The sequence below is a fragment of the Ranitomeya imitator genome, chromosome 1 (assembly GCF_032444005.1).
Source record: "Ranitomeya imitator isolate aRanImi1 chromosome 1, aRanImi1.pri, whole genome shotgun sequence".
NCBI lineage: Eukaryota > Metazoa > Chordata > Amphibia > Anura > Dendrobatidae > Ranitomeya > Ranitomeya imitator.
This window is the reverse complement of record NC_091282.1, coordinates 354,367,148-354,439,236: the sequence shown is the minus strand read 5'-3', so window position 1 is coordinate 354,439,236 and position 72,089 is coordinate 354,367,148. Positions and strand designations below refer to the sequence as shown.

The 72,089-nt window shown below is 43.9% G+C and overlaps 2 protein-coding genes across 2 annotated transcripts; both read left to right on the top strand.

Moving 5' to 3' along the window:
* The first annotated feature begins 2,974 nt into the window (after nt 1-2,974).
* Nucleotides 2,975-3,946, top strand: LOC138664969 (olfactory receptor 6F1-like). The gene has a single exon (XM_069752103.1). It carries the CDS (start codon nt 2,975-2,977, stop codon nt 3,944-3,946), a length of 972 nt encoding a protein of 323 aa, XP_069608204.1.
* A 16,007-nt stretch (nt 3,947-19,953) lies between these two features.
* Nucleotides 19,954-45,562, top strand: LOC138664903 (olfactory receptor 5V1-like). Its single transcript, XM_069751975.1, has 5 exons — nt 19,954-20,058; nt 20,173-20,637; nt 33,627-33,729; nt 33,898-33,973; nt 44,599-45,562. The coding sequence occupies exons 1-5, from the start codon at nt 19,954-19,956 to the stop codon at nt 45,560-45,562; spliced, it is 1,713 nt and encodes a 570-aa protein (XP_069608076.1).
* The last annotated feature ends 26,527 nt before the right edge of the window (nt 45,563-72,089 follow it).

Sequence of the window (72,089 nt, the reverse complement as noted above, 5' to 3'; positions counted from 1 at the left end):
GTGTGGTAATGTGTGAGGACGGAACCTCGTGTGGTAATGTGTGGGGACGGAGCCTTGTGTGGTAATGTGCAGGGACGGAGCCTCATGTGGTATTGTGTGGGGACAGAGCCTCGTGTGGTAATGTGTGGGGACAGAGCCTCATGTGGTAATGTGTGAGGACGGAGCCTCGTGTGGTAATGTATGGGGACGGAGCCTCGTGTGGTAATGTGTGGGGACGGAGCCTCGTGTGGTAATGTGTGTGGACGGAGCCTCGTGTGGTAATGTGTGGGGACGGAGCCTCGTGTGGTAATGTGTGGGGATGGAGCCTCGTGTGGTAATGAGTGGGGACGGAGCCTCATGTGGTAATGTGTGGGGACAGAGCCTCGTGTGGTAATGTGTGGGGACAGAGCCTCATGTGGTAATGTGTGAGGACGGAGCCTCGTGTGGTAATGTGTGGGGACGGAGCCTCGTGTGGTAATGTGTGGGGACAGAGCCTCGCGTGGTAATGTGTGAGGACGGAACCTCGTGTGGTAATGTGCGGGGACGGAGCCTCATGTGGTAATGTGCGGGGACGGAGCCTCATGTGGTAATGTGTGAGGACGGAGCCTCGTGTGGTAATGTGTGTGGTGATGTGGTGGGGGGGCAGGATTGTGTGTGGTGATGTAGTGGGGGAGGGATTGTATGTGGTGATGTGGTGGGGGCGGGATTGTGTGTGGTAATGGGGTGGGGGCGGGATTGTGTGTGGTAATGGGGTGGAGGCGGGATTGTGTGTGGTGATGTGGTGGGGGGAGGAGCTACTGTGCAGGGGGCGGGATTAGCGAGTAATCACGATGCCTCTTATATATATAGATGTGCCCTATTTATATTTTTTCATCACTATATGACATTACTATCACGTATACTTACCTTTTACCTTCATCCACAATGTGGATGGACTTTGTTCCACTTGGTCCTCTGTTTATATCGATATTCTAAACTTCAGTGCACAATTTTTTTGATTACCTGGTTCCTGGGCTAAAGGGATATATGTGTCCTATACTCCATTCATGATTTTCATTTATTTTATTATATATGTGTTTTTGCACAATTAATAGAGGTTGTTATTTTATCTTTACCTGGGCTTTTCTGCTTCTATTTTCATTTGGATGCTCTGCTTTCAGTGCATGAAGAAAAAATATGTAAAGTGTAATTCAAATGCAGGAGGACAAATGCCAGGTACAAGATATCACTGATCACTGCCTGGTGCTGCTGCTACAGGCAACTCCTCGCTTTCCTACTATCAATGGAATATCTGTTTTATTCACAAAATGCTACACTTACATTATATTTGTTACTGTTGCAGTTGTTCAACACATTGCGAATGCCATATGTGCACCCCCAGGCCAGACACCCCACATTACCCAGCCACGCCAGTTTGGTGGGTTAGCAAGTGGTTGTTTTATTAGTATTTTGCACCTGTGCAGCCCCCGCCTTTATCATGGGGACCTGCTGCTGCATTGGTGTGGTTCCTTCTTCTTTCTTTCAGTCATGTTTTGTTTTAGTTCACTTAAAGGGACACTGTCACCTGAATTTGGAGGGAACAATCTTCAGCCATGGAGGCGGGGTTTTTGGGTGTTTGATTCACCCTTTCCTTACCCGCTGGCTGCATTCTGGCTGCAATATTGGATTGAAGTTCATTCTCTGTCCTCCGTAGTACACGCCTGCGCAAGGCAATCTTGACAGTGTCCCTTTAAACCCTCACATGCACCTTTGATTCACAGCTTTTAGGCTATGTGCACACGTCAGGAGTTCTTGCAGAAATTTTCCTGACAAAAACCGGACACTTCTGCCAGAAATCCGCATGCGTTTTTTTTACGTGTTTTTGACGTGTTTTTTGTGGGTTTTTTGTGCGTTTTTTCCCAAATGCATAGAATTGCGGGAAAAATGCAGAAAATCCGCAAAAATAAAGGACATGCTCATTTTTTTACCGCGATGCGTTTTTTTTGCGGAAAAAAACGCATCCATGTGCACAAAACATGCAGAATGCATTCTAAATATATAGTAACATAGTAAGGCCGAAAAAAGACATTTGTCCATCCAGTTCAGCCTATATTCCATCATAATAAATCCCCAGATCTACGTCCTTCTACAGAACCTAATAATTGTATGATACAATATTGTTCTGCTCCAGGAAGACATCCAGGCCTCTCCTGAACCCCTCGACTGAGTTCGCCATCACCACCTCCTCAGGCAAGCAATTCCAGATTCTCACTGCCCTAACAGTAAAGAATCCTCTTCTATGTTGGTGGAAAAACCTTCTCTCCTCCAGACGCAAAGAATGCCCCCTTGTGCCCGTCACCTTCCTTGGTATAAACAGATCCTCAGCGAGATATTTGTATTGTCCCCTTATATACTTATACATGGTTATTAGATCGCCCCTCAGTCGTCTTTTTTCTAGACTAAATAATCCTAATTTCGCTAATCTATCTGGGTATTGTAGTTTTCCCATCCCCTTTATTAATTTTGTTGCCCTCCTTTGTACTCTCTCTAGTTCCATTATATCCTTCCTGAGCACCGGTGCCCAGGAAAAATGATAGAATGCATAATGTATGCGTTTTTAATGAGTTTTTATAGCATTTTTAGCGTTTATAGCTTTTTAGCGCGAAAAAACGCAAAAGAAACTTAACGTGTTCACATAGCCTTAGCCTACACAGTGGATAGCCAGAAAGATCAGTGTTAGGGGGTGGGTAAATCTAGAGCTCATGACTATCGAACAATGCATATGAGAAGCTTATTATCGAGATGTATTCCAGAGCTACAACAATATCCCAGCGTCATAGCTCTAGAATCGATGTCTCTGGCCTTACTATACGTTACTCTCAGATGGGTAGCAAAAACATGGTGGTTGATCTTCTTTATACGAATGACTGCAACGGGAATTATGTGGCCAAGTTTCCACAAGAAAAGTGTTCTTAATAGAGATGGTATCTAAACTATCACACTGTTCTTTTTACAGATGGATGAAAATGCTGTCTTTCACTGGAATAATACAGAAGTCGCATTCTTCATTCTTGTGGGATTTCCTGGCACTTATGATATGCAGCTGTTTTATTTTTCAGTGTTTTTGGTCCTTTACATCCTAACAGTGCTTGCTAATGTTCTCATAATCACAGTGGTCAGCCTAAATACTCATCTTCATACCCCTATGTATTTCTTCCTTAGTAACTTTGCAGTACTGGATACCTGGTGCTCCACCGCTGTCATTCCTAAAACACTTAGCTATCTGATCACACAAAACAAGGTCATTTCACATTCTGGTTGTCTCACCCAACTTTGTTTTGTTTTCTCTGTAGGCCCTACAGAATTCTTTTTACTAACTGTTATGGCTTATGACCGCTATCTTGCAATCTGTTTCCCTTTACAATATGCAACAATGATGAACAGTCAGATTTGCCTTTACTTAGCCATTGGCTCCTGGATGAGTGGCTTCTTTACTGGTTGGACCTTGACAATCCCTACTGCCTTGCTGAATTTCTGTGGACCCAATCTCATTGATCATTTCTTCTGTGATTTTATTCCTTTGGTAAAACTTTCCTGTTCTGACACATCAATCAGTGAAACAGTTTTCTTTTCATTCGCTTGGGTAGTTGTGCTTTCCTCATTGATATTCATAACTATCTCCTATTCTTACATAATTAAAACTATACTCCAAATTACATCCAGTCATGGCCGCCAGAAAGCCTTCTCCACATGTGCAGCCCACCTTACAGTGGTCATAATATTCTATGGAACTGTTATCTTCATGTATATACGCCCGGCAGCCTCATACTTCTCAGACAAAGACAAAATCATATCTTTGTTTTACTCTGTTATTACTCCACTTCTAAATCCCCTTATATACAGTCTTAGAAACAAAGAATTCAAGAAGGCCATGAAGAGGACACGGCAAAAGTTATGTAAATCTATTAACAATGTATGCCTTGATTAAAAAATACATTGATCACATTTTTTTATGAAAACAGTGCTGGGAATGGCCTAAATCACAATGGGAGAGGACATCTATAATGTAGTCTCTTGCCAGAATTCTGTCTATTCTTCTGCTTAGAGACTTTCAAGCACTGGATAATGCTCACCTACAATTCTTGATGTTTGCCAAGACAGCTGTGATACTTTTTGGGAAGGAAATGCTTATAAAATGCATAAATAAATGCCTTGATGTCTTCTAGGCATTTTTTAGCCTATCTGAATTCTATTGTAAAGAACAGAGGGTCTTCCAAGTGGAAAATGCTTGAAAAATATTCTGCTCACTTCTTTAAACTATCGACATACCTTAAAAAACCATTATAGCAAACCTGTTGTTTTACAAAAAAAATTTTTTTTACAAACAAAATACATGTTAAAACCTTGTTAAAAAGTTATAGCCTCTTCCTTTTGTTTCTATTCTTCAGAGTTAATTTTCTAAGAAGCCATGACTTCTTCCATCTAGACTGCCTTTCTGTAAAAAACAGCTCAGCAGTCATCTGTCATTGCCTTTTATTAAGCAATTTGTTAGTCATTTATTTTGATCACATTTTATAACACCATTAATTCCAAAACACTTTGCATCACTGTCAAAACTGGGGCTCACAATCTACAGTCCCTATCAGTATGTCTTTGAAGTATGGGAGGAAAACCAGAGAACCTGGAGGAAACCCACGAGGAAACACGAGGAGAACATACAAACTCATTGCTGATGTTGTCCTTGGTGGCATTTGAACCCGAACCGCAAAAGAACACTGCTAACTAGGGTTGAGCGAAACGGACCGGTCATTTTCATAAGTCGCCGACTTTTGGCAAAGTCAGGTTTCATGAAACCCGACACGATCCCTGTGTGGGGTCGGCCATGCGGTACGTGACCTTCGCGCCAAAGTCACGTTTCATATGACACGTTCAGTGCCATTTCTCAGCCAATGAAGGAGGACGCAGAGTGTGGGCAGCGTGATTACATTGTTCTCGGTCCCCACCATCTTAGAGAAGGGCATGGCAGTGATTGGCTTGCTTTCTGCGGCGTCACAGGGGCTATAAAGAGGCGTTCCCGCCGACCGCCATCTTACTGCTGCTGATCTGAGTATAGGGAGAGGTTGCTGCCGCTTCGTCAGAAGCAGGGATAGCGTTAGGCAGGGTACATTAACCCCCAAACCGCTTGTGCAGTAGCGATTTCCACTGTCCAACACCACCTTTTCTTTGCAGGGACAGTGGAGTTTTTTATTGGTGCATCAGCTCTGTAGCTTAGGCTGCATTATAAGGTTCCCTGATAGCTGCATTGCTGTGTGTACACCGCCGTGCAAACCAACTGCTTTTTTCAAAGCACAAATCCTGTTGTTCCTTCCTTTCTGCACAGCTATCTTGTTTGTTTGTCCACACTTTTGTGTGCAGCAGAGCAGTCCTTTTTATTGCTGCCTGCCATACTTTTCTGAGATTACTGTAGGGAGATAGTAATTGTAGTACAGTCCCTATATATATATATATATATATATATATATATATATATATATATATATATATATCTTCAAGCCACTTTCTGCCCCTGAAACTGTGTAGTGTGAAACAGTGGGCCTGTATTTTTCTGCATTGTCCCACACCTAAAAAGGGAGATTTATATTGCCAATCAGTGCATCTGTGCCAGTCCAGTCTGTTGTATCTGTCAGTCATTTTCTGCCACAGAAACAATACTGTAAAACAGTGGGCGAGATTTATTCACTAGTCTTCCATATAAAAACAAAAAGGGGAGATTAATATTGGCAAATCTGTGCCAGTCCAGTCTGTGGTATCGGTCTGTCATTCTGTCTGCCACTGAAACACTACTGTAAAACTGTGGGCCAGATTGATTCACTAGTCTCCCATCCCCCCCAAAAAAGAAGGGGAGATTAATATTGGCAAATCTGTGCATCTGCGTCAGTCCTGTTAGTGGCATATCTTTCAGCCACTGTCTGCCACTGAAACTGTGTACTGTAATACTATGGGCCAGATTCATTCACTAGTCTCCCATCCCCCCAAAAAAGAAGGGGAGATTAATATTGGCAAATCTGTGCATCTGCGTCAGTCCTGTTAGTGGCATATCTGTCAGCCACTGTCTGCCACTGAAACACTACTGTAAAACTGTGGGCCAGATTGATTCACTAGTCTACCATCCCCCCAAAAAAGAAGGGGAGATTATTATTGGCAAATCTGTGCATCTGCGTCAGTCCTGTTAGTGGCATATCTGTCAGCCACTGTCTGCCACTGAAACACTACTGTAAAACTGTGGGCCAGATTGATTCACTAGTCTCCCATCCCCCCCATAAAAGAAGGGGAGATTAATATTGGCAAATCTGTGCATCTGGGTCAGTCCTGTTAGTGGCATATCTGTCAGCCACTGTCTGCCACTGAAACACTACTGTAAAACTGTGGGCCAGATTGATTCACTAGTCTCCCATCCCCCCCAAAAAAGAAGGGGAGATTAATATTGGCAAATCTGTGCATCTGGGTCAGTCCAGTTAGTGGCATATCTGTCAGCCACTGTCTGCCACTGAAACACTACTGTAAAACTGTGGGCCAGATTGATTCACTAGTCTCCCATCCCCCCAAAAAGAAGGGGAGATTAATATTGGCAAATCTGTGCATCTGCGTCAGTCCTGTTAGTGGCATATCTGTCAGCCACTGTCTGCCACTGAAACTGCGTACTGTAAGACAGTGGGCCTGATTTTCCCTGCACTCTCACACACCTATAAAGGGAGATTTAAATTCACAACAATTTTGCGTCCACCTTGTAACAGGTTTTACAATACCAAATAACGTTTGTAAGTTTGGTTACATATTTCCAAGAATGAGGAAGTCTGGTGGAAGAGGTCATGGCCGTGGGCGGTCATTGCCAGCTAGTAATGATGGTAGTGGTGGTGGAGCATCAGGAGGTCATGGGAAAAGCAATATAGCACCTAAGTCTCGAATTGTTCAGCCACCGTCATCGTCTGGCTACACAAGGCCTCGAACGCTCCCTTTTCTGGGAGTAGGAAAAACCGCTTTTAAAGCCGGAGCAGCAGGAACAAGTTTTGGCTTTCCTTGCTGCCTCTGCCTCTAGCTCTTTTGCCTCCTCTTCGGAAACTGCAAAATGTAAAAGCAGTGTGTCGTCAGTGGATGTTCCCGGTCAGGGATAAGTCTCTTCCTAACATTCTTCACCCAGAACAACAGAGAAGGATGCGTCAGGCAACACAACGGGTTACTCCATGGAGCTCTTTACACATACCGTTCCTGGGTTAGAAAGGGAAATTGTTAACAGGTCATGCCCATTACAAGATAAATCGGACATGGAGTGCACAGCCAGATTCTTATGCTGTTCCTTTGACTCAGATCACAACATTGCCCTCGCAGTGTACTGATCCAGAATCTGACCCAGATGAGACTATGGAGCCCCGTCACGAACGCTATAGCACCGGCTTACACGGTGACACAGAGGAAGGTGCACAGGACATAGAAGAGGAGGTCATAGATGACCCAGTTCTTGACCCCGATTGGCAGCCATTGGGGGAACAGTGTGAAGCCAGCAGTAGCTCTGAAGCGGAGGAGGAGGAGCCACAGCTGGCATCAACATCGCAACAGGTTCCATCTGGCAGGCCCGTATCTGGCCAAAAACGTGTGGCAAAACCAAAACCAGTTGTAGGACAGCGTGGCCATCCGGTTAAAGTAGCTCAGTGTGCAATGCCTGAAAAGGTATCCAATAGTAGGAAGAGTGCAGTCTGGCATTTTTTTAACCAACATCCAAATGATCAGTGCAAAGTCATCTGTAAGAAATGCTCAAGGACCTTCAGCAGAGGTCAGAATGTTAAAAGTCTAAATACAAGTTGCATGCGTAGACATTTAAACACCATGCACATGCAAGCCTGGACTAACTACCAAACGTCCCTTAACGTTGTTGCACCCTCTCACAATGAAGCTAGTCAGCAACGCTACATCCCTTCCCTCACTGTAAGCCCAACATTTACCACACCACCTGCAGCAAATGTGCAGGTTTTGTCGCAAGGCCAAAGCAGTCAGGGAGGGAATCACCAGGTTCTTGGTAGGAAACACTGTATGTAGGCCAACAGCAAGAATACCATCACCAACCCTCTCTCAGTCTGCCATGTCCACCGGCACCCCCGCTAGTACCACCATATGCTGCTCTCCAGTCCAGCTCACCCTACAAGAGACTCTCGTTAGGAAAAGGAAGTACTCATCCTCTCATCCGCGTACACAGGGTTTGAACGCCCACATTGCTAGACTAACCTCGTTAGAGATGATGCCCTACCGGTTAGTTGAAAGCGAAGCTTTCAAAGCCCTGATGGACTATGCTGTACCACGCTACGAGCTACCCAGTCGACACTTCTTTTCGAGAAAAGCCATCCCAGCCCTCCACCAGCACGTAAAAGACCGCATTGTCCATGCACTCAGGCAATCTGTGAGTAGAAAGGTGCACCTGACATCAGATGCATGGACCAGTAGGCATGGCCAGGGGCATTACGTGTCCATCACTGCACACTGGGTTAATGTGGTGGATGCCAGATCCACAGGGGACATGTTACCCCTAAAGACAGAAACAGGAAACCTATCTTGCCTCAGAGAAAATCCCCAAAGGATAGATAGCCCCCCACAAATATTGACTGTGAGAGGAGAGGGAAAAAACATACGCAGATATGAAATCAGATATTAGCATAGGAGGCCATACTAGCTAAAAAGAAAGAATAGAACAGAGTACTATGCGGTCAGTATAAAAACACTAGCAAATATCCACCACAGAAAATACGGATCACCACATCTGACTAAAGACATGGGGGGTATATCTGCATCTCCAGAGAAACAGCTAGGCTGCAAAAAATCTTTCACAGACCAAGCTGGACAAGACAAAAACATGAAAATGCACAGAACTATAAGGTCCACTGCAGGTGGACAGCAAAAACAAAGCCAGGACTTATCTTTGTAGAAAAACACAGCAAACTGGAGAGACCAGCAGGGAAGTGAATCCTTCCAGAACAATGGACAACTGGCACTGACTAAAGGATCCTGCAAAGCTATATACCTCAGTCAGTCCTGCAATTAGTAGATACACATGTCCACTCCTGCAAACCAGGCACAACTGCATTACCCTCTACAACCACCGGAGGGAGCCCAAAAGCTGAATTCACAACAGTACCCCCCCTTGAGGAAGGGTCACCGAACCCTCACCAGAGTCCCCAGGCCGATCAGGATGAGCCCGATGAAAGGCACGAACCAAATCAACGGCATGGACATCAGAGGCAGACGCCCAAGAATTATCCTCCAAGAATTATCCCTTCCACTTGACAAGGTACTGAACATTCCGCCTCGAAAAACGAGAATCCAAAATCTTCTCAACAACATATTCCAACTCCCCATCGACCAATACAGGGGCCGGAGGACCAACAGAGGGAAAAACGGGCTCCACATATTTCCGCAACAAAGATTTATGGAAGACATTATGAATAGCAAACGAGGCCGGAAGCGCCAGGCGAAAGGACACCGGATTAATAATCTCAGAAATCCTATAAGGACCAATAAATCGAGGCTCAAACTTAGGGGAAGAAACCTTCATAGGAACATGACGGGAAGATAACCAAACCAGATCACCAACCCGAAGCCGGGAACCAACACACCGACGACGGTTAGCAAAACGCTGAGCCTCCTCCTGAGACAGCACCAAATTGTCCACCACATAAGCCCAAATCTGCTGCAACCTGTCGACCACAGAATCCACACCAGGAAGGTCAGAAGGCTCAACCTGCCCAGAAGAAAAACGAGGATGAAAACCAAAATTACAAAAAAAAGGCGAAACCAAAGTAGCCGAACTAGCCCGATTATTAAGGGCAAACTCGGCCAATGGCAAAAAAGCCACCCAATCATCCTGATCAGCAGACACAAAGCATCTCAAATAGGTCTCCAAGGTCTGATTAGTTCGCTCAGTCTGGCCATTTGTCTGAGGATGAAATGCAGAGGAAAAAGACAAATCAATGCCCAGCTTGGCACAAAAGGCCCGCCAAAACCTAGAAACAAACTGGGAACCTCTGTCGGACACAATATTCTCCAGAATACCATGCGAACGTACCACATGCTGAAAAAACAACAGAACCAAATCAGAAGAAGAAGGCAATTTAGGCAAAGGCACCAAATGAACCATCTTAGAAAATCGGTCACAGACAACCCAGATAACCGACATTCTTTGGGAAACAGGAAGATCGGAAATAAAATCCATAGAAATATGCGTCCAAGGTCTCTCAGGGACCGGCAATGGCAAAAGCAACCCACTAGCGCGGGAACAGCAAGGCTTAGCCCGCGTACAAATCCCACAGGACTGCACAAAAGAACGCACATCCCGTGACAAAGAAGGCCACCAAAAGGACCTACCAACCAAATCTCTGGGACCAAAAATCCCAGGATGGCCAGCCAACACAGAACAATGAACCTCAGAAATCACTTTACTAGTCCATCTATCAGGAACAAACAGTTTCCCCACAGGACAGCGGTCAGGCTTATCAGCCTGAAATTCCTGAAGAACCCGTCGCAAATCAGGAGAGATGGCAGAAAGAATAACCGCTTCCTTCAAAATGCCGACCGGCTCAAGAACCCCAGGGGAATCAGGAAAAAAACTCCTAGAGAGGGCATCCGCCCTAACATTCTTAGTACCAGGAATGTACGAGACTACAAAATCAAAACGGGAGAAAAACAGGGACCATCGAGCCTGTCTAGGATTCAGCCGTTTGGCAGACTCGAGATAAATCAGATTCTTATGATCGGTCAGGACCACAATACGGTGCTTGGCCCCCTCAAGCCAATGTCGCCACTCCTCAAATGCCCACTTCATAGCCAACAACTCCCGATTGCCGACATCATAATTGCGTTCCGCAGGCGAAAACTTCAGAGAAAAGAAGGCACACGATTTCATCAAGGAACCATCAGAATTCCTCTGAGACAAAACGGCCCCTGCCCCAATCTCAGACGCGTCAACCTCAACCTGAAATGGAAGAGAAACATCTGGCTGACGCAACACAGGGGCAGAAGTAAATCGGCGTTTAAGCTCCTGAAAGGCAGAAACAGCCATGGAGGACCAATTCGTCACATCAGCGCCTTTCTTGGTCAAATCGGTCAGAGGTTTAACCACACTGGAGTAGTTGGCAATGAAACAACAATAAAAATTAGCAAAGCCCAAGAATTTCTGAAGGCTCTTCACAGATGTGGGCTGAATCCAATCATGAATGGCCTGAACCTTAACCGGATCCATTTCTATTGATGAGGGAGAAAAAATGAAACCCAAAAAAGAAACCTTCTGCACTCCAAAGAGGCACTTTGACCCATTCACAAATAAAGCATTATTACGGAGGATCTGAAATACCATCCTGACCTGTTTCACATGAGACTCCCAATCATTAGAAAAAATCAAAATATCATCCAAATATACAACCATGAATTTATCGAGATAACTCCGAAAGATATCATGCATGAAGGATTGGAACACAAATGGGGCATTAGAGAGTCCGAATGGCATCACAAGGTATTCAAAATGGCCTTCACGCGTATTAAATGCAGCTTTCCATTCATCACCCTGCTTGATATGAATAAGATTATATGCCCCTCGAAGGTCAATCTTAGTAAACCAGCTAGCCCCCTTAATCCTAGCAAACAAATCAGTAAGCAAAGGCAAGGGGTATTGAAATTTGACCATGATCTTATTCAAGAGGCGATAATCAATATAGGGTCTCAAGGAGCCATCCTTCTTGGCAACAAAAAAGAACCCCGCTCCCAATGGTGAAGAAGATGGCCGAATATGCCCTTTCTCCAAAGACTCCTTAATATAGCTCCGCATGGCGGTATGTTTAGGCACAGACAGGTTGAAAAGTCGGCCCTTAGGGAACTTACAACCTGGAATCAAATCAATAGCACAATCACAGTCCCTATGCGGTGGAAGGGAACTGGATTTGGGCTCATCGAATACATCCTGGAAGTCAGACAAAAACTCAGGAACTTCAGAAGAGGGGGAAGAGGAGATTGACATCAAAGGAACCTGATCATGAACCCCCTGACAACCCCAACTAGTCACAGACATAGATTTCCAATCTAACACCGGATTATGTAGCTGCAACCATGGAAAACCCAGCACAATATCATCATGCAAATTATGCAACACCAAAAAACGACAATCTTCCTGATGGGCTGGCACCATGCGCATGGTTAGCTGTGTCCAAAACTGAGGTTTATTTTTAGCCAATGGTGTAGCATCAATGCCCCTCAAAGGAATAGGGTTCTGCAAAGGCTGCAAGGGAAAACCACAACGTCTGGCAAATTCTAAGTCCATTAAGTTCAGAGCGGCGCCTGAATCCACAAATGCCATAACAGAAAATGATGATAATGAGCAGATCAAGGTCACAGATAACAGAAATTTAGGTTGTATAGTACTGATGGCAACAGAACTAGCGATTCTCTTAGTACGCTTAGGGCAATCAGAAATAACATGAGCAGAATCGCCGCAGTAAAAACACAACCTATTCTGATGCCTGAATGTTTGACGTTCAGCTCTAGACAAAATCCTATCACACTGCATAGGCTCAGGGCTCCGCTCAGAGGACAACGCCACAGTGTGCACAATTCTGCGCTCGTGCAAGCGCCGATCAATCTGAATGGCCAGAGACATAGAATCACTCAGACCAGCAGGCGTGGGGAACCCCACCATAACATCTTTAACGGATTCAGAAAGACCCTTTCTGAAAATTGCCGCCAAGGCATCCTCATTCCATTTTGTCAGTACAGACCATTTTCTAAATTTCTGGCAATACAATTCTGCCGCTTCTTGACCTTGACACAGGGCTAACAAGATTTTCTCAGCCTGATCCACAGAATTAGGCTCATCATACAACAACCCCAATGCCTGAAAGAACGAATCAACATTAAGCAAAGCAGGATTGCCAGATTCCAGGGAAATGCCCAATCCTGTTGGTCACCACGCAGCGGAGATATGATGATTTTAACCTGCTGAATAGGATCACCAGAAGATCGGGGTCTTAATGCAAAAAACAGTTTACAGTTATTTTTGAAACTCAAAAATTTGGATCTGTCACCAAAGAATAAATCAGGAGTGGGAATCTTAGGTTCTGAGGCAGGAGTTTGAACAATGAAATCTGAAATACCCTGTACCCTAGCAGCAAGCTGATCCACCCGAGAAACTAACTCCTGAACATTCATGTTAATACTAGACTCCGTAGCCACCCAGAGGTAAAGAGGGAGGAACAGACCAAACAGGCTAAGGAAAAAAAAATGGTTCAAAATCTTTCCACCCTTCTTCTGAGATGCAATTAACTCATTGTTGGCCAGTTGTACTGTTATGATCTGGTGGCCTTGGAGCACCATGAGACGTACTCTGGAGAAGGTGGTCCCTGTACTGACCGCAAACCCTGAACCTAGCAGCGCAACTAAAAGTAGCCGTGGGGGTACCTAACACTCCCTAGACCCCTAGGCACAGCCTAAGATCTAACTACCCCTAAAGACAGAAACAGGAAACCTATCTTGCCTCAGAGAAAATCCCCAAAGGATAGATAGTCCCCCACAAATATTGACTGTGAGAGGAGAGGGAAAAAACATACGCAGATATGAAATCAGATTTTAGCATAGGAGGCCATACTAGCTAAAAAGAAAGAATAGAACAGAGTACTATGCGGTCAGTATAAAAACACTAGAAAATATCCACTGCAGAAAATACGGATCACCACATCTGACTAAAGACATGGGGGATATATCTGCATCTCCATAGAAACAGCTAGGCTGCAAAAAATCCTTCACAGACCAAGCTGGACAAGACAAAAACATGAAAATGCACAGAACTATAAGGTCCACTGCAGGTGGACAGCAAAAACAAAGCCAGGACTTATCTTTTTAGAAAAACACAGCAAACTGGAGAGACCAGCAGGGAAGTGAATCCTTCAAGAACAATGGACAACTGGCACTGACTAAAGGATCCTGCAAAGCTATATACCCCAGTCAGTCCTGCAATTAGTAGATACACATGTCCACTCCTGCAATCCAGGCACAACTGCATTACCCTCTACAACCACCGGAGGGAGCCCAAAAGCTGAATTCACAACAGGGACAGCAATATTGGGACTGTTCTGCCTAGCCCACGGTCTAGGAAACAGTTGGCTGTAGGCGTTGGCCCCCCTCCTCATCCTCCAGCAGAAGCGAGAGCTCGTCCACAGACCACAGTCGCACGACCACTCCATCCGCAGCTGCCACTGTTGCACATGAGGTGTCCCATTATGGAACAGCTAGTGGCAAGCGTCAGCAGGCTGTATTGGCAATGAAGTGTTTGGGCGACAACAGACACACCGCGGATGTTCTGTCCGAGTTCTTGCAGCATGAAGCTCAGTCATGGCTGGGCAGTGTACATCTTGAGGCAGGCAAGGTAGTGAGTGATAACGGAAGGAATTTTATGGCTGCCATAGCCCTTTCAGAACTGAAACACATTCCTTGCCTGGCTCACACCTTAAACCTGGTGGTGCAGTGCTTCCTAAAAAGTTATCCGGGGTTACCCGACCTGCTCCTGAAGGTGCGCAGACTTTGCTCGCATATCCGCCGTTCGCCCGTACACTCCAGCCGTATGCAGAACCATCAGCGATCTTTGAACCTTCCCCAGCATCGCCTAATCATCTACGTTGCAGCAAGATGGAACTCCACACTGCACATGCTTCAGAGACTGTGCGAATAGAGGCGTGCTGTTATGAATTTGTGGGAGGATACACATACACGGGCAGGCAGTTGGATGGCAGACATGGAGTTGTCAGGTGTGCAGTGGTCGAAGCTACACGACCTCTGTCAAGTCCTTCAGTGTTTTGAGGAATGCACACGGCTGGTTAGTGCAGACAACGCCATAATAAGCATGAGCATCCCCCTAATGCGTCTGCTGATGCAAAGTTTGAAGCACATAAAAGAGCAGGCGTCTGCAGCTGAGGAAGAGGGAAGCCATGATGACAGTCAGCCATTGTCTGGTCAGGGAAGTCTACTGGACGAGGTGGCGGGCGAAGAGGAGGAGGACGAGGAGGATGATGGGGATGAGTATTTTTTGGATGAGGAAGCTTCTCAGGGGGCAATAGAAACTGGTGGCGTTACAAGGCCAGGTTCAGGGTTTTTGAGGGAGGCAAGTGACGTTGATTTGCCCGAAAGTGCTCCTCAACCCAGCACAAGCAGTGAATTGACAACTGGAACATTGGCCCACATGGCGGATTATGCCTTGCGTATCCTAAAAAGGGACCCCCGCATTATAAAAATGATGGCCGATGACGATTACTGGTTGGCCTGCCTCCTAGATCCATGTTATAAGGGGAAACTGCAAAACATCATGCCACATGAGAACCTTGAACAAATATTGGCAACCAAACAAGCAACTCTTGTTGACCATTTGATTCAGGCATTCCCAGCACACAGCGCTGGTGATGGTTCTCACACGAGCTGTAGGGGGCAACAGGGCAGAGGTGTTAGAGGTGCACAAATCAGAAGTGGCATTGGACAGAGGGGTTTTCTGACCAGGTTGTGGAGTGATTTTGCAATGACCGCAGACAGGACAGGTACTGCAGCATCAATTCAAAGTGACAGGAGACAACATTTGTCCAGTATGGTTACTAACTATTTTTCCTCCCCTATCGATGTTCTCCCTCACCCATCATTCCCATTTGATTACTGGGCATCCAAAATAGACACCTGGCCTGAATTGTTCGAATATGCATTGCAGGAGCTCGCTTGCCCAGCAGCTAGTGTGCTATCAGAAAGAGTATTCAGTGCTGCTGGTTCAATACTGACCGAAAACAGGACTCGTCTGGCTACCCAACATGTTGATGATCTAACCTTCATTAAAATGAACCACTCATGGATTTCTAATTATTTTGCCCCACCTTTCCCGGCTTACACCTAGCTTTCCTTTAAAAAGGTCTTGCTTTTGGACTGTCTTACTGAGTGTTCCAATTTCTCCATTTGCAGCTGCTGTATGTCCAGCATACGACACGTTTACACCTCCCTAAATGGGCTGACTCCCCCCACAGGGCCATGGTCTCGCCACTTGGCGAAAGCACCAGTGAGAGTGCCTTTTTTTTCTGAAGAGGTGGGTGTGCCCACTTTTGGTCGACAGCACTGGCACCGGGTCCCTCATAGTACAATGAAGTGTCTCTGGCGGTGGTGGCGCGCACCCAACGTCAGACACATTGTTGTAACATGAGGGGCCTTTGGCCAGTAACGCCGGGCACGAGAGAGTGCCCCCCACCTCCCAGCTCAAACTGTGCTCTACCACTTGCAAAATTATCTGTCGCTACTCCACCGCTGTTTAGTCTATGCGGTGAAATCCTTCAATGCCTGTCACTGACAATACCAATTTGTTGACATGTATGATGCTACTTAAAATATTCAGTGGCCCTGTCCTACATTTACACCAGTAAATACTTTGCGCCAAATAACAATGTCTGAAAGTCAGCAGAGGAGCCCACCCCTGTACCTAAGTATGCCATCCTTTTTTTTTGGGTTTTGTTTTTTTGCGAGACATTAACATCTATGTATTCTTTTGGAGTACTAACTGTGTCAGACACTCCTTCCAATAGTCTTCCACTGACCACACCAATGCTGCCTGTGTACCCCTGGATGCTATTTAAAAGTGCATATAGCCACCTTTTTTGTTATTTTAGGCCTACTAAGTCTGTCTGCGGTCCCTCCTTCCAATAGTCCTCCACTGACCACACCAATGCTGCCTGTGTACCCCTGGATGCTATTTAAAAGTGCATAGAGCCATCTTTTTTGTTATTTTAGGCCTACTAGGTCTGTCTGCGGTCCCTCCTTCCAATAGTCCTGCACTGACCACACCAATGCTGCCTGTGTACCCCTGGATCCTATTTAAAAGTGCGTAGAGCCACCTTTTTTGTTATTTTAGGCCTACTAAGTCTGTCTGCGGTCCCTCTTTCCAATAGTCCTCCACTGACCCCACCAATGCTGCCTGTGTATCCCTAAATGCTATTTAAAAGTGCATAGAGCCACCTTTTTTGTTATTTTAGGCCTACTAAGTCTGTCTGCGGTCCCTCCCTCCAATAGTCCTCCACTGACCACACCAATGCTGCCGGTGTACCCCTGCAAGATAATTGAAACTGCATTGAGCCACCTTTTTTATGTTAGGCCTATGTAGCGTGGCTAAAGGTCATGTGATTAATGGACGCTATGTATCGCAGAGGTGGGTGGCCCTGTGATGGAAGCCTGGGTATGTTTTGCTCAAGCAGATCTACTGCTGAGGGATTTGTTTACATTGGGAAGGCTTCCAGGTGATTGGAGAGATGGGTGGGTTCAGTCACCTACAAACCCACCCAAAGAGGCGTGTTTGAATACCTAAGATGGTTTTGTGTTGAAGGACCTGTGGTGATGTCACACTCACCTGTCTGGCCATGTGACAGGTGTCTGGGTGTGGTTACACTTATGTAAAGAGGTGTCTATAGCCCATGTGGTGAGTGTGTTTGGGAGTCTGCAAGAGTGGACAGACTTCCATGTGTCCTGGCTGGACACTGCAGAGTGGCCTGTGTGTTGGACGGTTCCAAGTGGGGACAGACGTCCTGAACAGCACACAGAGACCATATTTAGGCTGGAGAGCCTACGTGCTGGACATAGCACAGCCTGTGTGCCTACAGGTCTGAGAGAGAGCGAAGATCTAATATGGACATTGAGGATTCAACTGTCTGAAGTAAGACTGTTTACCTGTTGTTCCTGTTGCTATGTGGTTTATGGAGCAATAAACCTGTGAACTTTTAATGAAACGTGCCTCCAGAGTGTCATCCGCCGCACCTGAGCGAGTACAATCCCTACAATTGGTGTTTCAAATGTGGGCAACGATCCAAGGAGCACATGTAGCAGCGTTGGCTGGTCTGAGCCAGAAGAGTGGACGGTCTTAACAACCGTGAGTAAATACTGACCGGGGTCAGTGAGAATTGTTATTGGTGGGATACCTTCAAGGAGAAGAGGGTCCCAGGAACCTGTGCAGCAATGGCAGGTAACGGATGGAGATTCGTGTTATACTGACCGGGGTCAGAGAAAAGGAAAGACTGAGTGTGAACGACTGAAGGATGCCTCTGGTGAGGAGAGGTATCCGAGAAACCTGTGCGGCACCGACAGGTAACGGGAAGGAACCGTGTTGTACTGACCGGGGTCAGAGTGAGAAAACTGTGTCTGGGCACCTCTGAGGCCGAGGGGTGTCCAGGAACCCGTGAAGTTGTCAACGGGTGACGGTCTGAAAACCGTGTATTATGCTGATCGGGATCAGTGAAAAACTGTTTTTGGGCTATGTTAAAGCTGTGTGTAACAGACCGTAGTCTGTGTTAATCTGACCAGGGTCAGTGAGAGACTGTGTTTTTATTTCTATAAGCACGTGTGCAAGTGCTTGCTGTGGACTGGCGAGTCCATATATTTCTTTTTTTTTTTCTTCTGTGATCGACTTACTGTGGCTCGGCGGGGCCACGAAGACTGAAGGCGTCTGGCGGTAACACGGCGGGGTTACGAAGTTTTGCTGTGGATCGGCGGGTCCACGAAGTCCGCGGTGCAGAGCCTTGTGAAGTGCAGTTGCAGCAAAGGAAAAAAAAAAGACATTGCTGGTTTAGTGTGCAGACTCTTAAACGGCCAGAGTCACATTGGTGTGCTGTGCAAACTGGGGCCTGAGAGTACTGTGGGAAGTCCACAGGGTGTACCCCAGAGTGGGGTGGTGTCCCTAAAAAGTGGGTGGAGTCCCAAAAACGGAGCGGTGCCCAAATAATTATGGTTGGCCAAAAAGGGGCTGTGTCTCAAAAGGGGGCGGTAACCCAAAAGGGGGTGGAGTCCCTAAAAGGGGCGGTGGCCCTAAAGGAGAAAATGGTCCACAAGGGGGCGGTAACCCAAAAGGGGGTGGAGTCCAAAAAGGGGGCAGCGACCCAAATAGGGGTGGTGGCTCAAAAAGGGGTGGCGGTGAATGCACTGATGGACTGTTGCCGGGTTCAGTGTTCGAACAGCACATGTTCGGAATATTGTACTGACTTTTCATCTGGCAAGATGACACAGAGCTGTTCTGTAGAAGTCAATGGAGTGTGCGTGACTGGATCTCTGGACTCAGGGAGCCTGGTGACGCTGGTGAGCGCCACACTCCCTGTCTATCTGATTCCCGGAAGGAAGATGGAAGTCCACTGCATTCATGGGGTCGCTAGGGATTATCCGGTGTCCAGGGTAATCATTGAGACGCCCACGGTTGTTGCCAGCCATGATGTACCTGTAGTCCCAGACTTGCCATTCCCTGTTGTAATAGGCCAGGACTTTGAAAGGTTTTGGGACTTGTGGGAGGAAAGGGGAGTGTCTGATTGCTCAGAACGGTGTCGGAATGACTCTAAGGGAGCCCCACCACAACAGGCGGCTGTAGTAATTCCGGATTGTGTGATGTGTGAAAAGGAGATAGCGATACCTAAGGTCAATAGTCCAGAGTTCCTGATGACTGGAAGAAAGTGTGGGTCTGACACGTGTTTAAATGGGGAATTGCTGTTCCAGGATGACAGAGTGAGAGGGGGTGACTCCTATTCAGACTGTGACTCGAGCACAAAGGGAAAGGAGTGCAGTAAGGAGGAGCCGAGTAAAAATCACAGATCTTCATCACGTCGCGGGGGCCGCAGAAAGGCGGGACAAGTTATACCCTCTGAGAAGAAAGGTGATGAGGAAGAGACAGGGTCAGGTGCAGATAACGTTATTGTCCTTGATGAGGAAGTCACTTTATCTCTGACAAACCCTAGCACTGACGTGGTTAGTGACGGGCTGGGGTTAGAACATACCTGTAGTAGACCCACATTTGCAATGCCCGCAAAGAGTGAAGTGGCTCAGTATGATGAAGTACCTGATGCTGAAGAAACAGGTGGAACTCTGAAGAGGCAGAGTGTGGGTGGGCAAGAGACCCCATCTGAAAATCTAATTAAAGAGGTGATGGTGCGACATGTGCTGGCCAAAAGAGAGCAGGACCATGAGATAGAGCTGCTTAAAGAAATAGTTGAGCGAGAAAGGTTCCTGAGAGAGGTGATTGAGCACAGGGTGGGTGAGCTGGAAAAGGAAGTCGCTGAGCTCAGAGGTCACCTATCAGCATGTCAAACCATAAATAAGGCCGTATTAAAAGATATGGAGGTGCTCAGAGAGGCCCAAGAGAAGAATCAGCAGGAGCTTCTCCAGAGAGAGGATGAGCACCGCTGCTTGGTAGAAGAGCAAGATAAAGTTCTCCAGAAATCCACAGATGACCGGGAAATCGGACTGTTGCGCTCTCCCGATTTGATCGCGGTGAATGAGAATAAGCTGGAGAGGCTGACCAAAGAAGGGGCCTCCAAGGAGGAAGAAATCCAGCAAGGGAAGTGCCCCGCAGATGGCCGAACAAAGGACATCGAGGTCTTGAAAAACTGCGCTGACGCTGAGGACGAGGAGGTCCAACGATATGACCAAGAAGGTGAGACTTCGATCTTCAAGTGCGTAATAGACGTACCCAAAGACATGCAAGAAGCGTGTGCCAGTGAGGAGGTGCATGAAGTGTTTAAAAAGGCGGTCGACGCGTGTAGGATGCACTGGGCACCTGAGACCCATCAACTGGTCATACTGTCAACTAAGGAAGTCACAGTGAAGCGGGTGGCTGTCCTGAGAGAGATGCATCTACAATGCCTCCGCACAAAACAAATGATCATGTTGAAGAATAAGGAAGCCGCTCGACGTCTGGAGCTAGCAAGAGAAGCTCAAAGTCGGTTGGGTATTGTAGAAGATGTCGTGCAAGTGCCCAGAGGTCTAGTGGGGAAAGTCATCTGAAGATTTGGCAAGGTGATGCAAGAGATGGTGAATAGGTCCGGTGTTATGAGAGTGAGCATCCCGGCTGATGATGAAGCCCAGGTTGTGGGTAAAGATGGGATGGTTCCATTCCTTGTCGTCGGATCCATGGAGAGCCTTGGGAATATCCAAATGCTCCTGGCGTATCGTGTGGCATACCTGAAACAGATAGAGCAGCTAAGATGTGAGAGGGAGCAGATCAATATAGAGCTTCAAGGATTGGCAAACAGGTTGCCACCACCTTCAACTCGTGGTCTAGAGAGGCGAAGAGGTGCTCTAAAGCCTGGAAGTCCTCAAGCTGAAGTTAACAGAGGATATAGACGTAAAGAGAAGAGCTGCTTTCCGAAGAAAGACAATAGGAGAGATCAACGACCGAGAGAGAACCGAAGGTGGTCAGATGGAAGAGTTAGAAGTAGTGACTCCTCAGTTAGTTCAGGGCTCAGTGACCTAAGCGGGAGATCCTATAGCAGACGAGATGACAAGGGGTCATCGTTGTCAAAGGATGTGATGGAAAGGGATGATGAATGCCGACGAAAGGGTTCAATAACAGGCCCTGACTTAGACAGACGGTTTGACTGTCAGGGACGACTGAGAGGGGTCTCTAGTCGGTTTAGGACAAGTGCCAAGCCCCACGGCTTTAGGCAGAAGGGGGAGGTATGTAGCGTGGCTAAAGGTCATGTGATTAATGGACGGTATGTATCACAGAGGTGGGTGGCCCTGTGATGGATGCCTGGGTATGTTTTGCTCAAGCAGATCTACTGCTGAGGGATTTGTTTACATTGGGAAGGCTTCCAGGTGATTGGAGAGATGGTTGGGTTCAGTCACCTACAAACCCACCCAAAGAGGCGTGTTTGAATACCTAAGATGGTTTTGTGTTGAAGGACCTGTGGTGATGTCACACTCACCTGTCTGGCCATGTGACAGGTATCTGGGTGTGGTTACACTTATGTAAAGAGGTGTGTATAGCCCATGTGGTGAGTGTGTTTGGGAGTCTGCAAGAGTGGACAGACTTCCATGTGTCCTGGCTGGACACTGCAGAGTGGCCTGTGTGTTGGACAGTTCCAAGTGGGGACAGACGTCCTGAACAGCACACAGAGACCATATTTAGGCTGGAGAGCCTACGTGCTGGACATAGCACAGCCTGTGTGCCTACAGGTCTGAGAGAGAGCGGAGCTCTAATATGGACATTGAGGATTCAACTGTCTGAAGTAAGACTGTTTACCTGTTGTTCCTGTTGCTATGTGGTTTATAGAGCAATAAACCTGTGAACTTTTAATGAAACGTGCCTCCAGAGTGTCATCCGCCGCACCTGAGCGAGTACAATCCCTACACCTACTAAGTCTGTCTGCGGTCCCTCCTTCCAATAGTCCTCCACTGACCACACCAATGCTGCCTGTGTACCCCTGGATGCTATTTAAAAGTGCATAGAGCCACCTTTTTTTATTTTAGGCCTACTAAGTCTGTCTGCGGTCCCTCCTTCCAATAGTCCTCCACTGACCTGTTGTGAATTCCGCTCTTGGGCTCCCTTCCGGTGGTTGTAAGTGGCACTTTTGTGAGTTCTGCTCTTGGGCTCCCTCTTGTGGTTTCTAGTGGTATGGCTGCTCCTTGGAGTTAGCTGTCATCAGCTGCCTCCACTTATCGTCCACTATTTAAGTCTGGCTCTTTCTTCAGCCTGTGCCACTGGTCAATGTTTCCTGGCTGGATTCACATCTCTGCTTGGATTCTCCTGGTTTCCTGACCAGTTCTGCAAAGATAAGTTATGGCTTTGCTCATTTCAGTCCACATGTTGTGGACTTATTGTTCTGTGCATTCTATATTTGTCCAGCTTGTCAGTATGGATTTTTTCTGTTAGCTGGAAGCTCTGGGAAGCAGATTTACCATCCACACCTTTAGTCAGGTGTGGAGATTTTGTAAACTCTGTGTGGATTGTTTTGTAGTTTTTATACTGACCGCACAGTATCCTTTCCTGTCCTATCTATCAAGCTAGACTGGCCTCCTATGCTAAAATCTGATTTCATTTCTGCGTATGTTATTTTCCACTCCTCTCACCATCAATATTTGTGGGGGGCTATCTTTCCTTTGGGGACTTTCTCTGAGGCAAGATAGGCTTCCTGTTTCCATCGTTAGGGGAAGTTAGATCTTAGGCTGTGCCGAGGGGTCTAGGGAGCGTCAGGTACCCCCAAGGCTATGTTTAGTTGCGCTGCTAGGTTCAGGGTTTGCGGTCAGTACAGATACCACCTCCTTCAGAGCTTGTCTCATGTTGTTCCTAAACCACCAAATCATAACACTGACCACACCAATGCTGCCTCTGTACACCTGGATGCTATTTAAAAGTGCATAGAGCCACCTTATTTGTTATTTTAGGCCTACTAAGTCTGTCTGCGGTCCCTCCTTCTAATAGTCCTCCACTGACCACACCAATGCTGCCTGTGTACCCCTGGATGCTATTTAAAAGTGCATAGAGCCACCTTTTTTGTTATTTTAGGCCTACTAAGTCTGTCTGCGGTCCCTCCTTCCAATAGTCCTCCACTGACCACACCAATGCTGCCTGTGTACACCTGGATGCTATTTAAAAGTGCATAGAGCCACCTTTTTTGTTATTTTAGGCTTACTAAGTCTTTCTGCGGACCCTCCTTCCAATAGTCCTCTGCTGACCACACCAATGCTGCCTGTGTACCCCTGGATGCTATCTAAAAGTGCATAGAGCCACCTTTTTTTATTTTAGGCCTACTAAGTCTGTCTGCGGTCCCTCCTTCCAATAGTCCTCCACTGACCACACCAATGCTGCCTGTGTACCCCTGGATTTTATTTAAAAGTGCATAGATCCACCAATTTTTATTTTAGGCCTACTAAGTCTGTCTGCGGTCCCTCCTTCCAATAGTCCTCCACTGACCACACCAATGCTGCCTGTATACCCCTGGATGCTATTTAAAAGTGCATAGAGCCACCTTTTTTTAATTTTAGGCCTACTAAGTCTGTCTGCGGTCCCTCCTTCCACTAGTCCTCCACTGACCACACCAATGCTGCCTGTGTACCCCTGGATCCTATTTAAAAGTGCATAGGGCCACCTTTTTTATGTTAGGCCTACTAAGTCTGTCTGCGGTCCCTCCTTCCAATAGTCCTCCACTGACGACACCAATGCTGCCTGTGTACCCCTGGATCCTATTTAAATGTGCATAGAGCCACCTTTTTTGTTATTTTAGGCCTACTAAGTCTGTCTGTGGTCCCTCCTTCCAATAGTCCTCCACTGACCACACCAATTCTGCCTGTGTACCCCTGGATCCTATTTAAAAGTGCATAGGGCCACCTTTTTTATGTTAGGCCTACTAAGTCTGTCTGTGGTCCCTCCTTCCAATAGTCCTCCACTGACCACACCAATGCTGCCTGTGTACCCCTGCAAGATAATTGAAACTGCATTGAGCCACCTTTTTTATGTTAGGCCTACTAAGTCTGTCTGCGGTCCCTCCTTCCAATAGTCCTCCACTGACCACACCAATGCTGCCTGTGTACACCTGGATGCTATTTAAAAGTGCATAGATCCACCAATTTTTATTTTAGGCCTACTAAGTCTGTCTGCGGTCCCTCCTTCCAATAGTCCTCCACTGACCACACCAATGCTGCCTGTATACCCCTGGATGCTATTTAAAAGTGCATAGAGCCACCTTTTTTTTAATTTTAGGCCTACTAAGTCTGTCTGCGGTCCCTCCTTCCACTAGTCCTCCACTGACCACACCAATGCTGCCTGTGTACCCCTGGATCCTATTTAAAAGTGCATAGGGCCACCTTTTTTATGTTAGGCCTACTAAGTCTGTCTGCGGTCCCTCCTTCCAATAGTCCTCCACTGATGACACCAATGCTGCCTGTGTACCCCTGGATCCTATTTAAATGTGCATAGAGCCACCTTTTTTGTTATTTTAGGCCTACTAAGTCTGTCTGTGGTCCCTCCTTCCAATAGTCCTCCACTGACCACACCAATTCTGCCTGTGTACCCCTGGATCCTATTTAAAAGTGCATAGGGCCACCTTTTTTATGTTAGGCCTACTAAGTCTGTCTGTGGTCCCTCCTTCCTATAGTCCTCCACTGACCACACCAATGCTGCCTGTGTACCCCTGCAAGATAATTGAAACTGCATTGAGCCACCTTTTTTATGTTAGGCCTACTAAGTCTGTCTGCGGTCCCTCCTTCCAATAGTCCTCCACTGACCACACCAATGCGGCCTGTGTACACCTGGATGCTATTTAAAAGTGCATAGAGCCACCTTTTTTGTTATTTTAGGCCTACTAAGTCTGTCTGCGGTCCCTCCTTCCAATAGGGGCAGCACGGTGGCGCAGTGGTTAGCACAGCAGCCTTGCAGCGCTGGGGTCCTGGGTTCTAATCCCACCCAGGACAACATCTGCAAAGAGTTTGTATGTTCTCTCCGTGTTTGCGTGGGTTTCCTCCGGGCACTCCGGTTTCCTCCCACATTCAAAAGACATACTGATAGGGATTCTAGATTGTGAGCCCTATCGGGGACAGTGATGATAATGTGTGCAAAAACTGTAAAGCGCTGCGGAATATGTTAGCGCTATATAAAAATAAAGATTATTATTATTATTTATTATAGTCCTCCATTGACCACACCAATGCTGCCTGTCTACACCTGGATGCTATTTAAAAGTGCATAGAGCCACCTTTTTTTATTTTAGGCCTATAAGTCTTTCTGCGGTCCCTCCTTCCAATAGTCCTCCACTGACCACACCAATGCTGCCTGTGTACACCTGGATGCTATTTAAAAATGCATAGAGCCACCTTTTTTTATGTTAGGCATACTAAGTCTGTCTGCGGTCCCCCCTTCCAATAGTCCTCCACTGACCACACCAATGCTGCCTGTGTGATGCTATTTAAAAGTGCATAGAGCCAACTTTTTTTATTTTAGGCCTATAAGTCTTTCTGCGGTCCCTCCTTCCAATAGTCCTCCACTGACCACACCAATGCTGCCTGTGTACACCTGGATGCTATTTAAAAGTGCATAGAGCCACCTTTTTTGTTATTTTAGGCTTACTAAGACTTTCTGCGGACCCTCCTTCCAATAGTCCTCTGCTGACCACACCAATGCTGCCTGTGTACCCCTGGATGCTATTTAAAAGTGCATAGAGCCACCTTTTTTTATTTTAGGCCTACTAAGTCTGTCTGCGGTCCCTCCTTCCAATAGTCCTCCACTGACCACACCAATGCTGCCTGTGTACCCCTGGATCCTATTTAAAAGTGCATAGATCCACCAATTTTTATTTTAGGCCTACTAAGTCTGTCTGCGGTCCCTCCTTCCAATAGTCCTCCACTGACCACACCAATGCTGCCTGTATACCCCTGGATGCTATTTAAAAGTGCATAGAGCAACCTTTTTTTTAATTTTAGGCCTACTAAGTCTGTGTGCGGTCCCTCCTTCCACTAGTCCTCCACTGACCACACCAATGCTGCCTGTGTACCCCTGGATCCTATTTAAAAGTGCATAGGGCCATCTTTTTTATGTTAGGCCTACTAAGTCTGTCTGTGGTCCCTCCTTCCAATAGTCCTCCACTGACGACACCAATGCTGCCTGTGTACCCCTGTATCCTATTTAAATGTGCATAGAGCCACCTTTTTTGTTATTTTAGGCCTACTAAGTCTGTCTGTGGTCCCTCCTTCCAATAGTCCTCCACTGACCACACCAATTCTGCCTGTGTACCCCTGGATCCTATTTAAAAGTGCATAGGGCCACCTTTTTTATGTTAGGCCTACTAAGTCTGTCTGTGGTCCCTCCTTCCAATAGTCCTCCACTGACCACACCAATGCTGCCTGTGTACCCCTGCAAGATAATTGAAACTGCATTGAGCCACCTTTTTTATGATAGGCCTACTAAGTCTGTCTGCGGTCCCTCCTTCCAATAGTCCTCCACTGACCACACCAATGCTGCCTGTGTACACCTGGATGCTATTTAAAAGTGCATAGATCCACCAATTTTTATTTTAGGCCTACTAAGTCTGTCTGCGGTCCCTCCTTCCAATAGTCCTCCACTGACCACACCAATGCTGCCTGTATACCCCTGGATGCTATTTAAAAGTGCATAGAGCCACCTTTTTTTTAATTTTAGGCCTACTAAGTCTGTCTGCGGTCCCTCCTTCCACTAGTCCTCCACTGACCACACCAATGCTGCCTGTGTACCCCTGGATCCTATTTAAAAGTGCATAGGGCCACCTTTTTTATGTTAGGCCTACTAAGTCTGTCTGCGGTCCCTCCTTCCAATAGTCCTCCACTGACCACACCAATTCTGCCTGTGTACCCCTGGATCCTATTTAAAAGTGCATAGGGCCACCTTTTTTATGTTAGGCCTACTAAGTCTGTCTGTGGTCCCTCCTTCCAATAGTCCTCCACTGACGACACCAATGTTGCCTGTGTACCCCTGGATCCTATTTAAATGTGCATAGAGCCACCTTTTTTGTTATTTTAGGCCTACTAAGTCTGTCTGTGGTCCCTCCTTCCAATAGTCCTCCACTGACCACACCAATTCTGCCTGTGTACCCCTGGATCCTATTTAAAAGTGCATAGGGCCACCTTTTTTATGTTAGGCCTACTAAGTCTGTCTGTGGTCCCTCCTTCCAATAGTCCTCCACTGACCACACCAATGCTGCCTGTGTACCCCTGCAAGATAACTGAAACTGCATTGAGCCACCTTTTTTATGTTAGGCCTACTAAGTCTGTCTGCGGTCCCTCCTTCCAATAGTCCTCCACTGACCACACCAATGCTGCCTGTGTACACCTGGATGCTATTTAAAAGTGCATAGATCCACCAATTTTTATTTTAGGCCTACTAAGTCTGTCTGCGGTCCCTCCTTCCAATAGTCCTCCACTGACCACACCAATGCTGCCTGTATACCCCTGGATGCTATTTAAAAGTGCATAGAGCCACCTTTTTTTAATTTTAGGCCTACTAAGTCTGTCTGCGGTCCCTCCTTCCACTAGTCCTCCACTGACCACACCAATGCTGCCTGTGTACTCCTGGATCCTATTTAAAAGTGCATAGGGCCACCTTTTTTATGTTAGGCCTACTAAGTCTGTCTGCGGTCCCTCCTTCCAATAGTCCTCCACTGACGACACCAATGCTGCCTGTGTACCCCTGGATCCTATTTAAATGTGCATAGAGCCACCTTTTTTGTTATTTTAGGCCTACTAAGTCTGTCTGTGGTCCCTCCTTCCAATAGTCCTCCACTGACCACACCAATTCTGCCTGTGTACCCCTGGATCCTATTTAAAAGTGCATAGGGCCACCTTTTTTATGTTAGGCCTACTAAGTCTGTCTGTGGTCCCTCCTTCCAATAGTCCTCCACTGACCACACCAATGCTGCCTGTGTACCCCTGCAAGATAATTGAAACTGCATTGAGCCACCTTTTTTATGTTAGGCCTACTAAGTCTGTCTGCGGTCCCTCCTTCCAATAGTCCTCCACTGACCACACCAATGCTGCCTGTGTACACCTGGATGCTATTTAAAAGTGCATAGAGCCACCTTTTTTGTTATTTTAGGCCTACTAAGTCTGTCTGCGGTCCCTCCTTCCAATAGTCCTCCATTGACCACACCAATGCTGCCTGTGTACACCTGGATGCTATTTAAAAGTGCATAGAGCCACCTTTTTTTATTTTAGGCCTATAAGTCTTTCTGCGGTCCCCCCTTCCAATAGTCCTCCACTGACCACACCAATGCTGCCTGTGTACACCTGGATGCTATTTAAAAGTGCATAGAGCCACCTTTTTTTATTTTAGGCCTATAAGTCTTTCTGCGGTCCCTCCTTCCAATAGTCCTCCACTGACCACAGCAATGCTGCCTGTGTACCCCTGGATCCTATTTAAAAGTGCATAGAGCCACCTTTTTTTATGTTAGGCCTACTAAGTCTGTCTGCGGTCCCTCCTTCCAATAGTCCTCCACTAACAACACCAATTCTGCCTGTGTACCCCTGGATGCTATTTAAAAGTGCATAGAGCCACCTTTTTTTATTTTAGGCCTACTAAGTCTGTCTGCGGTCCCTCCTTCCAATAGTCCTCCACTGACCACACCAATGCTGCCTGTGTACCCCTGAATGCTATGTAAAAGTGCATAGAGCCACCTTTTTTGTTATTTTAGGCCTACTAAGTCTGTCTGCGGTCCCTTCTTCCAATAGTCCTCCACTGACCACACCAATGCTGCCTGTGTACCCCTGGATGCTATTTAAATGTGCACGGAGCCACCTTTTTTATTATTTTAGGCCTACTAAGTCTGTCTGTGGTCCCTCCTTTCAATAGTACTCCACTGACCACACCAATGCTGCCTGTGTACCCCTGCAAGATAATTGAAACTGCATTGAGCCACCTTTTTTTATGTTAGGCCTACTAAGTCTGTCTGCGGTCCCTCCTTCCAATAGTCCTCCACTGACGACACCAATGCTGCCTGTGTACCCCTTGATCCTATTTAAAAATGCATAGAGCCACCTTTTTTTATGTTAGGCATACTACGTCTGTCTGCGGACCCTCCTTCCAATAGTCCTCCACTGACCACACCAATGGTGCCTGTGTACCCCTGGAACCTATTGAAAAGTGCATAGAGCTACCTTTTTTGTTATTTTAGGCCTACTAAGTCTGTCTGCGGTCAATCTTTCCAATAGTCCTCCACTGACCACACCAATGCTGCCTGTGTACCCCTGGATGCTATTTAAAAGTGCATAGAGCCACCTTTTTTGTTATTTTAGGCCTACTAAGTCTGTCTGCGGTCCCTCCTTCCAATAACCCTCCACTGACTATACCAATTCTGCCTATGTACCCCTGGATCCTATTTAAAAGTGCATAGGGCCACCTTTTTTCATGTTAGGTCTACTAAGTCTGTCTGTGGTCCCTCCTTCCAATAGTCCTCCACTGACTACACCAATGCTGCCTGTGTACCCCTGCAAGATAATTGAAACTGCATTGAGCCACCTTTTTTATGTTAGGCCTACTAAGTCTGTCTGCGGTCCCTCCTTCCAATAGTCCTCCACTGACCACACCAATGCTGCCTGTATACCCCTGGATGCTATTTAAAAGTGCATAGAGCCACCTTTTGTGTTATTTTAGGCCTACTAAGTCTGTCTGTGGTCCCTCCTTCCAATAGTCCTTCACTGACCACACCAATGCTGCCTGTGTACACCTGGATGCTATTTAAAAGTGCATAGAGCGACCTTTTTTATTTTAGGCCTACTAAGTCTTTCTGCAGTCCCTCCTTCCAATAGTCCTCCACTGACCACAGCAATGCTGCCTGTGTACCCCTGGATCCTATTTAAAAGTGCATAGAGCCACCTTTTTTATTTTAGGCCTACTAAGTCTGTCTGCGGTCCCTCCTTCCAATAGTCCTCCACTGACCACACCAATTCTGCCTGTGTACGCCTGGATGCTATTTAAAAGTGCATAGAGCCACCTTTTTTATTTTAGGCCTACTATGTCTGTCTGCGGTCCCTCCTTCCAATAGTCCTGCACTGACCACACCAATGCTGCCTGTGTACCCCTGGATGCTATTTAAAAGTGCATAGAGCCACCTTTTTTTTATTTTAGGCCTACTAAGTCTGTCTGCGGTCCCTCCTTCCAATAGTCCTCCACTAACCACACCAATGCTGCCTGTGTACCCCTGGATCCTATTTAAAAGTGCATGGAGCCACTTTTTTTATGTTAGGCCTACTAAGTCTGTCTGCAGTCCCCCCTTCCAATAGTCCTCCACTGACCACACCAATGCTGCCTATGTACCCCTGCAAGATAATTGAAACTGCACTAAGCCACTTTTTTATGTTAGGCCTAGTAAGTCTGTCTGCGGTCCCTCCTTCCAATAGTCCTCCACTGACCACACCAATGCTGCCTGTGTACCCCTGAATGCTATTTAAAAGTGCATAGAGCCACCTTTTTTATTTTAGGCCTACTAAGTCTGTCTGCGGTCCCTCCTTCCAATAGTCCTCCACTGACGACACCAATGCTGCCTGTGTACCCCTGGATGCTATTTAAAAGTGCATAGAGCCACCTTTTTTGTTATTTTAGGCCTACTAAGTCTGTCTGCGGTCCCACCTTCCAATAGTCCTCCACTGACCACACCAATGCTGCCTGTGTACCCCTGGATCCTATTTAAAAGTGCATAGAGCCACCTTTTTTTCATGTTAGGCCTACTAAGTCTGTCTGCGGTCCCTCCTTCCAATAGTCCTCCACTGACCACACCAATGCTGCCTGTGTACCCCTGCAAGATAATTGAAACTGCATTGAGCCACCTTTTTTTATGTTAGGCCTACTAAGTCTGTCTGCGCTCCCTCCTTCCAATAGTCCTCCACTGACCACACCAATGCTGCCTGTGTACCCCTGGATGCTTTTTAAAAGTGCATAGAGCCACCTTTTTTGTAATTTTAGGCCTACTAAGTCTGTCTGCGGTCCCTCCTTCCAATTGTCCTCCACTGACCACACCAATGCTGACCGCGTACCCATGTAACCTTTTTTAAACCTGCATCGATCCAACTTTGTGGTGTAAGGCCTACTAGCAGTGTCTGGCTGCGCCACTCAATACATCTGTCCTCTTAAAAAAAGGACCTGCAATTATCAGGTTTTCAGCATATCGGAATTTTAAAACTGCAGTGGGGCTACTAGCTTGGTTGGGGCCTACTAACAGTGTCTGCCGCTCCAAGGTGTTCTCCTGGTTGCCTTTCCTGAGCTTCTATCTTCAGGCTCTTGTTAAATAGTTGTTAAATGGAACAACTGCAGTGCGGCTATTAGTTTGGTTGGGGCCTACTAACGGTGTCTGCCGCTCCTTGCTGTTCTCCTGGTTTCCTGTCGTGAACTTCCATTTCCAGGCTCTCGTTAAGTAGTTGTTAATATTACACTGCATTTGGCCTAGTAGTTGGGTTGGGGCCTACTAACGGTGTCTGCCGCTCCTTGCTGTTCTCCTCCACTGAACAAAGCAGTGCCGCCTGTTTACTACTGTTACCAATTTTGAACTGCATTTAGACTACTTACTGATTTGGGCCTACTCAATGTGTCAGCCTCTCATTACAGTTGTCCTCCACTGAACAAAGCAATGCCGCCTGGTTAGTCCTGTTACCAATTTTGAAATGCATTTAGCCCACTTTATTATTTTGGCCTATATCTGTGCTTCCTCATCCTGCCCATTGCCCAGCCAGTGCTACATGACTCTGCTGGTACATTGACTCAGACCGCTACATTCCCCTTGCAAGCTACACAGCTAGATTCTGACCCTGCTGAAAGTGAGGTTCCCCTTTCCGCATACTATACCACCTTACACGGGGACAAAGGGGAAGGTGCAGATGAAAGTGCAGGTTCCTTCATCAGGTGGGGGGTATACTCATTGGCGACGTCACTGGCACAGGGCCCCTCATAGTATGCAAAAGTGTCGCTGGCAGTGGGAGGCGCCCCCACCGTGCAAACACACCACCGTACTTTGAGGGCCCCGTGCCAGTGCCAATGCGAACGAGTGGGCCCCCCCTGCTTGCTCAGGATCACAGCACTTGCAAAGTTGAAATACTTACCTCTCCCTGCACCACTGCCTGGGCCCACTAAATACTTGAACCAGCCATACCCCCAACAACTTTAGCCAAATGACCCCCAATTTCCAATGCCTAACTATTATTATAAGGTAAAATAAGATTGACAAGCTTCAGTACCAAGAATGGATGTTTTTGCCATTAAAATGGGCACTGTAGGTTTTTTCCTGGCCTCCACTCACTGCCGACTATGCTCCCCCATTGACTTGCATTGGGTTTCGTGTTTTGGTCGATCCCGACCCCGACTTTACGCGATAATCGGCCGATTTCACTCAACTCGACTTTTGAGATAGTCGGGTTTCGCAAAACCCGACTCGACCCTAAAAAAGTAAAAGTCGCTCAACCCTACTGCTAACCACTGAACTACCATGCTGCCAATAAGTTGCTACTGGTGACCATCTGTTTACCCATAGCGATATACAGTGGCGCAAGTAGAGTCTGATGGGCTCTGGTGCAAGATCTGATGCCCATCCCATCCTGGTATATACGATACGATACGATACGATACACTTTATTGATCCCGTGGGAAATTATGGATATATATGTACATATATATATACAGTGGGTACAGAAAGTATTCAGACTCGGAAGTGCCGGCGAGACGCGGCACAAGACCCTTACAGTGCTGCGGCGGGAAGTAGAGGAGCCCATGTAAGTTTCATGGGACCGGAACCGGGTGGCCTTAACATGATATTTGGCTTTGTGGAACTTTCTCGCATCTCCCAACTGCATCTCTGGAGCTCAGCCACAGTGATCTTGGGGTCCTTCTTTACCTCTCTCACCAAGGCTCTTCTCCCACGTATGCTCAGTTAGGCTGAATGGCCAGGTCTAGGAATACTTCTGGTGGTCCCAAACTTCTTCCATTTAAGGATTATGGAGGCCACTGTGGTCTTAGGAACCCTGAGTACTGCACAGATTCTTTTGCAACCTTGGCCAGATCTGTGCCTTGCCACAATTCTGTCTCTGAGCTCCTTGGCCAGTTCCTTTGACCTCATGATTCTCATTTGGTCTCACATGCACTGTGAGCTGTGAGGTCTTATATAGATAGATGTTTGCCTTTCCAAATCAAGTCCTACCAGTTTAATTAAACACAGCTGAACTCCAATGAAGGAGTAGTACCATGTAAAGGAGGATCACAAGAAAATGGACAGCATGTGTCTGAGCAAAGGGTCTGAATACTTATGACCATGACACATTTCAGTTTTTCTTTTTTAATAAATTTGCAATAATTTCTACGTTTCTCTTTTTTCCAGCACAGTCTGGACCCCACAGAGTTACGCAGCACAGGAGATCGTGGTATGCCTACCCAGCACAACGAGAGAGACGTGTCTCGCAGCCCAGGAGATCGCGATATACGTAAGCACTGCACGCATACCGCAATCTCCCTGGCGCCCGCAGCTCTTCCTGTGTTCAGCAGTCACATGGTACCGCTCATTAAAATAATGAATATGGACGGCACTCCACTCCCATAGGCGTGGAGTGCATATTCATTACATTAATAAGCGGTACCATGTGACCGCTCAGCACTGGAAGAAGCTGCCGACCCGGGACAACGGAGAAGCAGGGACATGCCAGAATGGGGTGAATATGACGGGGGAGGGTGAGTCATGCGATATTCACCTGTCCCCGTTCCACCGCCGCTCTGTGTCTTCCGTGTCCTCTGGCTGTGATGTTCAGGTCAGAGGGGGTGCTGACGTGGTTAATGCGCGCCCTCTGCCTGAACAGTCACAGCTAGGGTTGAGCGAAACGGGTCGGCCATTTTCAGAAGTCGCCGACTTTTGGCAAAGTCGGGTTTCATGAAACCCGACCCGACCCCTGTGTGGGGTCGGCCATGAGCTCGGCGATCTTCTGAATCTGGTATCGGAATTCTGATCCCGAGTTCCGATATGTTTGCAATATCAGAAATCGGTATCGGAATCCATATTTAAGTGTAAAATAAAGAATTAAAATAAAAATTATTGATATACTTACCCTCTGATGCGCCCTGGTACTAACCGACAGCCTTCCTTCCTTAGAATCAGCGCGTGAAGGGCCTTAGATGACGTCGCGGCTTGTGATTGGTCGCGCGACCGCCCATGTGACCGCTCACGCGACCAATCACAAGCCGCGACGTCACCGAAGGTCCTTCAAGCGATGATTCTTAGGAAGGAAGGCTGCCGGAAAGAAGCAGGGCGCGTCCGAGGGTGAGTATATACCTAATAGGAATATACTCACCCTCGGACGAGCCCCGCCTGGAGAGGCTGTACGTCTACTTGGAAAAGCATAGACTAAGGGAGATAGCCTGAGTAAGGCTTTCATCTGTTATGTCTGAGTGATTTACATATACTTACAGCCATTTTTAGTAACATAGTAACATAGTAACATAGTTAGTAAGGCCGAAAAAAGACATTTGTCCATCCAGTTCAGCCTATATTCCATCATAATAAATCCCCAGATCTACGTCCTTCTACAGAACCTAATAATTGTATGATACAATATTGTTCTGCTCCAGGAAGACATCCAGGCCTCTCTTGAACCCCTCGACTGAGTTCGCCATCACCACCTCCTCAGGCAAGCAATTCCAGATTCTCACTGCCCTAACAGTAAAGAATCCTCTTCTATGTTGGTGGAAAAACCTTCTCTCCTCCAGACGCAAAGAATGCCCCCTTGTGCCCGTCACCTTCCTTGGTATAAACAGATCCTCAGCGAGATATTTGTATTGTCCCCTTATATACTTATACATGGTTATTAGATCGCCCCTCAGTCGTCTTTTTTCTAGACTAAATAATCCTAATTTCGCTAATCTATCTGGGTATTGTAGTTCTCCCATCCCCTTTATTAATTTTGTTGCCCTCCTTTGTACTCTCTCTAGTTCCATTATATCCTTCCTGAGCACCGGTGCCCAAAACTGGACACAGTACTCCATGTGCGGTCTAACTAGGGATTTGTACAGAGGCAGTATAATGCTCTCATCATGTGTATCCAGACCTCTTTTAATGCACCCCATGATCCTGTTTGCCTTGGCAGCTGCTGCCTGGCACTGGCTGCTCCAGGTAAGTTTATCATTAACTAGGATCCCCAAGTCCTTCTCCCTGTCAGATTTACCCAGTGGTTTCCCGTTCAGTGTGTAATGGTGATATTGATTCCCTCTTCCCATGTGTATAACCTTACATTTATCATTGTTAAACCTCATCTGCCACCTTTCAGCCCAAGTTTCCAACTTACCCAGATCCATCTGTAGCAGAATACTATCTTCTCTTGTATTAACTGCTTTACATAGTTTTGTATCATCTGCAAATATCGATATTTTACTGTGTAAACCTTCTACCAGATCATTAATGAATATGTTGAAGAGAACAGGTCCCAATACTGACCCCTGCGGTACCCCACTGGTCACAGCGACCCAGTTAGAGACTATACCATTTATAACCACCCTCTGCTTTCTATCACTAAGCCAGTTACTAACCCATTTACACACATTTTCCCCCAAACCAAGCATTCTCATTTTGTGTACCAACCTCTTGTGCGGCACGGTATCAAACGCTTTGGAAAAATCGAGATATACCACGTCCAATGACTCACCGTGGTCCAGTCTATAGCTTACCTCTTCATAAAAACTGATTAGATTGGTTTGACAGGAGCGATTTCTCATAAACCCATGCTGATATGGAGTTAAACAGTTATTCTCATTGAGATAATCCAGAATAACATCCCTCAGAAACCCTTCAAATATTTTACCAACAATAGAGGTTAGACTTACTGGCCTATAATTTCCAGGTTCACTTTTAGAGCCCTTTTTGAATATTGGCACCACATTTGCTATGCGCCAGTCCTGCGGAACAGACCCTGTCGCTATAGAGTCCCTAAAAATAAGAAATAATGGTTTATCTATTACATTACTTAGTTCTCTTAGTACTCGTGGGTGTATGCCATCCGGACCCGGAGATTTATCTATTTTAATCTTATTTAGCCGGTTTCGCACATTTTTGTATCCAATTAAGGAATATATATATTCCGTTATTTAGACAAACAGCTCAAAGGTACTCAGTAATATTCACTTTATATAAAGTACAAAGAGGCTCCTTTAAGTGCAGACACAAGATTAGAACAGCGGTTCATATAGCGGTAAAATGAGCGCGGATGCATGATCGGAATAGTGGCCTATATAGGCATAATGGAATGTCCTGCCACAACTAAGATGGCGCCGCGGCGCGGACATAACGCTAGTGCGCATGCGCTAGTAAAATGAAAGTGTATTGGAACTTCTATTGGCCGACATTGTGTGACATAGTAATTGGATTTGTAGACATGCGCAATGGAGTTGTATGAACGCCGATAACGGCCGATACAGAGCCCTCCATGTGGAGTCACCAGATAGCGGCAAGGTGAGGGTTAAAAAGTGTGATCACTATAAATATGAATATAAATCTATGTTAATGAAATAGTCTGTGAAACAAAGGAGATAGTGGGGTAGTGTAAGATTTTATAAAGAATAAAGCACAAAGCACCTTAATAAGCACAGATATTGCACTAAAGAGACACCATATGTACAGTATGTTGTGGAAAATTGTACAACTGTATGTTTATTTATCTATTGATGGCAATTGTAATATGCAAATCTATTCAAATTTTTTCTATAAAAGCACAATCATTGTTAACACCCATTGCTTGAAAAAGGCTCAGTGAGCCGAAACGTCGCGCAGTGATGTGGGTCGATTAAAACTTCACCTTTTTTTCATCTGAAACTTTTGGAGTGCTGCCTTCTTTTTGCTATTTGGTATATATATATATATATATATATATATATTTGTATATATATATATATATACATATATATATATATGCATACATGTGTGTTCTCCATCCTGGTATATATAACCCTCATCCTGGGGCACATGTGTGTGTACAGCTTGCATAACAGTGTAAATTTGGTGTGCCCTCTAAATGACTCAACACTAAGGGTGAGCAAATGAGCTCAACTAAGACGCGGCAAAACAGCCACGACCAATCAGCGACAGGCCCAGTCCGGAAGAAAATGGCGGCTCCTTACTCCCCGCAGTCAGTGCCCGGCGCCCACATACTCCCCTCCAGTCACCCCTCACACAGGGTTAATGCCGGTGGTAACGGACTGCGTTATGCCGCAGGTAACGCACTCCGTAACCGCTGCTATTAACCCTGTATGTCCCCAACTTTTTACTATTGATGCTGCCTATGCGGCATCGATAGTAAAAAAATGTAATGTTAAAAATAATAAAAAAAACAAAAAACCTGCTATTCTCACCCTCCGTAGTCCGCCGAGCCAATCGCGCCTGCCCCCATCTTCCGTTCCCGGCGATGCATTGCGAAATTACCCAGAAGACTTAGCGGTCTCGCGAGACCGTTAAATAATCTGGGTAATTTCGCAATGCATCCTGGGAACGGAAGATGGCGGCAGCCGCGTGCGTATCGCCAGAGCTTCAGTGGATCCTAGTGGGTGAGTATATAACTATTTTTTATTTTAATAATTTTTTTTAACAGGGATATTGTGCCCACACTGCTGTATATTACGTGGCCACTGTTATATATTGCGTGGGGAGTGTTATATACTACGTGGCTGCTATATACTGTGTGGGCAGTGTTATATACTATGTGGCTGCTATATACTGCGTGGGCTGTGCTATATATTACGTGGCCAGTGTTATATACTGCGTGGCCTGTGTTATATACTGCGTCACCTGTGTTATATACTGCGTGGCTGCTATATACTGCGTGGGCTGTGTTATACAGTACGTGGCTGTGTTATATACTGCATGCCACGGGTATTCTACAATATGTATGTATATAGCAGCCACATAGTATATAGCACAGGTAACGTAGTATTTGTCTGCTATATACTACATGGCTCCTATATACTATGTGGCCTGTGCTATATACTAAATATATACTATGTGGCTGCTATATACATACATAAATACATATTCTAGAATACCCAATGCGTTAGAATCGGCCCACTATCTAGTTGTACATATAATAAACAAGGTATAATGCAATATAATAAACAGTCTAAACAAGGTTAGATGTGATATTTTGAAGTAATTCAGAAGCAAATTTTAGAATATTGACAGAATGTGCTGTACCCCAATTTACGGTGTAGGTATATGTGCCTGTATAAGTTTCTGAAATAAGGGTTAAATGGAACCTATCACCTCATTTTTCGCATATAAGCTGCAGCCACCGCCATTAGGGGCTTATCTACAGCATTCTGTAATGCTGTAGATAAGCCCCCAATGTAACCTGAAAGATAAGAAAAACATGTTAGATTATACTCAACCATGGGCGGTCCCGATTCGGTTCGTGTCCGATGGGCGTCGCGGGTCCGGGCCTCTCTGAGCTTTCCCAGCACCTGCGCATTACAGTACTTTGTGCTACCCTCAACAGGGCAAAGAATTACACCTGCGCATGAGCCGCGACAGAAGCAAGGAAGAGGACGTCATCGCATGAAGATGGGAGGCACCGGACCCGGACCGCGATGCCCATCGGACCCGAACCGCACTGGAGCGCTCCTGGGTGAGCAAAATCTAACTTGTTTTTCTTACCTTTCAGGTTACATCAGGGGCTTATCTACAGCATTATAGAATGCTGTAAATAAGCCCCTACTGGCGGTGGCCGCAGCTTATATGAGAAAAAATGAGGTGACAGATTAACTTTAAGATAAACATGCCCAAGTTTTGAAAAAAAAAAATTATTTCTTCTCATCAGAAAACATTGTCCCTGAGGTGTCTGTAAGATATTTCCCATTAGTCGTACAAGACTATGGGGAGGCAGAACATTTTAAATAAGCCATCTTAGAAATCCATAATTTGCAGGATGATATTACCATTTGTTTTATCCCAACCATCATGAACGTTTCTACCATTTATTACCTGCATTTCCCAGGTATAAAATACATTAGCGTTCAGGTATATGTAGATGTGCAATGGTTTCGCTTTGAATATTTGTTTGTTGCAGCTATGCACAACACCATGTAGCTAAGCTACTGGTCTAAGAACAATGAAATGATGTTCAGCCCTGTATATATGTATGTATAGTCCATCAAAATAGCAAATATCTGACATAGATAAAGCACATAGACAATCAATGCACAATTCACAGCAAGCTTAGACCTATTGGGAATTGATTTCTTACTGAACACATTTCAGAGCAAATAAACACAAAGCAGGAAAAATATAATATGCGAATTACTGTTAAAACAAGCATTTGATATTGCAAATATCAACTTGTATTACAGTTTGATTTTCAACATTTATTTAGCGTCCATTGTATTATACATTTTGAGTAGTAGATAATCAGGGCTCATGTGTTTCACATATGTGTTCAATCCATGTTTTTCTAAGATGGACACCGAACCATTATAGATTATGGGGATATTCACATGTCCGTATTTGCAAAAGGAAAGAAAAAAAAACACAGAAAAATGTCTGTTTTTCATCGCACCCACTCAAATCTGTGGGTCCATTTAAGCAGATGGGACTAACAAAGATATTAGAGAACAGTTTTGGGACAATAATCTTTATTTTTATATAGCGCCAACATATTTCACATCACTTTACAGTTTGCACACATCATCATCGCTGTCCCCAATGGGGCTCACAATCTAAATTCCCTATCGGTATGTCTTTGGATTGTGGAACGAAACCCAGGCAAACACAGGGAGAACATATAAACTCCTTGCAGATGTTGTCCTTGGTGAGATTTGAACCCAGGGCTCCAGTGCTTCAATGCTAAACATTGATCCACCGTGCTGCCATATACAGCTCTGGCAAAAATTAAGAGACCACTGTAAAATCTTCAGTTTGTCTTATTTTTCTCTTTATAGGTATATTTTTGAGTAAAATGTAAAATGTTCATTTATTCTATAATCTTCTGACAACATGTCTCCGAATTTCAAAGCAATACATTTTGTATTTTTTCTGACAAAGAAAAATGGTCAAAATTTAAAAAAACAAAAACCCTAGTGCTTTCAGAACTCAAATAATGCAAACAAAGCAAGTTCATAATAATTTAGAACCAACAATACTAATGTTTTAACTCAGGAAGAGTTTAGAAATCAATATTTTGTGGAATAACCATGATTTTTAATCACAGCTTTCATGCGTCTTGGCATGCTTTCCACCAGTCTTTCACACTGCTTCTGGTACACAAATGTAAGCAGTTCTCCTTTGTTTAACATAGTAACATAGTAACATAGTTAGTAAGGCCGAAAAAAGACATTTGTCCATCCAGTTCAGCCTATATTCCATCATAATAAATACCCAGATCTACGTCCTTCTACAGAACCTAATAATTGTATGATACAATATTGTTCTGCTCCAGGAAGACATCCAGGCCTCTCTTGAACCCCTCGACTGAGTTCGCCATCACCACCTCCTCAGGCAAGCAATTCCAGATTCTCACTGCCCTAACAGTAAAGAATCCTCTTCTATGTTGGTGGAAAAACCTTCTCTCCTCCAGACGCAAAGAATGCCCCCTTGTGCCCGTCACCTTCCTTGGTATAAACAGATCCTCAGCGAGATATTTGTATTGTCCCCTTATATACTTATACATGGTTATTAGATCGCCCCTCAGTCGTCTTTTTTCTAGACTAAATAATCCTAATTTCGCTAATCTATCTGGGTATTGTAGTTCTCCCATCCCCTTTATTAATTTTGTTGCCCTCCTTTGTACTCTCTCTAGTTCCATTATATCCTTCCTGAGCACCGGTGCCCAAAACTGGACACAGTACTCCATGTGCGGTCTAACTAGGGATTTGTACAGAGGCAGTATAATGCTCTCATCATGTGTATCCAGACCTCTTTTAATGCACCCCATGATCCTGTTTGCCTTGGCAGCTGCTGCCTGGCACTGGCTGCTCCAGGTAAGTTTATCATTAACTAGGATCCCCAAGTCCTTCTCCCTGTCAGATTTACCCAGTGGTTTCCCGTTCAGTGTGTAACGGTGATATTGATTCCCTCTTCCCATGTGTATAACCTTACATTTATCATTGTTAAACCTCATCTGCCACCTTTCAGCCCAAGTTTCCAACTTATCCAGATCCATCTGTAGCAGAATACTATCTTCTCTTGTATTAACTGCTTTACATAGTTTTGTATCATCTGCAAATATCGATATTTTACTGTGTAAACCTTCTACCAGATCATTAATGAATATGTTGAAGAGAACAGGTCCCAATACTGACCCCTGCGGTACCCCACTGGTCACAGCGACCCAGTTAGAGACTATACCATTTATAACCACCCTCTGCTTTCTATCACTAAGCCAGTTACTAACCCATTTACACACATTTTCCCCCAGACCAAGCATTCTCATTTTGTGTAGCAACCTCTTGTGCGGCACGGTATCAAACGCTTTGGAAAAATCGAGATATACCACGTCCAATGACTCACCGTGGTCCAGTCTATAGCTTACCTCTTCATAAAAACTGATTAGATTGGTTTGACAGGAGCGATTTCTCATAAACCCATGCTGATATAGAGTTAAACAGTTATTCTCATTGAGATAATCCAGAATAACATCCCTCAGAAACCCTTCAAATATTTTACCAACAATAGAGGTTAGACTTACTGGCCTATAATTTCCAGGTTCACTTTTAGAGCCCTTTTTGAATATTGGCACCACATTTGCTATGCGCCAATCCTGCGGAACAGACCCTGTCGCTATAGAGTCCCTAAAAATAAGAAATAATGGTTTATCTATTACATTACTTAGTTCTCTTAGTACTCGTGGGTGTATGCCATCCGGACCCGGAGATTTATCTATTTTAATCTTATTTAGCCGGTTTCGCACCTCTTCTTGGGTTAGATTGGTGACCCTTAATATAGGGTTTTCATTGTTTCTTGGGATTTCACCTAGCATTTCATTTTCCACCGTGAATACCGTGGAGAAGAAGGTGTTTAATATGTTAGCTTTTTCCTCGTCATCTACAACCATTCTTTCCTCACTATTTTTTAAGGGGCCTACATTTTCAGTTTTTATTCTTTTACTATTGATATAATTGAAGAACAGTTTGGGATTAGTTTTACTCTCCTTAGCAATGTGCTTCTCTGTTTCCTTTTTGGCAGCTTTAATTAGTTTTTTAGATAAAGTATTTTTCTCCCTATAGTTTTTTAGAGCTTCAATGGTGCCATCCTGCTTTAGTAGTGCAAATGCTTTCTTTTTACTGTTAATTGCCTGTCTTACTTCTTTGTTTAGCCACATTGGGTTTTTCCTATTTCTAGTCCTTTTATTCCCACAAGGTATAAACCGCTTACACTGCCTATTTAGGATGTTCTTAAACATTTCCCATTTATTATCTGTATTCTCATTTCTGAGGATATTGTCCCAGTCTACCAGATTAAGGGCATCTCTAAGCTGTTCAAACTTTGCCTTCCTAAAGTTCAATGTTTTTGTGACTCCCTGACAAGTCCCCCTAGTGAAAGACAGGTGAAACTGCACAATATTGTGGTCGCTATTTCCTAAATGCCCAACCACCTGCAGATTTGTTATTCTGTCAGGTCTATTAGATAGTATTAGGTCTAAAAGTGCTGCTTCTCTGGTTGGATTCTGCACCAATTGTGAAAGATAATTTTTCTTGGTTATTAGCAGAAACCTGTTGCCTTTATGGGTTTCACAGGTTTCTGTTTCCCAGTTAATATCCGGGTAGTTAAAGTCCCCCATAACCAGGACCTCATTATGGGTTGCAGCTTCATCTATCTGCTTTAGAAGTAGACTTTCCATGCTTTCTGTTATATTTGGGGGTTTGTAACAGACCCCAATGAGAATTTTGTTACCATTTTTCCCTCCATGAATTTCAACCCATATGGACTCGACATCCTCATTCCCTTCGCTAATATCCTCCCTTAAAGTGGACTTTAGACAAGACTTTACATAGAGACAAACCCCTCCTCCTCTCCGATTTTTACGATCCTTTCTAAACAGACTGTAACCCTGTAAGTTAACTGCCCAGTCATAGCTTTCATCTAACCATGTCTCGGTTATTCCCACTATGTCAAAGTTACCTGTAGATATTTCTGCTTCTAGTTCTTCCATCTTGTTTGTCAGGCTTCTGGCGTTTGCGAGCATGCAGTTTAGAGGATTTTGTTTTGTTCCAATCTCCTCACTGTGGATTGTTTTAGAAATGTTCTTACCTCCCTTCTGAGTATGTTTTCCTGGGTCGTCTTTGTTCGAGTCTAATGTTTTTCTTCCCGTCCCCTCTTCTTCTAGTTTAACGCCCTCCTGATGAGTGTAGCGAGTCTTCTGGCGAATGTGTGTTTCCCAGGTTTGTTGAGGTGTAGTCCGTCTCTGGCGAGGAGTCCATCATACCAGTAATTCACACCGTGGTCCAGGAATCCAAATCCTTGTTGTCTGCACCATCGTCTTAGCCAGTTGTTTGCATCAAGGATCCTGTTCCATCTCCTGGTGCCATGCCCGTCTACTGGAAGGATAGAAGAAAAAACTACCTGTGCATCCAGTTCCTTTACTTTCTTCCCCAACTCTTCAAAGTCCTTGCAGATTGTCGGTAGGTCCTTCCTTGCCGTGTCATTGGTGCCAACATGTATCAGAAGAAATGGGTGGACATCCTTGGAGCTGAAGAGCTTTGGTATCCTATCGGTCACATCCTTGATCATCGCACCTGGAAGGCAGCATACTTCTCTTGCAGTTATGTCCGGTCTGCAGATGGCTGCTTCGGTGCCTCTCAGTAGTGAGTCTCCCACCACCACCACTCTTCGTTGCTTCTTGGCTGTACTTTTTGCTGTCACTTGTTGCTGTGTGCCCTTTTCTTTTTTGCTTGCTGGTATTGCTTCATTCTTAGGTGTGCCATCTTCATCCTCTACAAAGATTTGATATCTTTGTTTGATGGCTTGTGACTATTCATCATTCTCTTGATTACATTCCAGAGGTTTTCAACGGGGTTGAGGTCTGGAGATTGGGCTGGCCATGACAGGGTTTTGATGTGGTGGTCTCTTATTATTGCCAGAGCTGTATCTCCCTCAGTCCAATATCTGGTGAATAGTGCATTAGAACACCTTCTTGATCGCCTCTCCACTCGAAAGGGAAACATGGGAACCGCATTTTCATGAATAATGGGGGGCACCAGTTGCTCATCATATAATCTACACAAGTTAACGGAAGAAGCCACAATAATGGTATTATTAATAATATGTGTACATTGTATATATTCTCAAACTAATGTTACGAGAGATAACAATTCTGTAATATTTTCTTTCACAGGCAGATTCATTATATAATGAACTGGACTTCAGGGATGGATTTTTCTCTGGCTGGCTTATCCGGCGATGGCAGAGTTAAGTGCTTTCTCTTTGTGATATTCCTGCTCTTATACCTCATGTCACTGTGTGGAAATCTCACCATTGCTACAACAATATGGGTGGACAGTAAACTTCATACTCCCATGTATTTCTTCTTGGGTAACCTGGCATGTCTAGATATTTGCTACTCATCAGTGACTGTGCCCAAGTTGCTCACGAGTCTTATAGGAGGGAGTTCAGAGATCTCCTATAGCGGATGCATGAGTCAACTTTATTTTTACGTCTCCTGTTGTAGCACAGAGTGTTTGCTCCTCTCCCTAATGGGATTTGACAGATATCTGGCTATTTGCAATCCGATGCACTACACAACAATTATGAACAAACAAAAGTGTGTCCAATTAGCCACCAGTCTGTGGTTTACTGGCTTTATAACCTCAATTATACACACTGTTTTCACAGCTCAGTTGCCCTACTGTAAATCACATCAAATTTCTCACTTCTTCTGCGACATTCCACCGATGCTGAAACTTGCCTGTTCTGATACTTTCCAAAACAAACTACTGATCCTAACTGCTGGAGGAATTTTAGGGCTCAGCTCTTTCTTCCTCACTCTTGTATCCTATATCCAAATTATCTCAGCCATCTTAAAAATCCAAACTAAGGTGGGTAGAAGTAGAGCCTTTTCCACATGTGCTTCTCATCTGATTGTTGTTCTCATCTTCTTCGGAAGTATAAGTTTTATGTACATGAGGCCAACATCTAGGTATTCACTAGAACAAGACCAGCTTGTGTCTCTCCTCTATGCTGTAGTCACCCCAGCCTTGAATCCAGTGATCTATAGTCTAAGGAATAAAGAGATGAAAAGTGCAGTGAAAAGGACTATAAATAAAATATTTTATGCAAAACTATATTTATCAAATAGGTAGCACCTATTTGGCAAATTTGTATGCTTGAAATTTTGATTGTGTTTTGCCTTAATAATCAGTTTTTTGTTGGGTTTTTTTAAGGCTCACACCTAAATCCGCCTAAATTCATCAACTAATGCACTGAAAAGCAGTAAAAAAAATTCAAAGCCAAAAAATCGTAATTCTGGCATTTCGATTTTTTTTTTCCTTGTCATTTTGTTTGCCGATAGGATCAATTTATTTTTATATTTTGATAGCTTGGACTTTTACAAATGCAGTGATATCAAATGTGCGTTTTGTTTTATTTTATTTTTAAGGGGGGTGATGAGAACTTTGGGAACTTTTGTGTGGGTTTTTTTTTCATATTTTTCAAACCTTTTTTTTCTATGTTAAATGCCGCTGTCAGAGATTGACAGTAGCATTTAAAAGGTTAAATCATACATTATCTGCAAGGAAAGATGTGTGTTCAGACACCGAGCCCGCATCAAAGTCAGGGAGAGGGCATAGGACGTACCAGTATGTTATATGTAGGTAAGGGGTTAATGACCTATACTATGCCTATTGAAGGTGATCATTATTGGGCTGACTTTTACAGTGCCACCTTCTTAACGGTGGCACTGTAGAATAAGATATCTAGAACTAGGGCTAAAATTGCCAACCTCCAGCTGTTAACATACAGCTGTGACATGGGAACAAGCTGTTATAGGCTTATTCCAGCTGGCAATTCTGTGATAAGGCTGTCAGAGCAGTTACAGCCCACCTAATAGGCTGCGGTCACACTAGCAGTATTTGGTCAGTATTTTATATCAGTATTTGTAAGCCAAAACCAGGAGTGGGTGATAAATACAGAAGTGGTGCAGATGTTTCTGTTATACTTTTGCTCTGATTGTTCCTCTCCTGGTTTTAGCTTACAAATACTGATGTAAAATACTGACAAAATACTGATAGTGTGACTGTAGACATAGGAAGAAACCAGGCTGTGCCCTCCCGCATCTCACCACTCTGAACAATCAAAAGTGTAAAAATGTCTCATGCAAAACAAAAATATAAATTATGAAAGAAATGTACAAAATAAAAAGATAAAAGTTTTATATATTGTCCTAATTGTTATATTATAGCTGAAAATTAACATTACATTAGATCATGTGCACAAAGAGGATCTTTCACTGATTTTTTTTTTAATTAAAATTCCTCCAATTGGTGCGCTACTTTACTGATTAGGGGCAGTTGCTCCTTTTCTTCAGTGCCTGTCTTTTCCAAAATTATTACTACTGAACATCTCTGTGGGCATTTGTATATACAGTTGTGCTCAAAAGTTTACATACCCAGCAGAATTTTTGCTTTCTTGGCATTTTTTCAGAGAATATGAATGACAACACTAAAACTTTTTCTCCACTCATTGTTAGTGGTTGGGTGAAGCCATTTATTGTTTTCTATTTTTAAATCATAATGACAACCCAATACATCCAAATGACCCTGATCAAAAGTTAACATACCCCATTTGTTAATACTATGTATTACCCCCTCTAACTTCAATGACAGCTTGAAGTCTTTTGTGGTAGTTGTGGATGAGGTTCTTTATTTTCTCAGATGGTAAAGCTGCCCACTCTTCTTAGAAAAAAGCCTTCTGTTCCTGTAAATTCCTGGGCTTTCTAACATGAACTGCGTGCTTGAGATCTCCTCAGAGTGGCTCAATAATATTGAGGACAGGAGACTGAGATGGCCACTCCAGAACCTTCACTTTGTTCTGCTGTAGACAATGGCAGGTCGACTTGGCCTTGTATTTTGGGCCGTTGTCATGTTAAAACATCTAAGTATGTCCCATGCACTGCTCCTGGGGCTGATGAGTGCAAATTTGACTCCAGTATTTGCTGATAAAGTGCTGCATTCATCTTTCCTTCAACTGTGACCAAGTTTCCTGTGCCTTTGTAGCTCGCACATCCCCAAAACATCAGTGATCCACCTCCATGCTTTTTTCTTTCTGTGCTGTTTTGTGTAATGTAGGCGAGATACTTTGTGGCATTTGCACAGTAATGGCTTTCTTCTGGCGACTCGACCATACAGTCTTTTTTTCTTCAAGTACGTCCTTATTGTTCGTCTTGAAACAGCCACACCGCTAGTTTTCAGAGAGTCCAGTATTTCAGCTGATGTTATTTGTGGGTTTTTCTTTGCATCCCGAACAGTTTTCCTGGCAGATGTGGGCGACATTTTTGTTGGTCTACCTGACCATGGTTTGTTTTATAGAGCTGCTGACTGGCATTCTCAATTCCTTGGATACCTTTTTGTATCCCTTTCCTGTTTTATACAGTTCAAACACCTTTTCCCGTAGATCCATTGACAATTATTTTGCTTTCCCCATGACTCAAAATCCAAAAACATCAGTGGCTGGATAAAAGATACAAGAGTGTCTCTGGATCCCAGAAACTCACTTAGCTTTTATGCGCACACACTGATTACAAGCAAACAGGTCACAGGTGAGGATGTTACCTTTAGTAGCCATCAAAGTCAAAACAAAAGAAAGTCAAAACCACACCCTTTTCTTTATAGATTGAAGGTCTCAGCGGACACAAGGGCGCACATCTAAAACCAGGGAGCCCATCCTGGACAGTACCAAGACCACAAAGAATAAATAGACAGCACCACAATGGATGGTGAAAAAATAAGAGCTTACATTTATTCTGCCTCCTGTAGCGACGTTTCGGTCAACAGATAAAGGTCTGTTGACCGAAACGTCGCTGCATGAGGCAGAATAAATGTAAGCTCTTATTTTTTCACCATCCACTGTGGCGCTGTCTTTTTGTTCTTTGTGACCTTTAGTAGCCAGTCAAACCCATTTATGTCAACTTCTGTGCATGTTATCAGGCCAAAATCACCAGGGTATGTAAACTTTTGATCAGGGTCATTTGGATGTTTTGGGTTGTCATTATGATTTAAAAAGAGAAAACAGTCATTTGACAATAAATGGCTTCACCCAACCACTAACCATGAGTGGAGAAAAAGTTTTAGTGTTGTCATTCATATTCTCTGAAAAAAGGCCAAGAAAGCAAAAATTATGCCGGGTTATGTAAACTTTTGAGCACAACTGTATTTTTCTTTGTAGCTGGCCAAACAAAACATGGCCATGCCCATGGAGAAATTTGTGGTATACCCATTTACAGGAAAATTTATACCTCTATTGCTTGGAGTAGAGGCAGAAAAGAAAAAGACAAACTGTTCTAGAATCATTGGAGCAGAAGAAATTGGGGAGAGATTCTCAGTTTAAGTAAAAAAAAGAAAGTAATCTAAACCTCTTATCACCAAATACAATTTTCACCTTTCTGACAGAGCCACATTTTTCATATCTGTCATGTTTCAATTTACATTATAATAATTCTAGAATGCTTCTTCCCTAATCCCTGTGATTCAGAGACTGTTGGGTTTTTTGTGTCACATTGTACTTTGTTAGTGGTGAATTCATGTTGATATAATTTGCATTTATTTCTGAAAATACTGAAAAATGTACAAAAATGTTGTAAAATTGTTGGGTTGCTGCTCCTCACAAAATTGTTGTTGCTGCTCTTGAGAAGGAGAGAATGGCTAATGAAATCAATTATTAAACCTTACATAAGCCAGCTCAGATGTAATGTGGCAAGATAGTGATTTTGTCCTGGAACAATGCCCTGGAAGGAATTCTTGGAATGTGAAGCACATACTGGATATTGGATTGAATACCATATATGGAGTGAAGTTGGCAAGGACCTATCATAGACTCATACTGGCTGTGCAACTTTCTGCCTGTTACAAGATTCTTTGTGCTAAGAATAAAGTTCAGTTGTGTGCCAGATTTTGCTGGGAAAGGAACGTACTGTATATCTGACTTCTGTTTCTGATGTAATTCTTCTAAGCATGCACCTGGCTCATATTTATTAGGTCAGGAACAGGCAATCACTAAAGATCTCTCCTTAAGAGATCACTCCAACACTCTCAGGTCCCACTGATAGTTCTTGTTGATTCACAGTCTTGTTTATTATTTACTCTGGGTATTGTGTTGCATCCTCTATTACCATTTTACAGGTCTTTTGAGTAATGTGTTAGATATCTTAAGCTTTAGTCACACTAAACGACTTACCAACGATCACGACCAGCGATACGACCTGGCCGTGATCGTTGGTAAGTCGCTTTGTGGTCGCTGGGGAGCTGTCACACAGACAGCTCTCTCCAGCGACCAACGATCAGGGGAACGACTTCGGCATCATTGAAACTGTCTTCAACGATGCCGAAGTCCCCCTGCCGCACCCGGGTAACCAGGGTAAACATTGGGTTACTAAGTGCAGGGCCGCGCTTAGTAACCCGATATTTACCCTGGTTACCATTGTAGAAGTTAAAAAAAAAAAACACTACATACTCACATTCTGATGTCTGTCACGTCCCCCGCCGGCGTCCACAGTGTTAAAACTGCTTTCGGCAAGAGCGCTGCTAATGCACGCGCTGCTGCCGAGAGCTTCCCTGCACTGACTGTGTCAGCGCTAGCAGTAACAGTGGTGACGTCACCGCTGTGCTCTGCTTTACGGCCGGCGGGGGACACGACAGACATCAGAATGTGAGTATGTACTGGTTTTTTAATCTTTTACAATGGTAACCAGGGTAAATATTGGGTTACTAAGCGCGGCCCTGCGCTTAGTAACCCGATATTTACCCTGGTTACAAGTGAACACATCGCTGGATCGGCGTCACACATGCCGATACAGCGATGACAGCGGGTGATCAGCGACCAAAAAATGGTCCTGATCATTCCCCAACGACCAACGATCTCCCAGCAGGGGCCTGATCGTTGGTCGCTGTCACACATAACGAGATCGTTAGCGGGATCGTTGCTACGTCACCAAAAGCGTGACGTTGCAACGATATCGTTAACGATATCGTTATGTGTGAGTCCCCCTTTAGTCTCTGTAGTTGCATTTGTTTGCTAATATTACCTTATTTGCTGGATGATACAGATTACTTGACCTTGCATAGGACTTATTAGCCATATATACAGGATTTAACTTACTGGCTTTATACAATAGCAAACTTTTTTTGCATTCTTTTTTTTGCATTCCTTTCCACAGAGGTGGTCTAATTGACATAATTATTTACTGTGACTACTTGCCTTATTCTATTGTAATTCCTGGTGCGCACACTGAAGGAGGGGTGATTTGCATGGACATACCCGGAGGGGCGTCCATGTAAATGTGTGGAGGGGTTCTTACATGGACACACCCGGTGGTTCGGCTTAGCCAGTTTTGCTTTTGAATTGGTTTTACAGTATATTATGTCACTATTTGTTTTTGTATATAAAAGAACTATTTTTATTGGAGATCCTAACTGTATTAGAACACTTATTTTTCTGTTGCACTTTTTGTACTTCTATACTTATAGAAAATTGGAATGTCAAAATGAAACATTACCTTTTTTGGTTGAAAATATTAATTTGTCCCAGTTTTTACCTTTTTTACTTGAGAAAATGGACAGCACAATTTGTAGTGCAATTTCTCCTGAGTACGCCAATACCTTTTTTTGTGGTTAGCAACTGCTATTTGGGCACACTGCAAGACGCCAAAGTAAAGGAGCACTATTTCACTTTTTGGATAAGCATTTTTGCTGAAATAGCTTGTGGACGCCATGTTGTATTTGCAAAGTTCCCAAGGTGTCAAAACAGTAGAAATCCCCTACAAGTGACCCCATTTTGCAGTGACTTTTCAAAAATGTACATTGGAATGCAAAAAAATGAAAAATTAAATTTTCCACTAAAATAATGTTTGTCTCCATTGTTTCATTTTCAGAAGGGGGAATAGGAATAAATGGACCCCACAAAAGGCACTGTTTGGACAAATAGCACAACTTAGAAGGGAAGAATTGTTTTGCTTTTGTAGAACAGATTTGTCTGGAATAGTTGGTGACCACCACATAAAGAGCCGGAAGGCCATGTGCACACGTTGAGTATTTGATGAGTTTTTATTTGTAAGCCAAAACCAGTGTTTCTATTATATTTTTCCCCTGACTGTTCCACTCCAGATTTTGGCTTACAAATACTGAGATACAAAATTATTCAACTGCTCAACAACTGCACGTGGTCTAAAGGTGCCAGACCAGCAAAAAAAAAAAACAAGAAAACAAAGCGACCCCATTTCAGAATCTATGCTTCTCAAGAAATTCATCTATGGGTGTAATGAGCACTTTGATCCCACAAGGTGCTTCACAGAAATGTATAATGTGGAATTGAAAAAAAACATTTTTTTTCTCTAAAGATTTATTTTAGTCCCATAGTTTTCATTTCCACAAGGAATAATGTGAGTAAATGGACTCTACATGTACAAAGCAATTTCTTGCAAATGCGACAATACCCAGAAAGTGATTAGAAACTTCTGTTTGTATATAGGGAAGTACTACAATGAGAAGAATTGTTATTGGGTTTTTGGATCACAAGTTTGACAATGTGGGCGCCAATCACAGAGCCCCCAAGTTGCCAGAACAGAATGACCCCATTTTGGAAACTACTTACCTCATAGAATTCATGCAGGGGTGTGATGAGCATTTTTATCTTATAAATGTTTCACCAAATTATTTACCATTGGGCTGTGTGAAAATGAAAAATGCCATTTGCTACAATAATTAGTACATTTAGATCAAAATACGTTACCTTGACCATGGCTAGTATGAAACAATATATCTTACAGTATTATACTATTTCTCCCAAATATGCCAATACCCTATAAGTAGTCATACATTTATTTTCCAGCACACAGCAGGGCTAAAAAGAGGAGAGCACCTTGGCTATTAGGGGCATAGAATTTCCTAGAGTAATACTTGGATGCATAGCCCTTTAGTTGCCAGAACAGCAGAAATCCCCAAAAAATAACCACATTTTGCAAATTCCACTCAGTTAGTTTAGCTGTGGGTTTAGTGACTTTTTTGACCCAATTAGTGGATGTTGCACAGTGAAAATTGCAAATATGCCATTTATGTGCCCAATACATAGTGCCCAAGATATGCTTCTGGAAACATGCACCCCAAAAATTGTTATGTGGTTTGTCTGGGACCTAACAATTGATTACTCATCTCAGTATGAGATTGCTTGGGGTCCAACAACCATATAATCAGCTGAAACCTGCCAGGCGGTGACCTGTACATTGCTTGGTGGCTGCCACAGAGTACTGCAGGACAATTGACCGGAGACAAAGCACAGTACTCGTTTTAGCCACTAAGCAATGCATGGGCAGTTGACTGGCAGTTTTCAACTCATCGTGTATGGTGCTCCTGTGTCCCACCTGTTTTCAGCTGATCAGTGGGTGTTGTCAAATTCCCACCAATCTCATATTGATGAACTATCCAGAGTAGAGGTCATCAATGATTAAAATCAGAGGAATCGTATATGTGGGTTCTCCTTCCTCAGCAATGTCATATACAGGTGCTTCTCACAAAATTAAAATATCATCAAAAAGTTAATTTATTTCAGTTCTTCAATACAAAAAGTGAAACTCATATATTATATAGCGTCATTACAAACAGCCTGATCTATTTCAAGTGTTTATTTCTGTTATTGTTGATGATTATGGCTTACAGCCAATGAAAAGCCAAAAGTCAATATCTCAAGTAAATTAGAATAATTAACAAAAAACACCTGCAAAGGCTTCCTAAGCATTTAAAATGGTCCCTTAGTCTGTTTCAGTAGGTTCCACAATCATAGGGAAGACTGCTGACTTGACAGATGTCCAGAAGGCTCGTCATTGACACACTTCTGGCTCTTCAGAGTGCTGTACCCAAGCTTATTAATGGAAAGTTGAGTGGAAGGAAAAAGTGTGGTAGAAAAAGGTGAACAAGCAACCGGGATAACCGCAGCCTTGAAAGGATTAAGAAAAGGCCATTCAAAAATTTGGGGGAGATTCACAAGGAGTGGACTGCAGCTGGAGTCATTGCTTCCAGAGCCACCACACACAAACGTATCCAGGATATGGGTTACAAGTGTCGCATTCCTCGTGTCAAGCCACTCATGACCAATAGACATCGACAGAAGCGTCTTACCTGGGCCAAGGAGAAAAAGAACTGGACTGTGCTCAATGGTTTAAGGTGTTCTTTTCAGATTAAATTAAATTTGGAATTTTATTTAGAAATCAAGGTCCCAGAGTCAGGAGGAAGAGCAGAGAGGCCACAATCCAAGCTGCTTGAGGTCTAGTGTGAAGTTTCCACATCCAGTGATGGTTTGGGGAGCCATGTCATGTTCTTGTGTAGGTCCACTGCGTTTTATCAAGACCAAAGTCAGCACAGCCGTCTACCAGGAGATTTTAGAGTACTTAATGCTTCCCTCTGCCAACAAGCTTTTTGGAGATGGAAATTTAATTCTCCAGCACGTCTTGGCACCTATCCACACTGCCAAAAGTACCAATACCTGGTTTAAAAACAACAGTATCACTGTGTTTAATTGGTCAGCAAACTTGCCTGATCTTAACCCAATAGAGAATCTATGGGGCTTTGTCAAGTGGAAGATGAGATACTAGACCCAACAACGCTGATGAGCTGAAGGCTGCTATGGAAGCAACCTGGACTTCCATAACACCTCAGCAGTGCCACAGGCTGATCGCCTCCATGTCACGCGCATTGATAGTAGTAGTAGTTAATGCAAAAGGAGCCCCGATCAAGTATTGAGTGCATTTACTGAACATACATTTCAGTAGGCCAACATTTCAGATTTTAAAATTTCAAGCTGATGTTTATAAAGTATCCTAATTTACTGAGATAATGACTTTGGGTTTTCATTGGCTGTAAGCCATAATCATCAACATTAACAGAAATAAACACTTGAAGTAAATCACTGTTTAATGATTCTATATAATATGAGTTTCACTTTTTGTATTGAACAACTAAAATAAATTAACTCTTTGAAGATATTCTAACTTTGTGAGATACACCTGTATCTTGTTTCTTGCGGGATTAGTTAAAGTTTTTATTAGTTCCATTTGGTGATGCATAGCATTTATTATTTTCTTTTTTATTCCAAATTTTTGAGAAACAGAATGAACAACAGCTACAAATCAGCAATTGTCTTTACTATTTCTCATGACATTTTATGTTGTTCACCATGTGTTCACCATGTGGTAAAACTGATATGACGTCATTACTTGGGTCAGTACGATTGCAGCGACACCAAGGTTAATATAATTATGACTCAATATTTTTGTAGACTAAAAACAAAGTTTTACAAAAATGTATTTATTTTTGCACTAACATATTCTGAGAGGTATAAATTTTTTAATTTTCCAATGAAAGAGCTGTCTGAGGGCTTATTTTTGGCGAGATTAGTTTAATTTAGTGCCATATTGAACTATACAACTTTTTTCTATCGCTTTTTTTTCTTAGACTCAGGCAGAACCAAAACCAGCAATTTTGAAACAGTTTTTTTTTCACACCATTCATGCCATAGGCCCATCATAGTCACTTTAACCCCTTTCTGACATTTGTCGCAATAATACTTCCCTATGCCCTGGGCCTATCTGACCAAGGACGTATTATTACTGCATGGCAATTCTGACAGCTGACACCCAGCACTAAGTGCCAGGAGCCATCACACAATGCTCCCAGCACCTTAGCCCCCTAAATGCTGCGATCAAAAGCATTCTGGGAACCAGCAGAGTTAAAATAAGTTAAAAGTTAAATAATTGTAAAAAAAAAAATTTAAATATCAAAAATGAAAATAAAAATTGAAAAGATATTGTATCTATAAATAAATATTCGTTTGAAAAAAAATTATATAAACAATAAAAATACACACATTTGGTATTCCTGCGTCCGCAATGACCTGACTTATAACACTGATACATAAGAAGAGACTGAAAGCGCACTCACCGGTATATGAACAATCAAAGGGGTTTATTCACATGAGATCATGCGGTGCAAGGAGGGTATGTGAATACAAAAGAGGATAATCCTCTTTTGTATTCACATACCCTCCTTGCACCGCATGATCTCATGTGAATAAACCGCTTTGATTGTTCATATACCGGTGAGTGCGCTTTCAGTCTCTTCTTATGTATCATGTTGGATCTGTTTTTCTTAAGCAGCACCAAGGTATAATCTTTTTAGCGGTTTTTTTGTTTAGTTTGTTTTCTGACAAAAGGCTTTAATAGTGCATTTTTCTGCCCCTGGAGCAGTAAGGGTCTAGCGTATAGCGGCTGTGCGATTGCATTTTTTTCTCTTTATTCTGGACTTTTGACTTATAACACTGTTCCACTAGTTAACCCCTTTAGTGAACACCATTAAAAAAAAATATAAAACAAGGCAAAAAACAATGCTTTAACGTCATACTGCCGATCAAAAAGTGGAATAAAAATCGATCAAAAAGATGGATAGAAATAAATATGGTACCGCTGAAAACCTCATATTGTCTCGCAAAAAACAACCAGCTATACAGCACCATCAGCGGAAAAAAAAAAATTTTATAGCTCTCAGAATAAATAAATACAAAAATAATTATTTTTATTCTATAAAATAATTTTTATTTTGTAAAAGCGCCAAAGCATTAAAAAAATATAAATGTGGTATCGCTGGTCTTTGTTCATTATGTCTCACAAAAATCAGAATAGAAAGCGATCATGTGCCTGAAAATTGTACGAATAAAAATGTCAACTCGTCCCGCAAAAAAACAAGCCCTCACATGACTCTGGGCCAAAATATGGAAAAGTTATAGCTCTCAAAATGTATTGATACGAAAGATATTTTTTTGCAATAAAAAGTGTCTTTTAGTGTGTGACAGCTGCCAAACATAAAAACCCAACATAAATCTGGTATCGCCGTAATCACACCGAATAAAGTCACCTAATCACTTATACCGCATGAGGAATGGCATAAAAATAAAATAAATAAATAAAACCAATTCTTCTCTTGCTGTTGTTTTTTTTTTTTTTCATTCTGCTTCCCAAAGATCGCAGTAAGGCTTGGCGCACAGCTCTGAGCACTTGCACCGTGGTCTCTGTGTAAATCTCTGAAAAACGTGATTCAGACCTCCTCGCGGAAGATTCCTTATAATGAGGCAGATGGAGGCACTATAGACGCAGTCTGACCTGTGATCCGGCAGTGTCCATCTTTTTAGGATTGCATAAAAGTGCCGTCAGCCACAGTTTTGTGCACTTCTGAAAACGACAATGCTGAACAGAGGCCAGTCCAGAGTAACCCTGCTGCCTCATTATAATGAATGGATCCCTTGGGGGTTTCATCTGAATCACGTCACTCAGAGATTTAGATGGATGCCCCAAAGTAAGTGCTCAGCAAAGAGCGCTGAATAAATGTGATCCCAAACGTTATGTTAAATGTTCCCGATAAAAGTTTCAACTCAAGCCACAAAATGGAGCAAGATCTCACTCAGGTCTGTCATCTGTTAAAGAAAATATAGGGGGCTTTCATGCTACTAGTAGCATAAAGGCTCTGGAAGAGCGAAATGGCTGCTCATCTGCCAAAAGAAATTTTGAAAATTCTCAGCTCTCAAATTCAAATGCCCCCAGCCTTCCGGGCCCCACAGTGTACCTAAACCACATATTGTGTCCATTTTTGGCATTTCTGAAGCGATAAGAGCCCACCTATCTTACGGGTGCATGCCTCAAGAAGCACGGGCTGGGCATAATGTACTGGTCACTGCAACGTACTGGTCACTACAGCGTACTGGTCACTAGAACAGCAGTTTGCAATTTTCACTCAGCAACATTCATTGCTGTTTGTTTCTGCAAGACATCCATGCAGTCAAAATCGTCACTACACCTGTAGGTAAATTCCCCAAGTGGTATAGTTTCCAAAATGGGGTAACTTGAGGGTGGATTCTGTTCTTTTAGTAATTAGGGGCTCTGTATATCGAGTCCATTAACTGTTCTAAGAGAATCTGCGCTGCAGGAGGCAAATAGCGCTCCGTTCCTCCCGAGTCTCTCCATATAGCTAACTAGTGCTGTACAGCCACATATGGGGTATTGCCCCATTCAGTAGAAATTGTGGGGCAAATTTTGGTGCTAGTTTTACCCACTTCTTGTGTGAACATGTAAAATCTGGGGCTAAAACAACATTTTCGTGATAAAAATGTAGTTATTTTTTCTTCACTGCCCAATGGTATAAAATTCTGCTACACATCTGTAGTGCTAATATGATCACTGCACCCCTAGATGAATTCATTGAGAGGTGTAGTTTGAAAAATGGGGTCAATTATGCTGCTGTAATGGCACCTCATGGGCTCTCCCAGTGGGTCATGGCACCTGCAAACCATAACAATAAAATCTGGCACTCCTTGCCTTCTAAGCTTTGCACTGTGCCTGAAAACTATTTCCCAATTACATGTAGGGTATTGGCGCACTCAAGAAAAAATGGACCTCAGTTTATTGTAAAAAAAAAAAATTACCATTAGTCCCTAGAAAAATTACAAACTTGGGGCTAAAACAACATTTTAGTGGTAAAATGTTATTTATTCTTTCTTCACTGCTCGGTGGTATAAAATTCTGAGGCACATGTGGTGTCAATATGATCACTGCACCACTAGAAGAATTCACTGGGGAGTGTAGTTTGTAAAATGAGTTCACATATAGGGATTTCTGTTGTTCCTTCACCTCAGGGGCTCTGCCAATGTGACATGGCACCCTCAGACCATTGCAGCAAAAATCTCCAATATGGTGCGTCTTCCCTTCTCAACTTTGCACTGCCTCAAAAGTAGTATCCCCCACATATGGGTTCTCTGTGTACTCAGGAGAAACTGAACAACAAATTGTATGGTGTAATTTTTCCTGTTACCCTTATCAAAATGCTAAATTTGGGGCCAAAATAACATTTTTGCTGAAAATGTGATTTTATTTATTTTCACGGCTCAACGCTATAAACTTTTGCTAAGCACCTGGGGTTTTAAGGTACTCACCATGCATCTAAATACATTCCTTGAGGGTTCTAGTTTCCAAAATGGGGTCACTTGTTGGGAGTTTCCACTGTTTAGATACATCAGGGGCTCTGCAAATGGGACATGATATCCGCTATTGATTCCAGGAAATTTTACATTCAAAAAGTCAAATAGCGCTCCTTCCCTTCTGAGCCCTGCCGTGCACCCAAACAGTACTTTTCTTACTCATATGGGGTATCAGTGTAGTCACGAGAAATTACACAATAAATTGTATGCTGCAATTGCACCTAAAATAATCTTTTTGAGAGGAAAATGGGATTTTATTATGTTGAGGGTTCAATGTGCTCACCACACATCTAAATCAGTTCCCTGAGTGTTCTAATTTCCAAAATGGTGTCACTTGTGGGGAATTTCCCTGTTTAGGCACATCAGTGGCTCTCCACACTTGACATGGCATCTATCAATTGTCCCATCAAATTTTGCATTCAAAAAGTCAAATGGCACTGCTTCCATTTCGAGCTCTGCTGTGCGCCCAGAGGTTTTCTCCCTATATGAGGTATCGGCGTACTCAGGAAAAAATACACAACAAATTGTATGGTGCAAATTCTCCTGTTACCCTTATGAAAAAGCAATATTTTGTGCTGAAAACATAACTGTGAGGATAATTAGATTTTTTTATTTTTACAGCTCAACATTATAAATTTCTGTGATGCAGCTGAGGGTTCAATGTGCTCACCACACATCCAGATCAGTTCCCTGAGGGATCTAGTTTGCAAAATGGTGTAACTTGTGGGGAATTTTCACTGTTTAGGTGTGAGGGAACTCCAGGACCTTAGTCATGGCTAAGATTAGCAGGTCTTGCGTGCCCTGGTCTCCCATCATATGCAGATAATGTCTTATGCTCATTGTACTTGCCTCTTTATTGTTTGCACCGTCTGGGCCTTCTCTCTGTTGCCTAAGGTACCCTCCGGTTGTTTGTGTACAAACAGAAACACAGTCTAGTTGCAACTTGAAGCATAAAACTTTACTTTCTTCTTTGCACATCACATCCTTAACAGACACAGCATTTGCATAGGGTTCCTTACAGCTCACACTTTCCACTTTCCCTGCACTCTTTCCTTGGTCCTTCAGTACATGCCCAGGTTGTACTGCCTCTTGTGGTAACGCAGCATCCTCCCTGTCCAGATTCTCTGTGCTTGATGATTCCCTTGTCCATTTTGAACCGGATCTGAGGGTGTCAGCCCATGAGATGACCTGCCACATATTGAATGATCTGTGTCCCTGTACTGCTGTGGGCCCGCTGCTACCTCTGCTTCACCACTGCTGTACCCTGTGCTGGTTTAGCTGCACTTCTGTCCACCGAGCCTGGATGGCTGGATCCTTCCCTTGAATATTACGGGGCTGCTGGATGGCTTGGGCTCAAAGCCCACCTGAGCTGTACGGGCACCCTGGCCCCTCTGCTCTAGCTAGGGAACTATTTCTGAAATATTCCCCAGCTAATCCCTCCTACAGTTAACTAGTTACACCACTTATTATAATACGGAGTCACGGGCCCCATCTAGTGGGCCAAACAGGGTATTACGCTTTCCCTATGCTCATCATTATGCATTAGCAAAACATATATATATATATATATATATACACACACACACAGTTTTGCATAAAGGTAACATATACATGAAGGAAGGGAGTAGAGTATCACATGGTCCCTGTATACCCCTTACATGGGCACATCAGACGCTCTCCAAAGGTGACAAGGCGTTTGCCAATTGTTCCAGGAAATTTTGCACTCTTTCCAAATGACGCTCCTTCCCTTCCGAGCTCTGCCGTGAGTCCAAACAATGGTTTTCTCCCTCATTTTCAAAAATAAAAAAATTGGATCTGAAGTCATTTTTTGTGAAAATAGTTAATGTTCATTGTTCTTTTGTTCCACATTCAAAAAACTCCCGTGAAGCACCTGAAAGGTTAATAAACTTCTTGAATGTGGGTTTGAGCGCCTTGGGGGGTGCAGTTTTTAGAATGGTGTCACTTTTGGGTATTTTCTATCATATAGACCCCTGAATGTGACTTCAAATGTGATGTGGTCCTTAAAAAAATGGTTTTGTAAATTTTTTTTGTAAAAATGAGAAATCGACGGTCAACTTAACCCTTATAACTTTTTGTGTTCCAAAATTGTGCTGCTGTAATGTAGACATGTGGGAAATGTTACGTATTAATTAGTTTGTGTAACATATCTTTGTGATTTAAGGGCATGAAAATTCAAAGTTGGAAAATGTTCAAAATTTTCTACAAATTTACATTTTTTTCCCAAATAAACACAAGTTATATCAAACAAATTTTACTCCTATCACGAAGCATAATATGTCACAAACAAACAGTCTCAAAATCTCCAGGTTCCGTTTAAGCGTTTTAGAGTTATAACCACATAAAGTGACAGTGCTCAGAATTGCAAAAATTAGCCTGGTCATTAAAATGCAAACCACTTTTGGGGGTAAAGAGGTTAAATTTGAATAAAGTTTGAGTAAAAAAAATAGGATGTTCCCTCCAAAAAGGCCTTAAAAAAATCACTCCAGCTTTATTTTTATTTTACCTCTGGACTGGTGCCACAAATCTAAGTTCCCTGCACCTAGTACTATGCTTACCAGCCGCTGTCTTCATCTGTTATCAGCGCTGCTGTGGTCTGTCTCTAGCAGTTTGTGACCTGCCGGATCGTTCCAGTGTTTTCTGGGAGAGCCAAAGTCAGAACCCAGTGTAAGTCTAAGGGTATGTGTCCACGTTCAGGATTGCATCAGGATTTGGTCAGGATTTTCCATCAGTTTTTGTAAGCCAAAACCAGGAGTGGAACAATTAGCGGAAAAGTATAATAGAAACATATGCACCACTTCTGCATTTATCACCCACTCCTGGTTTTGGCTTACAAAAACTGATGGAAAATCCTGACCAAATCCTGATGCAATCCTGAACGTGGACACATACCCTAAGGCTGCCGTCACACTAGCAGTATTTGGTCAGTATTTTACATCAGTATGTGTAAGCCAAAACCAGGAGTGGGTGATAAATGCAGAAGTGGTGCATATGTCTCTATTATACTTTTCATCTAATTGTTCCGCTCCTGGTTTTGGCTTACACATATTGATGTAAAATACTGCTAGTGTGACGGCAGCCTAAGAGCCAGAGCAAGGCTCTCATATGCTTACATTGACAGCTTGTGACGAGTGATGAGCGAGTATACTCGTTGCTTGAGTTTTCCCGAGCATGCTTGGGTGATCTCCGAGTATTTGTTGGTGCTCAGAGATTTAGTTTTTATCCACGCAGCTGCATGATTTACGGCTGCTGGACAGCCTGAATACATGTTGGGATTGCTAGGGAATCCTCACATGTAATCAGCCTGTCTAGCAGCCGTAAATCATGCAGCTGTGTGGACAAAAACTAAATCTCCGAACACTAACAAATACTCGAAGACCACCCGAGCAACAAGTATCATCACTACTTGTGAGCGTTACCTCTAACTTCCGGTCAGTCAGAAATTGCGGTCACAAGATGGTGGATCAGAACTGGAGCGGCATCGAGTAGAGCTGAAGACAAAGACTGGTAAGTATAAGGCTGCCGTCACACTATCAGTATTTGGTCAGTATTTTACATCAGTATTTGTAAGCCAAAACCAAAAGTGGGTGATAAATGCAGAAGTGGTGCATATGTTTCTATTATATTTTTCCTCTATTTGTTCCACTCCTGGTTTTGGCTTACAAATACTGATGTAAAATACTGACCAAATACTGCTAGTGTGACGGCAGCCTAATACTGGTGTCACGGACCTTAGATTAGTGACACCACTCCAGTGCTGAAATGTGAAAAAAATCTATGGAGTAGTGTTCACAATGAGCTTTTGGAGGGCCTTTGATACTGTCTTTACACTTCATGAAAAACACAGCATCTTATAGTTCCAGCAAAGTGAATGGGATTTGTAGAAATTGCATGCTCACTGTGCTTTTTTTTTTCCTGTGGTGTGTGTTTTGAAGACCATAACATTTTGCCTTCTTTTGCGGGTACGCTGAGTTCTGTGTGCAGGTTTTCCTCCTAGACTTACAATAGGTGCAGAAAATCTGTAGGCAGGGCCGTATTTAGAATTTTTGCTGCCCTAGGCACATTTAGCGCTGCCTCCCCCTTTGGTAAGTATGACACTATCGGCAGTGACTTTGGCAAGAATCGCTGTTGTGAAAGTCGCCTTTTGCAGCAGATCGGGCAGTTTTTCCGCATCTGCCGCATAATGGATCACTTACGGCAACACTGCGTTTGGCTTCATTCATTCCCTATGGGATTTGCGGCACTAGCTGTGATCTAGCAAATGCGGTACCATACCTCCCAACTTTTGAAGAAGGGAAAGAGGTCTAAAGGTTGCGGTGCAAGGTAGTGCGCCGTGGCAAATTTTAGGCCACGCCTCTGACCACACCCATTTCACAACTAGTCACACCCATATCCAAGTCCCAACCACACCCATTTAGCACTGCTGATCACACTGTTTCATATACAATAATTATAACCAAAAAAAAATATGGCCACACAGTGCTCCATACTGTATAATGGCCGCAAATGATACTCAATACTGTATAATGGCCACACATGATGCTCCATACTGTATAATGGCTATGCAGTGCTCCACATACTGTATAATGGCCCTACATGATGCTCCATACTGTATAATGGCCACACATGATGCTCCATACTGTATAATGGCCACACATGATGCTCAATACTGTATAATGGCCCCACATGATGCTCAATACTGCATAATGGCCACACATGATGCTCAATACTGTATAATGGCCATTGGCCACACATGATGCTCCATACTGTATAATGACCACACATGATGTTCAATACTGTATAATGGCCCCACATGATGCTCAATACTGTATAATGGCCACACATGATGCTCAATACTGTATAATGGCCATACATGATGCTCCATACTTTATAATGGCCACACATGATGCTGTATACGGTATAATGACACCACATGATGCTCCATACGGTATAATAACCCCACATGATGCTCCATACTGTATAATGGCCACACATGATGCTCCATACTTTGTAATGGCCACACATGATGCTCCATACTGTATAATGGCCACACAAGATGCTCCATACTGTATAATGACCCCACATGATGCTCCATACTGTACAATGGCCACACATGATGCTCAATACTGTATAATGGCCACACATGATGCTCCATACTTTATAATGGCCACACATGATGCTCCATACTCTATAATGGCCACACATGATGCTCCATACTGTATAATGACCCCACATGATGCTCAATAATGTATAATGCCCCCTTGCCATCTTGTATGCATGGCTCATCTCCCTCCCATCCCATATGCATGGCTCATATTCCCCCTCTCCTGTTTGCATGGCTCATATCCCCCCTCCCTGTAAGCATGGCTCATATCTCCCCCTGTATGCATGGGTCATAATTCCCCCCTGTATGCATGGCTCATAATTCCCCCTGTATGCATGGCTCATAATTCCCCCCACCTCCTGTATGCATAGCTCATATTCCACCACCACCCCCTCCTGTATGCATGGCTTATAATTCCCCCCTGTATGCATGGCTCATATCTCCCCCTTCCTGTATGCATGGTGTTATGATCTGGTGGTTTAGGAGCAACATGGAACGAGCTCTAAAGGAAGTGGTATCTGTACTGACCGCAGTCCCTAAGCTCAACACAACACTAGAAGTAGCCGTGGGATGCTCATAACTCTCCCTAGGCACCTCGTCACAGCCTAAGAGCTAACTACCCCTAAAGATAGAAACAGGAAAGCTATCTTGCTCAGAGAAAATCCCCAAAGGATAGATTAGCCCCCCACAAATAATGACTGTGAGAGGAGAGGGAAAAAGACATACACAGAATGAAACCAGGATGAGCACAGGAGGCCAGTCTAGCTAGATAGATAGGACAGGATGGAATACTGTGCGGTCAGTATAAAACACTACAAAAATCCACGCAGAGATTACAAAAATCTCCACACCTGACTAAAGGTGTGGAGGGTAAATCTGCTTCCCAGAGCTTCAGCAACAGAATTAAATCATACTGACAAGCTCGACAAACATAGCAAGCACAGAACGAATAAGTCCACAACCTGTGGACAGAAAAGAGCAAGCAAGGACTTCGCTTTCCTGAACTGGTCAGGATAACAGGGAAATCCAAAGAGATGTGAATCCAACCAGGAACCATTTACAAGTGGTACTGGCTGAAGAAAGAGCCAGGCAAAAATAGCCGAGCAGAAAAGACAATCAGTGGAAGCAGCTGAAGATAGCTAAATCCAATGAGCAGCCATACCACTTGAAACCACAAGAGGGAGCCCAAGAACGGAATTCACAACAGCATGGCTCATAATTCCCCCCCTGTATGCATGGCTCATATCCCCCCCACCTCTTGTATGAATGGCTCATATTCCCCCGTATGCTTGGCTCATCTCTCCACCCCCCTGCTCCTTCTCCCATCTTGCATGGCGCACGCGGCTTACTGTCCTCCTTCATCCCCCCTGTCCCTCATACTCACCTGTCAGCTTTCCCATGGCCACACCGTGCGGCTGCGCCGACATCCCTCTGGCTCTGTCCCGACTCCCGGCGCAGCACCTTCTTCCTGAGTGAGCGGTCATGTGGTACCGCTCATTAAGGTCATGAATATATGTATATTCATGACCTTAATGAGCGACACCACGTGACTGCTCACTCAGGACGCGCTACAGACGCTGAGACCAGGCATCGCTGGAGCAGGGTCAGGGTCAGTATTGTCTGACTCTTCAAGGAGGGTGGGTGGTAGGCGGGGGTGCGGGCAGGGGTGGGGCAGTCGGTCGGGAGGTGAAAAAAAAACAACCTTGCTCACTTGCTCAGGTGCCGCCCCCCGCATCGTCCCCGCCCTAGACATGTGCCCTCGAGTGCCTAGTGGCAAATACAGCCCTGTCTGTAGGTAAACAACACACTCAAAAAAACAATGAAAAAATGCAAGTAACCTCATTACATAATAGGTGCAAAAATGATATATCAAAAACTCACCAAAATCTCATTGTGGGAACATAGCCTGAAGGGACCTTAGGGCTGACCTAAGGGTAAATTTCTGTTGAAACTCCCAGACAATCCTTTTATGGTTTGCTACATAGCCGGCAATATTTAAATCGATAATCTTTGGAAGTTATTTTTACTATATTTTTGTTTGTTTTACAATATTCGGAAAATAATCTGTTTTAAACTGCTGTTAATGAATTTAATAAAATGGCTAAAATGGTTAAAATTGTATAAAATGGTATAAATATACATTATTCAGGCCTGTGCAAACACAAATAGTTTTATCATTGCAAATGAGTGGTTTAAAAAAAAATCTAATCCTATTGGATGGCTAATTTATTCTCTGAAGAAAACACATTGCCAACTGGGATTTTCTCAAAGTTCTTAGAAAATATGACTGTTGTAAACAACCATTATAGATGTCTAATTAGCAGGATCGATCATTATATGTTACTGGTAGGAAATACAGTTGCTTTGGGAATATTTTGCTATATCCAAATGTAATAATCTACAATAATAATTATGATCACTGCATGAAAACAAACATCTGTTCAAGACCCATTGTATTCATTGGTGCTGTGCACATGTCAGGTTTTTCACACGGACCATGTGAAAAACTTCTGGACAAGTTCTTTTTTTCCGGCAGCACGAAGGAAATACATGTCACACACCTGCACACTGTTGATACCCATATGACATCTGTGTGACACGCACCGGAATGAAATGATCTGGCAGCATGCTCTGGCAGCTAGAAGAAGCATTATAGTTAGCGCTGTTCCCAGGAGCCGGGTGCTGACTACAACTGTCATAATCCTTAACTGGTCTTCCTGTGATCAGTGAGACCAGGCAACGCTGATGACAGTTGGAGTCAGCACCTGTTGTCTGGGAATAGTGGGCATTAAATAAATGAAAAAGAAAGTGCATGGGGTCCCCCTTATTTTTAATAACCAGCTGAGGAACCGCAGACCACTGGGGGCTTGTGTTACTGTTCTGAGAAGGGGCCAGTATCCATGGAGGTTCACAGATTAATATCAGCTCACAGTGGTCTTAGTCTTTACTGGTTAATAGAGATGAGCGACATGTTCGGAAAATCTCAAATTCAGCAAAAATATAGCACATTTGGGTTCAGGTTCGGTTTCTCAAGCATTTTTACTCAAAGTTGGCAAAATTCGGTAAATCATTGCGCTTTCACTAACACTTTTGTTATTACTTTGGCTAGGATAGTGGTGCTGTACAATGAGCAATGTGGTGAGGGGTATGTGTTTGATTAGGGGAGAGATTGTGTCTAGCTGAAAGGAGCTGCAGAGTGTAATTTTTTTTCTTTTTTTCCTTTAACCCCTTAGTGACAGAGCCAATTTGGTACTTAATGACCGAGCCAATTTTTACAATTCTGACCACTGTCACTTTATGAGGTTATAACTCTGGAACGCTTTAACGGATCCCGCTGATTCTGAGATTGTTTTTTCATGACATATTGTACTTCATGTTAGTGGTAACATTTCTTCAATATTACTTGCGATTATTTATGAAAAAAACGGAAATATGGCGACAATTTTTAAAATTTTGCAATTTTCAAACTTTGTATTTTTATGCCCTTAAATCAGAGAGATATGTCACGAAAAATAGTTAATAAATAACATTTCCCACATGTCTACTTTACATCAGCACAATTTTGGAAACACAATTTTTTTTTGTTAGGGAGTTATAAGGGTTAAAAGTTGACCAGCAATTTCTCATTTTTACAACACCTTTTTTTTAGGGACCACATCACATTTGAAGTCATTTTGAGGGATCTATATGATAGAAAATAACGAAGTGTGACACCATTCTAAAAACTACACCCCTCAAGGTTCTCAAAACCACATTCAAGAAGTTTATTAACCCTTTACATGCTTCACAGGAACTGAAACAATGTGGAAGGAAAAAATGAACATTTAACTTTTTTTTGCAAACATCTTAATTCAGAACCATTTTTTTATTTTCACATGTGTAAAAACAGAAATGTAACCATAAATTTTGTTATGCAATTTCTCCTGAATACGCCAATACCCCATATGTGGGGGTAAACCACTGTTTGGGCGCACCGCAGAGCTTGGGAGTGAAGGAGCGCCGTTTGACTTTTTCAATGCAGAATTGGCTGGAATTGAGATCGGACGCCATGTCACGTTTAGAGAGCCCCTGATGTACCTAAACAGTGGAAACTCCCCACAAGTGACACCATTTTGGAAACTAGACCCCTTAAGGAACTTATCTAGATGTGTGGTGAGCACTTTGAACCCCCAAGTGCTTCACGGAAGTTTATAACGTAGAGCCGTGAAAATTAAAAATCGCTTTTGTTTACACAAAAATGATCTTTTCACCCACAAATTCTTATTTTCACAAGGGTAACAGGAGAAATTAGACCACAAAAGTTGTTGTGCGATTTCTCCTGAATACGTCGATACCCTATATCTGAGGGTAAACCACTGTTTGGGCGCACCGCAGAGCTTGGAAGGAAAGGAGTGCCGTTTTACTTTTTCAATGTAGAATTGTCTGGAATTGAGATCGGACGCCATGTTGCGTTTGCAGAGCCCCTGGTGTGCCTAAACAGTGGAAACCCCCACAAGTGACACCATTTTGGAAACTAGACCCCTTAAGGAACTTATCTAGATGTGTGGTGAGCACTTTGAACCCCCATGTGCTTCACAGAAGTTTATAACGTAGAGCCGTGAAAATAAAAAATCGCATTTTTTCTACAAAAATGATATTTTTGCCCCCAAATTTTTATTTTCACAAGGGTAACAGGAGAAATTAGACCACAAAAGTTAAAATATGTGGGGGTAAACCACTGTTTGGGCGCACCGCAGAGCTTGGAAGAGAAGGAGTGCCGTTTTACTTTTTCAATGTAGAATTGTCTGGAATTGAGATCGGACGCCATGTCGCGTTTGGAGAGCCCCTGATGTGCCTAAACAGTAGAAATCCCCCACAAGTGACCCCATTTTGGAAACTAGACCCCCCATGGAACTTATCTAGATGTGTGGTGAGAACTTTGAATGCCCAAGTGCTTCACAGAAGTTTAGAATGCAGAGTCGTGAAAATAAACAATATTTTTTTTTCCACAAAATAGATTTTTTAGCCCCCAAGTTTTTATTTTCACAAGGGTAACAAGAGAAATTGGACCCCAAAAGTTGTTGTCCAACTTGTCCCGAGTATGCTGGTACCCCATATGTGGGGGTAAACCACTGTTTGGGCGCACGGCAGAGCTCGGAAGGAAGGAGCTCCGTTTTGGAATGCAGACTTTGATAGAATGGTCTGCGGGCGTTATGTTGCGTTTGCAGAGCCCCTGATGTACCTAACCAGTAGAAACCCTCCACAAGTGACCCCATTTTGGAAACTAGACCCCCCAAGGAACTTATCTAGATGTGTGGTGAGAACTTTGAATGCCCAAGTGCTTCACAGAAGTTTAGAATGCAGAGTCGTGAAAATAAAAAATATTTTTTTTTCCACAAAAAAGATATTGTAGCCCCCAAGTTTTTATTTTCACAAGGGTAACAGGAGAAATTGGACTGCAATCGTTGTTGTCCAATTTATCCCGAGTACGCTGATGTGCCATATGTGGGGGTAAACCACTGTTTGGGCGCACGGCAGAGCTCTGAAGGGAAGGAGCGCCGTTTTGGAATGCAGACTTTGATAGAATGGTCTGTGGGCTTTATGTTGCGATTGCAGAGGCCCTGATGTACCGCCATTTTCTTTTCCCCGGCGGCCAGGAGCAGCAGCAGGAGGACCCAGGGACACCGGTGAGTATGATAGGGTCCCCGAATCCCCCTATTTCTCTGTCCTCTGATGTGCGATCACATCAGAGGACAGAGAATTACACTTTGCTTCTTTTTTTTTTTTCTTTTTTTTTGCGGTCGCGGGTAAACAGTTAATTACCGGCGATCGCAAAACAGGGGACGGTAAAACCGACCCCGATCATGCTCTTTGGGGTCTCGGCTACCCCCGGTAGCCGAGACCCCAAAGATTATCTCGGGGCCGGCCGGCAGGCGCACTGCGCATGCGCCCGCCATTTTGAAGATGGCGGCGCCCATCGGGAGCCACGAGGAGCACCGGGGAAGACAGGTAAGTATCGGGGGGCGATCGGGGACCCCTTTTCTCTGTCCTCTGATGTGCGATCACATCGGAGGACAGAGAAATTAAAAAGAAATCGCGTTGGTTTTTTTTGCGATCGCCGGTAAACGGTTAATTACCGGCGATTGCAAATGCGGGGTCGGTACAAAACCCCCCGAATCATGTTCTGTGGGGTCTCGGCTACCCCCGGCAGCCGAGACCCCGGAGAAAATCCGACTCTGGGGGGCGCTATTCACTTTTTCTACAGCGCCGTTAATTAACGGCGCTGTGTTTTAAGTACCCTTAGCGGCCGCCGTTAAAAGGCGTATCGGCAGTCGCTAAGGGGTTAATAATGTAATATGTGTACATTGCAGCAGCCAATCAGGGCACAGGAACCATAAACAATGTCATGACACAAGATGTTCTGTGATTGTCTGCCGAAGTCACATGTCCCTGGGCAAGTATATAAAGTGGACATCTTGTTTTGCTGGCACCATTTTCTCAGTTTCACAGTGCAGAGAAGCTGTTCCTGCTAGTGCTGCAAGTGAACTTGTCAGTTAGATAGATAGGATCCTGTCTTGTGTGAAATTGATCTTCCAGCATCTAAGGCCTGTTTCACACATCAGTGACTCCGGTACCTGTGGTGACAGTTTCCTCACGTACCGGAGACACTGACTCACACAGACACATCAAAATAAATGTGTCTCTGCACATGTCAGCGTGTTTTCACGGACCGTGTGTCCGTGTGCAAAACAAGGAGACATGTCCGCATTTCTCCGTCAGCACGGTCCGCAAAGCGTCCTGCACAAGTGCATACAGAGAAAAGTGTGCACTCTCCTCCGTGTGCACGTACTGCCGCAGGAGAAACAGCGCTACAGTTAAGCGCTGTCCCCTGCTTTTGGTGCTGAAGCCGACATTCATTCCTTCTCCCCAGCAGCGTTCGCTGGAGAGAAGGAATGAAAAATCAAGTTTTTTTTTATTAAAAATAAAGTTTGGGATCACTTCCTGCCTCCCACCCCCCGTGCGCCCGCCCGCTTGCAGAGAAATACTCACCCAGCTCCCGCGATGCCTCCTCTCAGCGCCGGCAACCTGTCCTGTGTAAGCGGTCACGTGGTACCGCTCATTACAGTGATAAATATGCGGCTCTACCTCCCATAGGGAAGCTGGTTACAAGAAGAGAAGGCTACATACAATATGAGTGGGGGAAAAGCAAGGTTGGCAGGAGGGGACGGAGGAAGCAACCTTGAGTGTTACCTCGCCACCAACACACCATGGATTTGCACATCATGGAAGCGCCTGACACATGAGTGCATTCTTGCTGCACTATCTTCAACATGATGCCCGTATTCTTAGGGTTATAAATAGTGCTGACTACTGGGTTGCCACTCTGTTAGATCCACGGTACAAGAGTAAATTTAGCCAAATGCTTGTCCCCAAGGAAAGGGACATGCGCAAGCTGGAGTATCGAAACACACTTGTAGGTTTTCCCGAAGACAGCAGTGAGGCACACAGTGTGCATCCCAGTTCTAGAGTTCCAACCTCAGGAATGTCAAGACGTCATCGCAAAAACATTAGCAGCAATTTCTGTGAGTCATTTCACACACTTTTTAGGCCAGCCTGTGCACCAGCAAAACAGAATACAAGTCTGACAAGTTGTGAATGACTGGAGAGGATGGTGCAGGAGTATCTAGAGCTGAATATCAATGCCATCAGGGTTGGGTTTAGACCCTTTTGCATTTTGGTCTTCAAAAATGTAAGATCGGCCTGAGCTCGTCTGTCACGCCTTTAAGGTTTTGTCATGCCTTTCAGCCAGCATTCTCTCAGAACATGTCTTCAGCACTAGGGTTGAGTGAAACGGATCGGACAAATTCAAAAACATTTCATGAAACCCGACCCGATCCTAGTGTGGGATCGGCCATGAGGTCGCTGATCTGCATGCAAAAGTCGCGTTTCATATGACGCTTTCAGCGCCATTTTTCAGCCAATGAAGGAGGACGCAGAGTGTGGGCAGCTAGATGACATAGGTCTCGGTCCCCACCATCTTAGAGAAGGGCATGACAATGATTGGCTTGCTTTCTGCGGCGTCACAGGGACTATAAAGGGGTGTGCACTTCGACCACCATCTTACTTCTGCCGATCTTAGCATAGGGAGAGGTTGCTGCAGCTTCATCAGAAGAAGGGATATAGTTAGGGAGGGAAGTGTTATGATCTGGTGATTAAGGAGCGACATGCGTCAAGCTCTGAGCAGGTGGCAACTATACTGACCGCAGTCCCTAAGCTCAACACAACACTAGAAGTAGCCGTGGAATGCTCCTAACTCTGCCTAGGCATCTCGTCACAGCCTAAGAGATAACTACCCCTAAAGATAGAAGCAGAAAAACTATCTTGCCTCAGAGAAAATCCCCAAAGGATAGATTAGCCCCCCACAAATAATGACTGTGAGAGGAGAAGGAAATGACATGGGTAGTATGAAACAAGATTTAGCACAGGAGGCCACTTCTAGCTAGATA

Coding starts and splice junctions, on each gene's coding strand:
- LOC138664969 (XM_069752103.1), top strand. CDS start 2,975: ATGGATGAAAATGCTGTCTTTCACTGGAATAATACAGAAGTCGCATTC.
- LOC138664903 (XM_069751975.1), top strand. CDS start 19,954: ATGGTGCGACATGTGCTGGCCAAAAGAGAGCAGGACCATGAGATAGAG. Junction 33,730..33,897: donor CCCAGGAGATCGCGATATAC/GTAAGCACTGCA, acceptor GTGACCGCTCAG/CACTGGAAGAAGCTGCCGAC. Junction 33,974..44,598: donor GGTGAATATGACGGGGGAGG/GTGAGTCATGCG, acceptor TTTCTTTCACAG/GCAGATTCATTATATAATGA.